The sequence below is a fragment of the Lates calcarifer genome, linkage group LG5, assembly GCF_001640805.2.
Source record: "Lates calcarifer isolate ASB-BC8 linkage group LG5, TLL_Latcal_v3, whole genome shotgun sequence".
NCBI lineage: Eukaryota > Metazoa > Chordata > Actinopteri > Centropomidae > Lates > Lates calcarifer.
This window is the reverse complement of record NC_066837.1, coordinates 12,380,212-12,450,740: the sequence shown is the minus strand read 5'-3', so window position 1 is coordinate 12,450,740 and position 70,529 is coordinate 12,380,212. Positions and strand designations below refer to the sequence as shown.

The window sequence follows — 70,529 nt, the reverse complement described above, 5'->3', positions numbered from 1 at the left end:
ATGGGTTGCTCTTAGCAAAGTTTTAGTGAAGCTTTAGACTTGAACTTATTGTAAAAGCATTTGTTTTGTCCATCTTTTTTCTTTTGCTCTGTCATTCTATTATGTTTTACTCTATTTATTTTGTTTCCTAATGCTTCAAGCTTTTCAAGGACATTTAACTAGAGATCACTCCTATTAATTGCCATAGAAAGGCTAATTAACTTCGCTCATGAAAACCAGTCTGATTGTTTGTATAAGTTTATTTATATATTTATTGGATCTGAGGTTTCACCACACAAAGAGTCTGTGCTAATGTGAAGGTTTGCACAGATTATGTTAGGCAGAGTCCTCTTTTTTTCTCCCTTTTCTTAGTTTTCATTGGAGGTGAATGAGAAATTTTTACACAATGGTTAATTGCACCTTTAGGTTAATATAATACGCTACTCTGAACTAAATCAAATTTGGTGGACCTGACAGAAAAGATCATAGCATTATATATAATGTGTACATATATAATGCTCTAGTATAACAAGGGGTGATCTGCTAAAAGAAATAGTTGGATTGAATGACATTTACATTGGCGATAGCATCCTTCAGTTAGCAGAACGCCTCTTCTACTACTAGAAGTAATACCAGCCACAGCCAGTGGCTAGTTTTACCTCTAGCATTAGTGTTGGGTAGTTTGGCCAGACATTTGTATAACAACCATGAAATGCAAAGTTAATTTCCATAGATTTTCCTCCTTCTGTTACTGCCTATTATACTGGTGTGTATGAAAAAATTAGGGGGTTTGCACCATTTCCTGCATAAGGCTTCTGTTCCACCCTTTACAGCCTCATGGCTTCTCTCATGGGATCTCTTGATCCATGTTTGAGCCATGAACTACTTTCTGTTCTGTTGGGAACCATTTTAGAGTTTTCATGTTTATCACCAGTACAGCTGTGGCAGAGTGCCATCTGAAAAAGTACAGTAGAAACCCTACAGCCAAAACCCCTGAAGCTAGTAGAGAAAAAGCCACAGTTAGTGTGACACAAAGACGTGATTCTCTTGTACCCCAGAGCCATGGTGGACTTGTATCTTAAGGTCACTAATGGATAGCTGTACCGCCTGCATGGACCTCTGTGTCTTATTGGTCGAATGCACTACCAGTCAAAAGATTTAGAACACCCAAATTTTACTACTGCCCAAGGTAAAAAAAGAAGAAGAAGAAGATTAAATTACATTAAACTGAAAAATCATATAAATTTCATAGAAAACCTTTTTCAGGGATTAAGAAATCTGTTAATTTACAGTTTTCCTGCAGCAATGGAAGTAGACGTGCTATAATATAGTATAATATATTATGTACCTTTTTGCTATCGCTACAAAGTCTATGTTAGCATTAAGAGCTGTTTACTCACCAAGAGCTTCAGCCATCATAGTGTAAGCAAGACGAGAAGTTAGAATACACCTTCGGGGCATCGCTCGTCCTCATGCTCTCAAGGATGTTACACTGACTCACTGTTGCAAAGTGGTATTGTGAGATGTGACAGACTGGGACTAGCTGGTTAGCATGCTAACTTCAGTAGCAAAGAAGGAGCAACCTACTGCAGAAAGTGTAACAACTGGGAACATGGAGACGTTCTAAAACTTTTGCCTGATAGTATACAGACATTTACACACATGCACATTTTGAATGATATACATCTTCTTTTATCCTGGTGTACAATCATGCACATTTTCAGTTTTTTGAAAGTAAAAATTAGTAAAGTGTGATGGAAATGGAAACTGGAACTACATTAATTACTTCTTTCCAGATTATGATAAAACCCCCTACACGTCTGATCATTCACTGAGCTTGTTTGCAGTTGTATACACCTGATACCACAAGCTTCTATAAAAATGATTTCCAATATCTCTTTGCATGGCAGTCAATGTCAGAAGAGGAAGCTAAATCTACAGCTACAGAGAGCGCAGCTATATGCTGCAAAACCTGTAGATTTACAGTTACTTTTTTAAAGTAAAAAACTACAATAATTTATATATGTATCATTTTATTTATGTCTGATTATTGTCTGCCTTTTTGTTGTATCTGTCATAGCTGTCATCTATTGTGATGGCTCTTAGTCTGCATGATTCATGCTGGACATTGCTGCTGTGGCTTATAGAACACTCTTAATACCAGCAAATGTTTGTAATAGCTAACTTCATTGTTGGATTTACCTCTGTGGAGATGGTAAATTTTGAGCCTGTGCACTGGTGATAGATGACCACCATGCACCGCCATGCTTCTCCCTGCTCTCTGCTTTATGACAGCTATGGACCTCCAGATAAGATAAACTTTGTGGTGAAAAACACAACAAAGGGCCTGCTGCATATTCCCCTCTAAACACAGGCATAGATACAGGATTCTTACTGGCTAGAGGCTGGGCTCTCACAAAAGCAGTTCAGTGTGTGTCTGTGTGTGTACATGTGGACATATGTGCCTGTGAGTGTTTTGTTTTTGAGCTGTGCTCAGTAGAAATATACTGCATTATACAGTCTGTGCACCTTCTTTTTACAAAAACATACATGTATGCCTCTCCACTGAATATGGTCTACAGACTGTGATTCAAAAGCTGTGCAATCTTTCCCTCAAATAAAAGCACATATAAAAGACACCAATCTCTTCACCACGATGACCATAAGCACCTCAAAGGATGGTTTCAGTACTTTGTCCCCGACAATGCTTTTCACAAGTTATTAACGCTCCAACATAAGAGCATACCTGGCAGAAAGTAACGCTGCTGAAAACTGTTTTCCCCCCATGCCATATAAACTGCCTGTTTCCTGTAGTGTAAGGAGCAGGAGTAGAAATCTTGGAAGCTTGGAAAGGAAGTCAGAGCAATTAAAGAGCCATTAGCACCACCTCTCTGAAAAAGCCATTAATCAAGAAGCAGCAGTGGCACTCACAATGGCAAGCACAATGTACATCAAGGAGAATGAACGACGGATGATTAAATGAAAGATATCTCTATTTGTAAAGTGTCTCTCTGGGCTAGATACACGTGGGCCGTTATAAAGACAGGTTGTATTTACACAGAGAAAGAAATCTAAAGAGGAGTATTAGTACTACCTCAGTTTTGTACTCAAACCTACTTTCCCAAAGTATTTATTGGGAAATAAGGACTGTGAAGACAAAAAGCTAAAAGCTAAAACTGGAAGTTTTGATACTGGAAATAGTTTACATAATCAGCGTTTAAGGGCTATAATAATGAATTCATCTCAGTTCATACGTCTAAAAAATGTCAGACACTTATTGCCGATTTAAAGGATAAGGCATTTTGTATTTTTGTAATGGGTCTGATATTATTAATTTTCAGCAAATATTACTCAAAGAGGGATATGCAGTGATTGTTTTCAGCTGCTAATTTAGTGCCCTTGCAAACAAAAAACAGACATTCAGCCACAAACATTGTGCGTAGCTTAATAAATGTGTTGAATGCATTTATTTCCTCATTAAATGTGAAAATCCTGGATTGATGACATCCATGTTTGCCAGGTAGCAGAGTTCTTCATTACCTTTGTTGGTGCATTTCTACATTTCTTTGCTTGTTACTGCCACCAATTGTCGTTCAAGGGAATCACGTAAAACTGGCTGCAGGACGGCATGCAACGTGAACGTAACCTGCATGGTTTCAGGTGTGTGTGTACTCCTGTGTGCTCAGTACAAACATAATGAGGACCCATTCATTAAAACATTGCTCCATAGCAGTACTAGTGGTCACAAACTCCACAGGGTACCTTTAGGGCAGTAGGACGAGTATGTGTGACTGACGCAAAATAAACTACACTGTGTCATGTCACCCAGTCCAGCAGTGTGGCTCTCTGGAATATATATAAAAAAACTATATACGTATATATATGGTAGAGCTCTGCATCACAGAGGAGTAATCTACAGACAACTCTTGTTTGTAGGATCAATTCATTGTTGTTTTTTTGGTCTACTCATGGGATTTGTTGACAAAAAGAAAAATATAGAATCTCACCAGACTTATCTTATAACTTTGCCACAACTGCTGAGGTGGTAAAGTGCATGTACATTTTAAAGGGAGGATATAGAATATGAATACGGATATTATCGATTGCATTACTCAGCCATATTGTATAAATACTGTCAAAAATATGGCAGCTGCACATTAATTAGGAGTATTGATAAAACATCAGGGACTTTGCTGGTTCAGCAGGCCGCACGTTATTAGGGAAAGGTTAAGTGCCCGGCCGACATTTCATTTCCTTCCTCCGTCTCTCTCTCTGTGTCACTCTTCCGTTGTCTTTCATTTTCTTTTCCTCAACCTCTTTGGTTATTTTTTTTAAATTTTCCTCTCTCTTTCTCTTTCTTGTCTTTCTTCCTTCCTACATAAACACTTGGATCATAATTCCTTATTTGAGCTTTTATAGAGGGCTAAGCTGAGCTGCAAAAAAAGGACGGTTTCTCATTGGTTCCCCACAGTCCTCTCATGCATGTATACGCGCACATACACACACACACACACACATACACACACATACACACACAAAAGCCCTCACTGTCATTTAGCAGCATCCTCTTCAGCAACACGCTTGCAAGATGGATGCCCTCTCACACGCATTTATCCGCCAGCGCCGTGGTGCTTTATTATCTAATTTTGACAGCCCGGTCCCGCCCATCGTGCCGCTGTGCTGCTGCCGACGTTTCCCCCAGGGACAGTCTGGGCGAGGCCTCTGCTGAACCCAATCGCAAAGTGCTAAACGTGCATTGCGGCTCAAATGCTAATTTACTGTAACCAACGCGCTGAAAGACCTCCTGTCATTGCAGCTACCCCCTCAGCCCTGTCTTTTCCTGTCCCCATCGCTGATCCCGCCAAAAATACACACCAACAGCACACAAACAGACCAGGCTCGCTCAGCTGGACTGATTTTTTTATTTTCCTCTGGCCCATAAAAATCTGCATCTTCAATGCTGTCCGGGGTCCGAGGTTTACTGGGGCTGATAAAAATGATGATTTGAAGGGAGGGTGTCTGCACCTGAGGGGGGAGATGACAAGACAAGATTGAAATGTGTGTGGAGCTCTCCCAGTCTGCTGTGATGAGGGATGGCTGTCCGCTCTCTCTGAGGTCTGAGTGGATGAAACATTAAGCCACCTTAGGATAACTGATGGTGGCTTGATGAATGGTTGTAGTTAGCATCATCGCCATTCATCATGGCACGGAGAATGATTGTGATTCATCAAATTCACTGGTTTGCATTAGGATTTGCTTATGCTTGTTTTCCACGTCATCCCCACTGTGAAGCTTGTCATCAAGGTGTGACGGCCAGCCTCATCACGCTGTCATACTTTGCCTTGATGGGTGACAGAAATGTGTGTTAGGTTGTGCTTGGCTGCTTTTAGACAGACTGCATGGATCTACAACAGTTGCATTTAAGGTATATCATTCCAACTATGTGTGAATGTAAAGATGTTAAATCTCAGGTGGGAGTTGGAATAATATCTGTGATCTTCTTTCCCAACTGATCAGCAGAAGAGAATACTGTTATGGCGTCGCACATATGTGATTCAGGCATTTTCCTTTTCACGTCTTTTACCAAAGTGAGATAGAAAACTCTGAAATGGACTGTCAGCCCAAAGCCTACCATTCAGCCCATGATAGAGTGGGAAATCAGGTATTTCCCTCAGAGCGGGCACTACTCGCTGAATACTTTCTCTAGTGTTCCAAATGGCACAGGGGAGGAGGTTTCCTCAAGGCATTTATAGCCCATGGTACTGTATATTCAGTCTCTTTGTGTGGAATAGGATCTTGTGTTTTTAATACCTGGAAAATTGGCATTTATCTTAGAATTCAGACATTTTTTTTCATCTTATCCTCACCTGTTTTTTTCCATCATTTTTGAATAGTGGAAATTCAACTCTTTGGTATTGTAGTGAGTTTGTCTGCGAGATAATCTCCGTCTTTGTTTTGTATTTCTTCCTGAAATGAGCAAATGTCATCAGCCAGAAAGACATATTTTTTTTCTCTGCCTACTCACTTTCCCATAACAATTCAACCACAATCATACACTCTCTGTGATTGGAAGGTGAATAAGATGCTTAAAGAACATTATTCTCTCAAATCTCCAAAACAATGAAAGGTTTTGGCAAAAATTTACATTTACATTTTGGTTTAGACAGTTGTCAAAGCAAACTTGGGGGCGTTAGTGCTCGTGGACTTGAGACTCTTTGTGGTACTTTTCGCCCCCTCCTAAAATCGGATAATCCTCATTTTATGTCCACGGTTTGCCACTGTCGTGCAGGGCTTCAGCCATTGAATTGGTAATTTCATTTCAGTCCCCCCCAAGGCTCACCCTGCAGTCCTAACCGCCCCCTCCTCCCCTTTCCCAATCCTTACATGCAGGCCCTGCATTTGGTCAAATTGCCTAAACCCTGAGCGATTGTAATTTCTGAAGAGGCTGCCGAGTGGTGCTTTGAAGGAGGGGAGGAAGGAGGAGGGGAGAGCAGGACTGGAAAAAAAAAAGAAGAGGCAGTAATGGCAATGGCATTGAGCATGCAGCAGCTAGAAGCTAGGTGAGAGCAGGGAGGGGTGTGGAGGATGGATGGATGGATGGGTGGGGAGGCGGTGTTAAGTGCTCTCGTGGAGGAGTCGAGCCCTCCCTCTCGCTGGTCGCAGCCTCGCTCTTGGCGGTCTTACCCTCTTTGAAGCAATTACCCTTTCACCTGGACAAGCTCATCACAGAATCACTCCGGTCACCCCTACCACACCACCACTACCACACCACCCCCACTCCAGGAAACGCACAATGCTGGAGGGAAGAAATGAAAGTAGACAAAGTTAGGCACATGCAAGGCATGTAGGCATAAACAGGAACATTAGAAAATAGTGCAACACCATCACAAATGACCGATGAACTGAATCATCGTCCAAAGATTCATAGTTACTGAATTTGTCATTCACTTCAGTATAAACAGCGGTAAGTAAACACATCACCTTTCATGTGGGCCACACATTCATTGATGATTTATATTGTCTCTAGTTCAGTAGTACATTCAGTCTGTTGCTGGTCCACACTGTCACGTTCAGTGCAGTTCAAAATTAGCCGTGTACATGTAATTTTCTGCCAATAGAGAGGCTCAATCAAAACAATAACAAAAGATGGTGTTTGGTAATGTTGTGAAGTAGCGTGGGAGTCAGCAGAGGTGCCACAAATGTTTTTAGATCTTTTAATGTGGAAAAGTTACATGTATTACCTCTGCAGCCTGTTTACAACATGTAATGTGTTGTATATCATATCCGAGCTGATAATGATGCTCTCAGTCAACAGTGAGAAGCTGAAAGCAACAATGGTGATTCAGTATAGTCAGTTCACTTTGAAAATTTGCTGTTAAAGATTTGTTCGTACATGTTTCGAACACCTCTGTTTTCATAGCTCTCACCAGAGCAAAATTGCTAAACTCACGAAGAGCAGAAATAATAGGTCACCAAAAATCTGTCCAAATGAGTCCATGGACATGAGCAGTCAGACAAGCGTACAGATTGAAAGCAAACCTCCCTGGTGGATTATTAGTGTCATTATGGGTGCATGCTCTCTTGGTTCCAACTGAAGTCGAAATCTAGTTGATATAACAAAACTGCTGGGTTGTTTCAGCCTGTATGATTGTCTGACCACATGTGTTTGGACCTACTTTTAGCGATCTTGCTATATTTGAGATCTCGCTAATAAAAAATAAAAATAAAACCAAAATTGAAAGAGGCTGTGATTTTCCTTTAAAAGCTTCACTGTTAGGTACTGTAGTATACACTGCAGGTCTGTTGTATTGGCATTAAACTGTGCAGGTGTTTCTGTTTGTGTATCCACCTCCTCTGCCCTTGTCTAACCCCACTGCCTGCATTTCAGCAGACATGGTAGTAAACAGGCTCCACTGGAGGCCCTTGTTTATAAGACACATAAGATCACTCTGAGCACAGTGTTGAATATTGGCTGAATCAATTAACGATGGATTGTCTCTCGCAAATAGACAAAAGGTTGCATTGTAAGAAAAAAATATTAATATTTTCAGCTGTGCAGATTTGATACAAAGCATGTGTTTTTCTTGTTATTTTTTCATCCAGTGAGAGGTAATAACTTTAAAAAGCAGAGCAGCCCCAGTTTGCCCTGCTCCAACATCATGGAAGTGCACAAAAGCTTTCTACTTAGAGAATATATATATATATATATATATATATATATATATATATATATATATATATATACAGTCTATGTATGCCTATACAGTATCTATGTGCGTGTGTGTGTGCATGTTTAGGTGTGTGTCTGGGTGCATGCACAAGTGTGTTCCTGTCTGTCTACAATTTGGGCTCACACATCGTCCTGTCAGGGGTCTGTGCAGCTAATCTTTATGCACTCTGTGACCTCCTCACTGCAAACCCTGCTAAATATATTATTCCCCTGGGCCTTTCATTGCTGCTTGGTGTCAGAAATCAATATGTATGAGGCGCATAGATGGGAATTTCTAATAGATCTCTGCGGCCCTGCGCTGCTCTTCAATATCTGCCTTGGACTATTAGTGCCGGCTCAGTGGCGGTGAAATAACCGAGATAATCTTTTAAGGTACCTTTCTTAAGGTGGAACGGCAACTCCTGCTCTGCATCCTCCTCCTTATGCACCTTGATGCTAAATATGGATTTATTATTTAGGGTTGTCTGTCAGAAATTACCAGCATGTTTTTTGAGATTTGAACTGCCTTATATAAAAGGTTTTTGCAGTTTTTTGATGTGAAAACATCAGTGAGAACTGAAAATCCAGTCTCTGTTTTGTCATTATATTTACAAATATTATCTCAGAACAACATAACAAATACAACAAGTGGTCACACACCCTTCTCACAAAAATATATAAACATATAGATGCTTTTTTTTTTGTTGAGTCTGAATTATATTTTGGTTAGTACATGTGTGCTGGTGCATGTGTGTGCGGGCGTGTAGTGTGTGTGGTGTGTCTGGAGGGATGTGCCACAGTGCTAATTGCCCATATTCCTAATGCAGGGATGATTTGCTGCAGCACTTAGCTGCAGCAGCACAGGAACCTGACTCTAGTTTCTGTCTCTCTCTCCCCTCCACCACCTACAACCCACCCCCTTACCACCCCCACCCCACCCCTCCCCCCCAACGTTGAAGAGGAGAAGAAGAGACATCCGGCATCGGCAGGCAGTTAGGGGATTGGCGGGAGGGGGTGGGGGGTGTTGGTGGAGGGAGAGCGGGTGGGGAGGAAAGTAGGAAGAGGAGGAGGCGGAGTGGGGGTGGAGAGGTGGTGTTGGTGGTGGATGGCTCAGACAGCGTGTGGTCTCGAGGGAGGGAGGGAGGCTGAAATTATTCTACGGTCACAGGCTTTTTTTCCCCCTCTCCATCTCCCGGCGAGGACCTCGGTGTATAATCCTTGGCGCTCGCCTGGCTCGTATATCTGCCGTCCCTGAGACAAAGGTTATATCTCTCTCCTTCAGGACCACTGGCCGCTGACCGAAGACCACAAACCTGCTCTATTATCACCACATCATCAGCCCCTGTAGTGAAGAATTAATCACACCAATGACCTTAATTTCTCAAAGATTTATCATGTGTACAGATTCAGTCTGGAGACAAATGATAACATGGTGATAGACCATATTAAGACAAACCTACCTGAAGAGGCTCGATGATCATTAACATTATTTGTCCTTTGCCATGTTCCTCAGGCATCTCAGTGTTTGCTTCCTTTGTTGACATGTTGGCCTGGACATGAGTGTAATTCCTCTCATTCACAAATGGTTCTCATCTCTTTCCTCCTCTCCTGTGAAGCATCACAAGCCCACCGCCCTGACTGTGAGCACCCATACCCTGAGAATAATTACTAGTCTCTTCTCCCCTCTCTCAGGCGTTACCTAATTTGGTGAAACCCCTTGATACCAGTCCTAAGGATAGAATTATTAAGAGATATTTAGATGTAATGCAACTTTGTCACCTGTGTAACGTGGATGATTGGGGAGGTTTGGGATTCATTAAACTTGGCTGGTGTGTTGGGTGTTAAAACCCCAATGCCCTGTGGATGGAGGTGTGAAAGCACAGCTCAGTTAATGGCTTAAATCAGGGGAAAAATTAAACTAAAGGAATGAGAGACGAAACAGATGGAGAGAGAGAATGCAGAGCAGGTTGAAATGAAGGAAATATAAACATAAATCTCCTCTTGCTTAGTATGGGGAGCCCCTGATGGGCCATGTCTAAGTTTTGGGACACGGACATGATTCCTCCCTTCTGCATACACACACACACACACACACATACACACATACATACACAGTAAAACAAGGCCCTCCTCACTCATGCTGCTCATCTCGATAATTACCTCCCCCAGGTATCGGTACACAGGGATACACCATGCACGTGCTGCCACCGGGGGCACTGCGCCAGGGAGACCAGACGGCAGCCATTCAGGGGGCAGTTAGGAGAAAAATAGGTGGAGGAGCTATTGTGTGTGGGTGTGTGTATGTGTGGGTGTGTGAGTGGTCGTGGGTGGTGGGAGGGTGCTTGGTGGGTTTGTGGCAGTGTAGGGAAAACATCAGGGGGAAGTGGCTTCTGAAAGACAGGCGTCATGGCAGGCGTACGGTCTCCTAATTACACAAGGTCTACCACCGCCATTAGGAGCTGTCAGTAACATGAGGGGATGCAACCAGCCGCTAAAGAATAGGGGTCCACCGCAATCCACCACAGACTCTGTGTGTGTGTGTGTGTGTAAAAGCTGTGCAAGCCTTTGCATGTGGCTTTGGCTTTGACCTGAATCGACTTTTTTGTTTAATTCAGTTTTTTGAACTGAGGGAGAATCTGTGCAGTTGCATAGTGACATTATTATGGAATATTAAATGCAGTTGTGAAGATGTGCTCGAGAGTTGAAGTTTTTACTTTACTTTTATAAATTTGCTCATCTAGGTTTGTGCTTGAAAACTCAGTTTTACAGGTCTGTATATTCAGGTCTGTGCTTGAAAGATTATTTTTTCATTATCACCAAAAGAGATTCATGTCTAATCCTGTGAAAGCTGGGTTTAAGACCAGTTATTTATTTATTTGGCATGTTGTATTGTCTTACAAACCCAGTAAAGTAAATTTCCTTATTTCTCATTTTTGGATAATGAATTTAAAATTGAACTTGATGTAACAGCAGCCAAATAATATATATATATATATATATATATATATATAATATATATATATATATATATATATATATATATATATAACATTAACAATAACAATAAAATGTTGGTCAAAAGTGCCAGATTTCTCAATATTTCATTCTCCCTCTGGGAAAAGATGTGAATATTTTGTGCACAGTTTATCACAAGTTTATCATCGCTAATGCCAATCTGGTGGGAAAACCATTAAATTACACACTCAACCCACACATTTAGATATAGTCACTAGCAAAGACCCAGCATATGTAAATAGCAGCTTTATTTGTATTCAACATCACATTTATAAGGGAATATTAGGTTTCATGAAATCCTTAGATTGTGATTTTTTATTGGTAATGAAATAAGAGTGCTCTTGTGAGAAAAAGACAAATAATGATTTCTACTCTATGATTTCCACTGGTCATGCAAATCTATCTGTGCTATCACAAACAAGTCGCTCGTTTGGACACTGCACGCTTGCCTGGTTTTGAGGTCAGTGTCCGTGTCATGTCTGTCTTCATACGGCCCCTGTGTGCCTGGCCTGTAGTTGACTGGATGAGGGCTCTGGGGCTTTGTCCCCTCTGATGTTCTGTCACAGCTGGGATGGGGTGAAGTTTACCAACCTGGCAACACGCCAGGTGAGTTTCTAAGTCTGCTCCTAATGTACTGAGCTGTACATCTGCACCTGTGCACCTGTTCACTGAATCCTCAAACAAACCTTGTAAAAAGGAGCTGGCACACATGGCGGCAACCAAACACAGTGCTGAACGTCAGAATAAGAATAAGCAGCTTAAAAAGCTAAATACTCTTGGAACAAGAGAGACTACTTTGCACGTGAGTGCATCTCATTGCTAAGAATACACCGCTAATTGTACTTTTATTACACTGGACTTCTACTAATCAATAAATGTTTTCGTGTGTACTGTTAGTGGAAACAATGCAGTCACTTCATTTATTGATCATTTAATGGAGCTTCAGAAATGTTATTGCTACTGCATCCAACTTTATGCAATATGGCACATTTAACAAAGTAAAAACATCCAGACTAGTTCTGTTAAATTGTTTGCCATTTAGATAGCTACCTGGGCTTTTTTTTAATGAATTTCCATACAACCCTGATAATACTGAAATCAAGTCATGCTTTCTTAGTTTAATATTATCATTACAAATCATTTCTTTTTTCTTCAGAAGGTTTATATTTGAGTTTTGTAGTACTGTTGATGTGTATAAATCAAATCAATATGGCTTGTATTCTAATGATGCCCCCCAGATGTTGGTTCCCCAAGCTAGGATGGAGTAGGGCAAAAAAAGGATCTGCAAAATACCCACTTTATTTAATTCTGTTTACAGTTTCTCCCTGCGCCTGTGTGGGCTTCCCACAGGTACTCTGGCTTCGTCCCACAGTCCAGAGACATGCAGGTTGGGTTAACTGGCAACTCTAAATTGCCTGTAAGTGAGAATGGTTGTTTAGCTCTATGTGTCAGCCCTGTGATAGACTGGTGACCTGTCCAGGTACCCCACCCCTCGCCCAGTGTCAGCTGGGATTGACTCCAGCCGCCCTGTGACCCTCAAAGGATAAGCAGTACAGCTAATGTAACTGTTTATGCATTTTAACTTGATTTTTCTGTACTTTCACTGCATTTTAACCGGATATTTTCTATACTCTTTAGTTGCACTTTAAATAGATATAATGGTTAGCTGACACACTAAACTAAGATGTTGACCATAGTTACTTGCTAAATATCATTGTTACTCATTGTTACTGTGAACATTGTAAACAAGGCTAAGTACAGCCTCCCAGAGGTGCTAGCCTTAGCCATATACACTCTAAAAATAAACATGGACAGTGGATGTGCACATGATTCTGTTTATACACTGGGTGTCTGCATACATTGGTGTAATAACGTGTCTGCAATTACATGGACGGTACAGAAATTGGCAGATGTGAAAATTCACATCATGTGGATCCTCATGGCGACACAGCTGCGCTAAGTCTGCAGTTTGGTCTTGTTCTTAAAGCTGGAGATAACTGGCCAAACACAGAGGACATAACATACTCTCTCACCTGTCTATTGACAAACACACAGCTGAATCCAATAGTATCAGCCGCGGTCTCTGGGGAATGTCAAATGGCATTCTGAAGAATGTAGAAAAATTTTAACCAAAATAGACATGGATGAGGTAGGTTGTTGGTACAAGGAAATAAACATAGAACTGCTGGGATGCACTGAACATCACTGATTGATTACATGCAGCAGTGCAAGAGGGTGTGGGTGGAATTTAATGAAAGAGCAGGAAAGAGCACATTGAGACAGGTGTATATGTTTGTGTGTTTTTGTGTGGGTAATAGAAAGAGGAAGTTAGATGTGCCAATACACCTGTATACTCTATACACCCTTTATCTCCACTTTTTTAATTAAAAAATTAAAAATCTGCTGAAGAAACCAAGCTGAACACAAACTGTTCTCTGTGGATCTCCAGCATGGTGTGGCAGCAGGTATCAGACATCCACCCTACGTCACACTGTGTCGTCTACCACCCCATTGCAGCTGCTGTGGTGATAGCCCACCACAGACACACACACACACACACACCTCTTTCTCTCTTTGCCTGTCCCTTGTGTCTTCCCCTTTAAAGAGACACACGGGTGGCTGCGCTCCACTTGACATGTGGGCCCGTATTTTCACCTTAGAGACAGAGGATGGGCATGGTTGCGCGCTTTGATGGCTTAATTATCGCTGTGGAAACAGGAGTGGTTAGAGAAAGAGGGAGAGAGAGGGAGAGGGAGAGAGGGTTATGTGCAAGTGTTAGCAGCACTGATAAGCTTGTGAAGATCGTTAGCGTGAGGCTAAAATGGCACTGAGGTCCCATAAGGCATCTTAAATGTATGTGCTTTGGGTGAGGGGAATTTGGAATCTTATTTAGGCTCATTGAATAAGGACATATTTTATATGGTTTGTGATCACATTTTAACTGTACCCTGCTGACATATTTTATTGATTTCTTATACGTTGCTGCATCCTTTTCTTATCCAGCGCTAAAACACAAAGACCCATAAAAGGATACCCATTTTAAGAAAAGACTGAAACCAACAATGAAGGTTTCCTGGAGTGTTTTCTGTCAGCAAAGCAACAATAAATCTTATTTCTCTGTGCCAGAGCACATCAATGAGCAGCACTGTTGCACTTCATTTTTCATAGACCTGAACATGAGCACAGTAGTTTTTTTTTGTCATTCCCACAATCACTGTTGTGAATACTCTACAAAATGTGTTTTAATCCACAGCTGAAAATAGTCCCTACTAAATACACTATTTATTCCTTTCAGAAACATTTGCTGAGCACCACATTGCCCGCCTGTATAAAATAATGCAAGCATTATCTTTTAATTCCTACATTTGTATCTCTCAGTACCTGTGCTAAAAATGGGACTTACTGTTTACAAGGAATAGACCATAGACAGGTTCAAAGGATTTGAACATTAGCCAAATGATTAGATCATTTACATGTGAGATCAGTGCTGGAACAAAGATCCGTACTTTAATATCCCTACATTAAGGCACAGACCAAGACGGTAAAACTGGCACCCTAGATGTTTTTTCTCATCTGGGCTTTTAATTCACTGCTTGAATTTATTAGACCTTTTTAATTAGCATCATGTGATTTGTTTTGAATGGAGGTTAAGCCCCAAGATACTTGTCTTGATATGACTTTAGAATATGGCGCCCCTCTTAATATAAAGTAGGCTTAAGTTGTAAGCACAACAATCATCGTCAGATATTGAATATAGATCTTGATTACCTTTTAAGGTCATATGTCTGACAGATTTAGAAATTTAGAAATACTGAACTGACATATTCTGATTATCTTAGAATTCATTTTTATTAGTTTATAACTGAAAAAAATCTAGTGAAGCTTTAATATATATTTCTAATTTGCAAGCCTCAAAAAAATGTTACTCGATACATAAAAATCGAGTAATTATGATCTATGCGTTTTTAAAAATCAACACAATCTCAAAAACATACTGTAAACAAAGCAAATGTGTTCGCAACAAGCAAGGCCAAAATGTGTCAGCTTGGCAATATTAAAGTCCACTGGAAAAAAAAAAAAGATAATGGCACACACACTTGCCATAAAGCATGGCAGCACCCGGGCTGCATGGCAGGGGAGTGGACCATTTATCTTGGGGAAGAGGAACTGTGTGTGCTCCCAGGCCCATCTGTCTCAGGATGGGGGTTGTGGGTTGTGGGGTCGAGCTTGGTTTAATTGAAGATTATCTGCTTAATTACTCAAGCACAGCCAGCGTTAAACAGCCATGGATTAAGAAAGCGGCAGCGAGGCAGACCTTGGGGTCCGGCGTTGCGCTCAATTAGCAAGAGGGCCCAGATATGGCTCTCCCCTCCTCACCCATCACTGCACTGGAACTGAAACTGCATGCTAAGAGACAGGCCATAAAGATAATAAACACACAACTGAATAACTGTAACAGCACACGGAGCGCCAAAGTGCAGATGTCACATCCGGACGAACCACTGCTCAACTAGCCTCTGTAACTCCATACATAGCAACTTGTGTCCGCTGCCAAAGTTCAGTGCCAATATGTTATTAGAATTTGTTAAATGATGGTTCATTTATTAGCATTCAAAAAAACTGTCAGCTGTCACTGCTACAGCCCACAAATCTCACAATGTCATTTCTACATTATCCCTGTTGTCTTCTAATGTCACCTGTTCAACTTTATAGTCATTATCTTTGCTGTCTTAAAACATCCTACGATCCCAGCCCCCCTTCCCCTCCTACTTCATCACTCTATTACAACTATCCTGGACTTGTGGAAAGTGATGTTTGTTAAAGACTGATAAAAACATAAATAAACACCGAGTGAAAGTCACAACATACCCATGAGTAAGGTTGTGTTGAATAGCTGGATTTTCTGTAATTTTGATTTTGAATCAGTTTTTTGTACTTCTGGATCATAACCTGCAGATTCCAGTTTCACCTCAGCCATGTTTTCAGTTGTATAATTCAGTATTTTGTTAACACTGTGAATGTTTTTCCTTTTCCTTCCCTCCTGACCACACAGCAGTATGATATTGATGAAGGTAGATGTCAAGAACTGACTGCCCCCCTCTGTGCTGGCCAGATATCTCTCTTGGTAGATGGGTTATTCATACCAGGCACCTTGATGTTTGAAGGTTGAGCTTGACCTAAAAAAAAATCCATTCCCTCATCTGTAGCCTCTGCCACTCAGGTTTATCTGGCTACAGTGTTGTGGTGTTGTGTGTGTGCAAGTAGGCTCCTTTAGGTGCATGCTGACAAGTTCTTTTGTCTGCCTGACTCCCCCTGCAGTGAGTTGAAGTAGGGGTCACGTGACATCCCGGTCTGCTCTCCCCCACCACCCTCCTTCTTCGTGGCCTCACTCTTCATCTCTTCCACCTCTCCGTCATCCTTCTCCATCCTTCTTAATCCCTTCATCCCTCCCCTTCTTCGCTTTGTGCCCTTCTCATTTTGAGAGACATTCGGGGATGGGGACCGCTCATGGCAGAGTTGCACACAGATGGTAGGGATCCATGGCGAGTCAGCAGGGCAAACAAAGCATTATTTGGTCTCTCAAAATGATGAGAGCAGCCCTGTCAGCGTGAAGGTCTTCACAGGACAACTTGTTTTATTAAAGTTGTCAAGTCTTTTAAATGTCATTTTGTTTACATATTTTAATTATTATGCTTTACAACATTCATTAGGATTAACACAAATGAAAAATGAGCACATAAATAAGTATGCTTCTTACAACATTCATCTGTCCAGACAGTGTCCACGGTGACCAACACAAAGCCAGAACTGAAGGAGTGACATTTAGAAGTGGATGCATGTGAGTCATCCCCTCCTCAACTTAATTAACAGCCTCACCTACACACACTCGCTTACCTTCAGTCCCAGTTGTGATCAATGCATTATACTGCAACAGTATAATGAGCAACAGTGTTGGGCAGTAATGCTTGAAAGTAATGTGATTACTTTAGTACTATAAGGGATTGCAATTTGAAATTCTTTGACATTTGGGCATTGACTCATTTGCTGTCTCGATGGTGGGTCAACGTCAATTTGGTCTCCGTGTTCAGTTAAAGGTGCTATGTGTAAGTTTTTGCTATCACTACATAGCTAATTTTAGCAACAACAGCTGTTTATTTACAAGTCCAGAAGAAGCTTTGAGAGCTCAGCATCAAACTTCATAACTTTACTGTACAGTGAGAGATGTGTGCAGTCATTGAGGCTAAACACTAACTTCTGAATGGTCATTGTGTGTGGAGGATTTGGAGTTCTTTAAAGGTACCTCTGATAGAGCTGGGCTAATGAAAGTAATGAGTAAAGTAATACAATTTCTTTTTCAATGAGCAGTGTGTAATGAATAATTAATTGCAGTTTTCAAGTAACTTTCCCAACATTGATGACGAAAAACTAATTTTGGAAAATGGGCACTCTTCCTCCCACCTGTCAGCTGTAAAAGCAGTTATTTAGTAGTTGTGTAGGTGCATTAATAGACCAACAGATATTATCCTCCAATGCAAATTGGAAGAGACCAAGATTATAGGCATAAAGGAAAATCATTACCTTGTTTTTTAATTGGAAGCATAACAAATGACATGTACTTAATAATGTGTTAACACTCCTGTGCAAACATGGAGTGACATTTTCATACCACTTTCTGATACATCAGGGTTGTTCAGAAAAAGCATTTTATCCAATTTGTCTTATTTTTGTGTTCTCTTTAGTTATACATTGACAGTATTTATTCCTACTGCTGCTACTTTGCAAATTTCGTGGCAGGCCAAACAAGAGCGGAGTTGTTCATCCTCGAACGATAAAAGTGGATGTAATTGTAAGTTTCTTGCAGACAGCAGTTTCAGTTAGACCATGTTCGTAATCACAGATGCTTTTCCCACACTCATTCATTTTGCTACCTCTGTGAGGTAATCTTATGAGGAATCTGCTGTCTTCTTTTGTTTCATTGTCTAAATGAATCATGTCATAGCTGCAATTTCTTGTAATTTCCTTAATGAGAAAACACACAGTTGTAAAGAAGACAATAGCATCTTTGCTTTTATTGTCTATAGGCCTGGATAAAGCATGAGATATAGCACAAGGTTTACTTTTACTAATGCAGATATTGCAGGCTGTTCCAGTCTGTCAATGCAGAGGTAAATATATGAAAGCAACAGAAGGAAAAATGGAAAAGTTTCATGGGACTTTGTAGGGGATCGGATTTACTAAATCTCACTAAATCCATATTTTCTGCATAAGGAGCAGGAAGGGTGTGGCAGTTTAATCTGACCCCTGGGCTAAGGTGCCACTGCCTCAGAAGTGGTTTGGGAAGTATTTAATGAATGGACCTGCCTTCCTCCACTCACATGCCTTTCTTTTTCTAGCCCCTAGAAACAAATATAAACCTTCACTGCACTCATGGAGACACACAATAAGGATTTACTGTAGTTGATAATCACTGAAAAATATAATTCAAAATGAGTAAATACAAAATATTCCGGCATGAATACTGTTTTCTTGAAAAAAAAAAAAATTACATACATACACTATTCAACAAAAGTAAGGTCATTAAATATACAGATGGCAACCAAGCTGTACATATAGGCAAGGACAAATGTTAAGTTTTTAACCTCCTCACAGGTGGTATTCAACCATCACAGAACTTTCTCTCAGCAGACATTTTGACTTGTCAGAGCAGGAACAGTACAGGTATTATTAACATCAATGATGCCTTTGCTTTGTTTAAGTGTCTCAGTAAGCAGCGTGGCAGTGATCCAGCATTTACAGCACCAGGACCTGAAACTGAAGCAGCTAAATGGAATTCAACCATGTTTATCATTTGAAACTGTGCTTATCCCTCTGTGACATGTCAAAATGTTTTTCTGTGAAAGGGCCCACAGGACCTTGTTAAAACTTCTAAAACAACACACACGGCTGTTTAAAATGATTCACATGACCATTTTCTGATCAATGGTCAAAGTGTGGTTAGGTTTAGGAGCAACAAAGACTTGGTTATGATTAGAAAATGATTGGTCATGGCTAAAAAGAAACTAACTGCTCTGTCAGTGGGACACAGGAAACAAACAGCAGTCTTCTGTATCAAAGTCACATGCTTTGTTGACCCATTTATCCTCCCTGGTCCATTGGTTGAGATTTTGCAACATGCAACATGATGCTACTTCTGTCCTTTTCTCTTAGCGACAAGCGTTATTCATATGGTCACTACATCTGTTGTATTGAGCAGTCTTTTGAGAATAGACTGTGATGTTTTGCTTCCCGGTCTGCGCTGGGTAGCATAACAGAAAATAGCAGGAAAAAAATTCTATATCATGCTCTACACTCTGACACGTTGTTCTCTCCATATATTATTATATTTGACATTGGAATAACAAGGTTTACCAATCAGAAAGTACTTTTTTATTGTCTGGGGATAATGCTGTATCCATGAGTCAATGCATGAAATGTTCTTAAAGGCGGTGACAGGTCTGTATGTTTATGTACATGTTTGTACAGTATGCACATTTCAGCCAACACTTGTTCTCTGGAGTTATTTCCAGCAGTGAGCTGCAGAGGCCCCAAACTCCAACAACACAGACACACACACACACTCACATTCAGGCTCCCAGTCCAGGATAGGAGGATTATTTCTGTTATCCATGGGTGCTGCAGGGAGAGGGTGAGAGATAGAGACTGTGAGAGAAAGAAACAGAGAAAGTAAGAAAGGTACAGAGGGAAGGGAGAGGTAGTTTGGTGGAAGTGCAGTGGGAGGTAAGCAGGTGAAGATTTGGTTGAGTGCTTCTTTCGTGCAGCGGAAATGCTGAGGAGGTCAGTCACCAGCCACCACCACCCCCACCACCCACCATCCCTCCATCTCTCCCTGTCAGTCAACCTGCTCTCCTCTCCTCTCCTCTCGTCTCCGACACCTTATCTGTGCCAGTATTTCCTTTCCTCTCAAGCCACGTGCCATTTTGACAAACAGATTTATTGGTTACGTCATATTTCTTCCCTGTTTTAATCAAATGCCCGGGCGGCGGGGCTGACTTGTGCTCAGATTAATATCGCCATTGATCAGATTGGATGGAGGTGTCCTCGCACCCGCTGCATACACCCCCACCCCCTCCCATATACACACACACACACACACACTCCCTCACTCTTTCATTGCTGGGAAAAGGGCTTTGCACTCTGAGAATTCCAGTAATATGCCTTTCTCCAGGCTGTGGCTGTGATTTGACTCACACATGCACACTTCATATTTTATGCGCGTGTGTTTGCTTGTACAATATTTTGGCATGTGTAAAAAGTGTTTGCAGGCTTACCTGTGTGTTTCACCTCTTGGGCTTTGTTCATGAAAGCTTTCTCTTATTTAGATTTTTGGTGCTGGTTTTTGAAACGCACTGTAACAGGTCCCGCAAATGTGCAGCTGTGTTGGTGTCTGATCTTAGAGAATTTACGGTCATTTGCAAAGCTGTGTTTGTGGAAAGTAAAAGGGAGCACTGTGGCTGATGGTGAGACACACACAGAGAGAGAGAGAGAGTATGAAGCTGTGGGAGGCTGGGGAGGAGGAGAGCAGGTGCAGCGGCAAACCGGTGACAATGCTGCACGAGGAAGTCATTTTAACAAACACACCATGGTGGCCAGGGCCAGTGGCAGCCGTCAGCACTGCAACCCACCCACACACACACACACACACACACACACACAAACACACACACCATCAGTACACCACTCTGACAGTGCTTTCACCCATCCCTGCCCCACCACCCCAGCCTGCCAGTCACACAGCCGCAGCCCGCCACTCTCCCCCACGTCGATCATGCGTGATATGAGGGTCAGCGGCGAGCTACGGCGAAGGCATACAGCCTCAGTGGAACCCCTCCACTTTCCCCCACCCCCTCAGGGTGTGACCGGGCCGGCGGTCCGCCGCACGCGCAGGGAAATTACCACACGTCTTTTGTTGCTAAGTGCATGGGTGAGTGATGAACAGAAGCGGCCTTTGGCAGACGCTAACTGCAGGGGTGTAGAAGGAGGTGTGTGTGTGTGTGTGTGTGTGTGTGTGTGTGTGTGTGTGTGTGTGTGTGGGAGGGGGGTGGAGGTGGGAGGAGAGAGGAAAAATGTAAAGAGAGAGAAAAAGAGAGAGAGAGTGTGCTGGGAGGGAAGTGGCGGCTGGTGGTGAAAGGATAGAAGGAGGGGGGTGGGGCGGGTGGGGGTGATGAGGAGGATGGAGGGAGGGGGCAGAGGAGCGAGGGGAGAGGCAGCCTTCTGATTAAGGGCGAAAGACTGCCGGCTGAGGTGGTGGGGGCGGAGGGGGAGGGGGAGGAGGGATGCCGAGAACAGAGTGAGTGAGAAAGGGAGAGAGACGGGGAGAGGAGATAGAGGGAAGGAGAGAAAGGAGACAGAGAGGGAGAAGTGGGGGAGGGGCAGGAGGGACAATTTAACGAAGCTCAAAGCCTCTGCCATCTCTGAAAAGCAAGAAAGGAGACAGACATGGAGGAGATCGGGCCGGGCTCAGGCTGGTGTTAACAGCCTGTTAGTTCTGCCCTTGCTTTTCTTCCTCTCCTGCTTCTTTGTTTGTGATTTGGTGTTTAGAAAAATGTGAGCTGGGATTACTCCATGCTTTTGAAAGAAACTTTGAAAATCTGTTTTCAGAAATGTGGTAGGCTTCTGGGTTTCCGTAAAAAAACCATTGTGGCTGTAGAACTTGTTGATTATCTACTTTTTTCCTCTCCACTGTAAAGAAAATCATCTCATCACTTCATTGTTGTCTGTTATTGAGGCTTAAAAGTCTTATTTTTTTTGGACACAATGAAAAAATCTACCAGTGCTGTGACCTAATTTCAACCTGTTTCCAATACAAATCAACTTGTTTCAAGAATTTTCTCAAATAAACTCTCATTTTTGTTAATTTTAATGCAGTACTCTGCCTTGTTTGTCTGCTTTCAACACGGGTTTTGATACTGATTTTTAAAGAAAGCTGTTGTGAGTTGGAAATGAGTTGAAATCTCATATCACTGGCAGATTTTCTACTTTTCACTTTCACTTATAGCGTTTAATAACAGACAGAAATGCTTAATAAGATGGAGATCTTTGTCATGCACATACAGTCATCTCATTTTTTTTTCTTGACTACATCAGAAAGCTGTTAAAAGTAAAAGAAAAATCAAAACACAAAAGCCCAAAGCTAAATGAGGAAAAAAGGGAGACCAGATCAGGATGTTCTGAATAATCAAGGTGCAACCTCTTTATAAGTGTAACAAATTCATGCTGAACTTATAACAAGTGATATTTAACGTTATTGAGGAGAAGATGCAAAACCCACGAACACAGGATGAGAGAGAGAGAGAGAGTGAGAGAGAGAGGGAGAGAGAGAGCACCTGTGTCATTGTTATGCCTGTTGCCTGGTAACAACATTCTTCACTGTGCAGCAAACGGAAGCCATGCATGAAGAAAGCCTTCCTCTTAGGAAAAAAAAAAAGAGTAAAAAAAAAAAAGAAGAATTCCATATTTCATGGATGTTTTTGAGGATTGCATTCTGTTTAAGATCCATAGGATCCATCGTCTCTGTGTGGATTTCAGCACAAACAGGTGCTGACAATGAAATTAACTTAAGAGTCAGCCACGGCGCACCATGGCCACAATATCTCCGATTTTGGAGGCATTTCAAATGACCAGTTTTACCTGTTTGTGAACACAAACACTGCCAATGGTGCATGTATGTGTATATATGTATATGTATTGTTTGTCATGGTTACAGTAATAGACACAGTGTTAGACACGGTTTGGTTAGGTTTACTCATAAAAGCAGCTTGGTTGAGTTGATTGCAGTTTGGGTGGTGGTGGTTATAATAACAGACATGCAGTTAAGGTTGTGGTTAAAAGAATGATTAAAACACTGACTATTGGTCTGAAACAGGAAACAAACACTGGTCTCCTGTGTTAGAGTCCTCTGTTTTCACTCATCCATCCTCTTCAGTCTCTGTCCTCCATGGACTTTGTCCATCTTTATACTATGTCAGCTGACTTCCTCCTTTGCTCCCGTCATAATTACTGCGTCAGCTAGGGGTCACCCAATCATAAACTGTATCTATGGGTCGTAATAAGCTGCTTAGAGATGACCTTTAAGGCTGTTTTTCTAACACCGCATTATAGAGGGTATAGTAGTTCAAACTTTTAAACATGGCCACTGATGTCATACTAGGTGTTTTATGGCAGGTGACAAAAGAAAACCACACACAGCAACTTTCTGCCTCTGATAACATTGAAACTAGGAACTGTTCTGTGACTTTTTTTTAATTTTGGTTTAGCTTTCTTGTTGAGAGTGTGATGAAAAGATAATTACTACTTTCATGTCTGTGTCTTAAGTACGGAGCTGGAGCTAAGTCAAAATTTCAATCAGTCCAATACTTATTTTTCTTATCTGATACTTATGAAAATACCTGCAAAACCCATGATATTCAGCTGCAGCTATTGCTTGTGTTTATAAATGGCTAATGTTAGCATGTCACGCACTGAACATCTGCTGAATCTGCTGAACATTACCTACTAAACATCAGCGTGTTATCATGCACAGACATGAGAGTGACATAATTTTTTCATCTAACTGTGGGCAAGAAAGTGTCTATAAGGTTTATTTCTCTAAGAGAGACCCTGTCCCTGTATGTTTACTGCTTAATGAGGCTTTGTTCTGATTTAATAAGATAAAGAGAAGCATTTTAACTGGAATCTGACCTTCACATCTGTTACATCTTGTGTGAACAGTCTCTTTCCTGATATGTTGGAGTGTAATGGGCATCAAATTTGATAAATTAGACATTTGAAATGCATAAAGATAGGTCTTTTCAAGAAGTAAAGACTTTTTACCATTTAATATCTTACTGGTGAGATTTTGCCTTTACAATAAACTTTTAATCCATTTTTGTTTAGGATGGCTGCACATGAAGATTGAATTGGCATATTGCCCTTAGGCAATCGTTCTGACAAAACTATAATAAAATTTACTTCATAAAATCTCAAATGATTTTGACTGTTCTATGTTTTTGCCTATAAAAATGGCAACCTTATTAAGATCTCTGAAATAAGTTTTACTGAATGTTGGAAGATTAGTTTCCTAATGACAGCTGTTTTGCACGTACAGCTTCCAGCTGCTTCTGTTCTTTTAGGTGACCAGATAGGACACAGGAAAATGTAGATGTCATGTGCAGAACGGGAAACTTGTTTCTGCATGTTTGAAATACCAATTGACCTGTCATGGAATCGTCTCTTTTTCACTCCTTACACTACTTCATTATGTGGTCTTCTGTGGTTCTAATGGTGACATACCTCTGATAGCCATTATAGCATTTGGGAATCTCTCAACACAATGCAAAGCCCACAAAATGTGCTTTTTTTTTTTTTTTGCACATGCTTTCTCATTCATTATGAGTTACACCAGTAGGAGCTGGGAGGCCTTATATATTCCCACATCATCCCTGGACAGCCTGTCCACTGAAACACCACCTGTTGACAGGATGAGGAAAGAGCCTGTTGCTTTGGGTAACACGAGGGGGGATGTTGGCTGTGCAATCTGGCTCTGCATATCATCTTTAAGAGATAGAACAGCTCACAGATCGAGGCCTGTCTGCACCGTGCATCTGTTAAACTCAGCGCATTTGCCCTGCTAGAGCGTTCTCTGCTTATGGTCTCATAAAAACTGGAGCACAATAAATGTCCAGCTGCGTGTTGATTGCCTGGTGGAGGCGAGTCATCAAATTGTTGTAAATACCTTTCCAGTTGTTCAGGTTGGACCAATCAGCAGCGTTGTACTGCCTACATTGTTTCCTTCAACTTTTGTGACCTTATACAGTATTTGAGTTTATATTTGATGTGTTAGCAGATTGTTAGTCTGTATAGTTTCACATGTGTGTGGAAATTCACTGTCTTAGATTGGAGTCAGATTATGTGACGTTTGCTGCAAAAAACCCGGTGCAGAACATTGTTATGTCAGTGTAAATATCTGTGACAAACACCCACTGTAAATGAAAACCAACTCATAAAACTATAAAAACTATATTTAAAAAGAGATGAATACTTCAAAGCTGGTAGTGATATTTTTCAAACAATATATGAAATGAGAACGTGAAAATGTGTGACAGTGTGAAAGAAAATCTGCAGCTCCTCTTGGCTTTACAGAGCTTTACGGTGAGTTTCAGATCATTGTTTAGCTGTCCGGGCCTCAACTTTACTGATTTGGTTCACTCACAGCTCGTGGTGTCATTTTTGGTCACGGCAAGCTGCTGTGGTAAAGCTTGACAAGTGCAATGTACAGTACCTGCTCAGACACACACACTTAGCGACCAGCTAGTCAACACAGTGGAGCACTTAGCTTCTAAATGAATTATAATGTTGCTCTGTATCTGCTAGATGGATAAATAAGCAACTGTTTGCTAACAGGTTCACCATTACAACTTAAAAGATGATGATATGTTGTGTTCACAACATGTTTCTGCTTCACCCACTGGCCAAAAAATCCATAATTGCATGTTTAACTTTTTCAACCAAATGTAACTTAAATCCCCAGTAGTCTTTTTTGCACTGGTAATACTGCTGCAAAGGTTACTACTAGTACTGTACATAAAAGAAGAGTGGTAAAGTAGTAGTCCAAGGATTTTATCACTCATTTGCTTTTCAGCTCTGACAGACTTATTCAAGCCTTTTCACTATATAAAGCAGTAATGGCAGGAGGTCAGGAAATTAATCCTGATTTTTTTTTACTTTTAGAACTTTAAATGGCAAGAATATTTTGAAGTTTTCTCTCTCTGCAGTTCAATATGAGAATTGGAAATTAAAGAAATTTGCACTTTCAGTCATCAGTTCTTTGTCAGTTAAATAGAGATTTCTCATCTACCCTGGTCAATTGGTGCCCAAAGCTGTTATCAGTTTGGTGTGGTGGGTAAAACTGTGTCCATCTTTACTGTGCTGGGTCCTCGGGGGGCCTTGCTATGTAAGCCTCGCTCGAGAGCTATGAAAGCTGGACCTCGCCGCAGCTTCTTTTGCTCGCATGAAACACCCCCATCTTTGATGGCTGTTTGTACCAGAAATCCCTCCCTACCCCACCCCCACCACCGCCAGCCCCTATCTGAAGTAATGTGCAGCAGTGTAGAAACCTCACCGCTCACTCAGTCAATAACGGAAAGACCATTTTGATTTCCAGGGATATAGAGGGTAAAGCCATTTACAGCATGCATACAAGCTCGCCTTAGCATCAAAGTTCTGATTCTTTTAATTTTACTGGTGGTTGCTTTGCTTCTTCTGCATCTCTCTTGTCCACCTGACTGAAATCAAGAGGACTGGTCTCTTATTCATTCATTTTCTCTTTCATAACACCTTTTCTATGACACGCCAGTTCTTTTTTAACTTTTAGCTTATTGTCTTTATTGGACTGCTTTCAATGTGGCATTGAACTACCGATGTTGCCGGTCTCTGTCTTAACCCAGCAGATTACCCGTCAATTTGACAGAAGTTTGAGAAATGATACAGCACATCTCATCACCACACTCTACCATTTCTGAAATTACACCAATTGGAGGGATTTACAATTACAGGTCACAAAGTGGCATACAGGACTTGTCACTGATTGGCCTTGAAGATGACTGCATCGCTGGAAGATAACAGGTTTATTGTTGCTGTGTTGTTTAGGTGCTGCATACCACTACCTGCCAGTGACTGCTTTGCAAACATGCCTGCTTGATGCTTCCCAATTAGTTTATTTGTTTTAATCTGCAGAAGAACAATCAGTATAGTAGTGCAGTGAAATAAAACTGTACATTTCCTGTCACCCCACCTGCTTCATGGAGGAGGTGGTGGATGACACACACAATCCTCAGTGTGGCCGGCACAGAGTGAGAGTGCTGTCTGTGTGGACCAGGGTTCACATTACCCTCTCTGGGGTCAGATTTCACATGCTCCCCAGCAGCTGCTCGACACCACAGCACGGCTCAGGCATCTAATGGCGCACACAGAGACAAGGCCACAGGTGAGATGTTGAAGAAAACTCAGCCTGATGTAAGAAGTTTGGGCTTGTTGACATTTCAAGATAATGCTTATGGAGAAAAAAAAGAAGAAGTTATTATACATTATGTAACTATAAATTCATTAGTATTCCACTCCACTGTCAGTGGTCGTCTGATAGAAGTGTCTGTTGACTGTTTCTAGTGGTTGGCAAATGGTGACTTAATCAAGCAATAATGTTGGAAACAAAATGATTTTCAACTAATCTTCTGGCCAATCATGAGCAAAGGTAACGGCTTGGATGCTGGCAAATGAGCCACTGCCTTGAACGCACACGGGCTAATGACATGATTATTTGCTCATCAGGGTAATGTGAGTGTGTGAGACTGTGTACATGTGTGGATGTGTGTGTGTGTGTGTGAAAGTCTATATGTGTGCATGTTGGGGTTGGCATTGATGGGGGTGCTGGTCGGTGCTGGTCACATCTCAGCGTGGTAATAAAAGCTGGAGCTGTTGTCACAAAACTCAGCCCCTACGCCTCGCTTTTAAGTGCTGCCTCTATTCTCAGAGAGCAGCAGACACATTACAGAAAGGGGAGAGAGAAAAAGAGAAAGAAAGGCTCGGGGAAGGGGAGAGCGACAGAGAGAGGGAGAGAGAGAGAGAGAGGAGTGAGGGGGGTTTCGAGGCCTGTGGCTGAAGGATTGATTTTAAATGTTCTGCAAAGGCAGTGTTTACTATCCTCTCTGGCTAGCCCCCTGACAGCGCCAGCATCAAAACAAGATTTGTACCCCCTTCCCCCACCACCCCAGCAGAAAGAGGGAAGCAGAAAGGCAATGGTTGCTTAAAATGACAGTTCTTCTCCCTTCCCAAATACTCAGTGTTTGCCCCAAAAAGTGGTGAAACTGGTGTCTGGTGCCATAGGATGTCTTTCTGCTTTTATTTGCCTCTGAATCCTAAAAGTGTAGCACCAGTACTCATCCAGTACCTGAAGTTTACAAAATTGGTTACTTTATCAAATTTGAGTGGCTTTCTTTACCATTTTTGTTTGTTTGTTGTTGAGCAAAAACATGTTCTAATGGGCAACTGTAACTCATCAGCAGTCATTATTTATGGGTGTGACATTAATGAGATTAAACCCAGCTCTAGTTCTCAGGCTCAGTTTGTACCACAGTCACAGGAGCAGATAGGCCAGAGTGTGGTGATGATGTGTATAATCCAGTACTATAAAAGAGTTAGAGTTAGATTTAAAGGTAAAGGCTGGTGATATTCTATTATTTTTGTAACTGTCAGCAAACAGTGAAAAGCTCAAAACTGGCAACTTGGTAGACTTCCAGCTTCCTACACTGGTTGTGGCTGTTTGCCCTATGCCCAGTGGTTCCTAATGTAGATGTTAATCTTTGAAAAAAAGGTCACAAAAATTATATTTTTTTTCAGTAATTGTCTAAACTGTTTATAGCTGCAGGATGATACACATTTCATGCGCTCATGAGTATTTGCAGCAGCAGGACAATATTTGTGGGACTGACACTGTGTAAACTGTAGTGCCTACATGGTAATGAGATAACGTGTCAACCAGTGTAACAGTGTGGCTCACTAATGTGTTTTTAATGTTTTGGACAACAATGGAGGTCAATGGTGCAGAAAAGATTAGCTATATCAGGCTTTGGATACAGTGAATTCATTGTAAGGTTTGGTCTTTTCATGGGATTTATTGACAATAAGAAAAAATATATATAAGAAAAAAAGAGATATCACCATACTTGTCCTTTAAACAAAATTCCCCCACTGAAATTTTTGGATTTTTTGATATTGTTGAGAAATGCTTGTTTATTCCACCTTAGTCTCTGTATGCAATAACAGACTGTTAATCGCTTCAGAGCTTAGGATCATGACCAATAATGGTCAAATTTCTACATTTGGGAGGTCTCATTTCCAAATAAAAAAAAACAGTGTGGCCTCTTGAACCAAACACTCTGAGCACTGGCAAGAAATCAGGCTAAATACTTAACTCGATTTGAAGGAGAAAATTCCCTTTCGTGCCACGCAGCCACGCTCATAATTATCCGATTGTTGCCGACCATTAGGAATTTGATTTATTGTTCTTTGGCAGTCAGGATGGGGGTTTCTCACCCCCGCCTTGGACGTGTGTGAAATGCACAAGTCTGGAGGGCTGAGGAGAATATGGGGAAGCAAGAGCCATATGTCTGCGCTGTCAGAGAGCCACTTGTTAGAGGAAGTTTAGCCTCCCTGTGCCTCCAGCCACAGCCTTAATTATTAACAACATGTCTCCCCTCTGAAGAGCTGTGTGAGGGCGGCTCACTGAAAAAGGTGCTTTGGAGTGTGGGCTGGGTGCTGACTATCCTCTGGATACTGAGATATTCAGTTAAGGCAGTGAAGGTTTTTTGGAAAGTTGTTGCTTATACTCCCCTTTCCTCTCATGTTAGACTTTGTAATTGAAGCTCACTTGTAAACACATAAGCAAAACCAGAGTGACTCAGTTTATCTTGCATTTAAATCAAGGCAGTCATCATCAAGTCATTCTGTGCCAATGAAAGATTTGAAAGTGATCACTTCTGGAGGTTTGTACCCATGTTTTTTTACTCATGTAGAAAGCCATCAGAACTGCATTGATTGGCTCTTGGCTTCTTAAGCGACAGGAAGTCCTGATTTTCTGATTTGCTGAAGGCACCCTAGTGATTCAACAGTGTACTATATGTAATTTGATAAATTGTAGATGTTGCATAAATAATTTAATTGCTGCTGTCAGTGGGGATTCATTTCATCTCCTTAACTGAGGCCAAAAACAAATTTGTAACTCCAACTACAAACTATAGAGCCTATGGCCTCAAAACAGAACAAAATTAATTATATTTTGATGCTGTTTGACGTAGAGTCAAAGACAAAATCAGAGTGGCGCTTTAGAGATCCCTCTGGAAGTTTGACTCTCATCTACACAGTAAAAAATAGTAGTTTTTAAAGGCAGATTAGGGTAAATGATGTAATTATTATAGTTTATCCCATGAACAAAACAAAACTACAAGCAAATCTTTTCAAATCCCGACTCACTGGATAAAAGTGTGAAGTAACTTTTTTCAAACTGACATGACTGGTATAATTTTTACAAATGTTTTGCAAAATAAGGCTTAGCAGAGGAAAAATAAGTTTGAGGTTGATAAAACCTCATATTATGGACCTTAAAACACCTGAGATTTACAAATAAGCTATGGTTGGTATGGCACAATGGAAGGTAATGGATCTCCATACAGTGTCTGGATAGCATCTAATCAATAAGTGTCTGTTTTCATCTAGCTGCATTGTAATTATCCAACAATCAGTCGACTGTAATTATCAATTACAAGATTGAGATGACTTGATAATTAACGAATCAGATCAGGTTTACCCTCTGCATTAAAACCAGAATTAGGTCAAGATTTGTTAGGTTCTTGTCAGCACTAACACCAGTCCCAGAAATCATTATGTTTCTATCACCCAAAGGACATCACACAGGTTAGAGGATATAAAATCTGATGAGTGAATACTGACGAAAACAAAAATAGTCCCAACAGAGTTTGCTCTTTAGTGATATACTGAACGTTTTCACAAAGAACGCACACAATCTAAAACTGAACTAAACTTACATGCTGTGTATGTTTCATTTATAAATCGTGATGCATCAGAGAAAATAACATTATACAGAATATACTGTGTTTATTTAGGTTGATACTCAATAAATTAACCACTGACAACTGGACTGGATTTATGTTTTCTACAAGACACACGTCTTGCAGTAGAATATCCTCTTGTAGTGACTAAAGTATAATTAAACCTTTTTATGTTTGAACACTCATAGCACCAAGTTAAAGTTAGGGAAAAATTGTGACCGGGTTTAATACAAAAAAAGTTCAAACTGACTTTCAGACACAGTGTGTTTAATTACATTTAACCAAAACCACAATCCTGACCTTAACCAAAGTACTTTTGTTGCCTAAACCACAGACAGGGCTCTGAATGTGAGTCCTGGTCTATGGTGTGACAGTCGTGTGCTTTGTACGCCTGCCATTCACCCTAGCCACAGCCTGGCACCTCATAATAAACGCAGCACTTCATTCAGTCTTTCAAAAGAAGCAAAAAGTTAACTCCGAACATAATCCAGCCTCCGATTACATTCCTCACAAAACCTATTTGCTGTTGCAGTTTAGTTGTATATAAGAGAATTTCTAGGAGGCAGGGTCACCATTGAAATATAAACACAATCCCACATGCACTGCAGCTGGATCTGTCTTATCTGAAACAGATTTCCTTTCTGATTTTTCTCGTCTGTCCTCAGACAGAATCAGTTTGCACATTAAGACAATGTTATTCCTTGACCTTTTCATAACTCTCTTGTTATTTGTCTTTGTGCCCAAAACTGCCTGAGGGTTGTCATGGTTAAAAAAACACAAAGCATCCTTCTTGTCTGGACCAGCACTCACCATCTCCCACTTTAGACAACCATTTAGATACAAACATACCTGATATAAAACTATAAACCCTGTCTTCCAGTCTTACATGAATTCCCTTTAAAGGATCACACTGGTGAACCTGCATGTTTAGGCCCATTACCCACAAACTGTTTAACACTATCAATGTTTCTTTAAAGCATAAATGAATTTATTACCTTAAGAATCCATTGGGTTGCATTTTAAGGGTGAGAATCATTAGTTCATCAGCTGTTTGGTTCAGTTCATCAAATTAGATTAGATTATTATGATTATGTTATTTGTTTTCAATTGAATTACATTTTGTTAGTAAGTAAGAAAGTATTTGCTAAAATTGTAAAACCATTAAATGAGCATTTGCAGTAATATGTTCAGAGCTATTGTTCTACAAATTGAAAAACACATAGCAGAATGATAAGCTAACAACTGTTCAACAACAACAGTGTTGTCAATTTGGAAGACCATTTTTAAACATATCTGCAAGTCCAAAAATGTCCCCTGCACTGAAAAATACAATTAAACAAATAACATGAATGCTATATTTTGAAATGTAATCACTCGTGTTTAGTTTAGTTACATTTAAATTACAGCAGCAGTTTCACTTGTAAGAGGTTACATTGTTAACCCTGGTATGTGGCAATTCAGTGCTCTTGTTTGGAGCGTGAAATTTCATTCATTCTTTTAAAATGCATCTCTCATAGCTTTTTTCTATTAAAAACATTTTGCTTCTTAGAGTGATGCCTCACCTCATTTTTTTTATGTCTTTGATCATTTTTTGGAATTAGCTTACTGCTAAAGAACCAGTGGCTGGCAACTTGGCCAGAGAGACTTAACCATTTTCAGGGTCCAGCATTTTATCCTGTGCTATAAAGCCCTATATTCATTCAAATACATCTGACAATCATTGTTGTAATACATCATGAGCAGTATATCATGTTATATTATGAGATGTTGTCACCACATGCCAAAGTACCATTAAATTGCTATGCAAAATGACACAATGTACAATAATTTTGAGCATTTTCTGTACATATCATGCACTCAGTGTTGCATCCTCTTGGTTCCCCTCATATGTTACGTCACTAAAAAGAATACTAACAATTTCCTGGTTGCCCCTTGCCAATACATGGGACAAACAAAGGAACAGTGCTCACACTCCCAGTCAGAACAAACCAAGCTAAAACCATTAAAACCTGAACACGAGACACTTTCATTGAATAAATATAAAATTATACAAGCATTAATAATTGATGTAACATTTAAAATGGTGCTTTTAGATGCCTAATTAATCCCATTCTCCCTGTTTATTGAAACTGCTATTGCTGAGGACGAGGGGCTAAGGGTATAAAATGAGACTTTTTTCTATTTGGCCAAATCAAATTTTGTCCCTTATTCCTTATTTCTGTGAGTAAATTATAACCTCCCCCGTGCCTTGTGTGGAGCACTCCAACCATCCTTTCCCCATGTGTGTTTGTAAAAGACAAAAACAGTCTGTGAGGCCATACTGACTGTGACAAGGCAGAGAAACCATGTGACTTTTCTCATCTCTTCCTTTCCTCTCACAAAAACCCTCACATCGCCTCTCTCTTGCTCACACACACACACACACACACACACACACACACACACTGAGCCCAATGCTGTGGAACAGCCATCAGTCAAAGTGTGTTGGCGCTGCAGGTCCGGGGGCATTTACATAGATAGATGATGGAGAGATTATGGGGCACGGGGGTTATTAATCACGCTGCTGAGAAGGAGAAGAGGGACTCCTTGGTGTCACTCTTCTCTCCAGGGATGGCTCTTTACCCTGGATATGTCTTTTGTGCCATTTCCCTTGTTGTATTTCCTGCCTTGCTTAACCCACAGTGGTATTATGAGTGCCTTGGCATTCAGTATTGCTACAGGGGAAGAGCAATGTGGCTAAGTCCACCTGCAGCCACTAGCTCCAGGGCTACAGTCCAGAATTTCCTGCTGAAATTAGAAGGAAATGTCATTTTACTACAGTAAGCCATTCAGTTCATTTCATATTAAATACAATATTTAATACTTATGCAATGTAAAGAACTATGTTGTGCAAAACTGATTTGTTAATTAATAGATAAGTCAGTCGACAGAAGATTGTCAGCAATATTGACATTTTAAATCATTAAGGACAAATACTAAACTTTTAGGTTATTGGTTAATACCTCTTACATGTGAGTATCTTTTATCTGTTTTATATATATACGATTATATAAATTAAATGTAAACTGAATTGAAAGTCAAAGGAGAGAGGGTGGTGCATATTGTACAGATTGAAAAGCTCCTTGGGGAAATTTTGTGATTTTGGGCGAAATAAATAAAACTAACTTGGATGTCTTTAGGTTTTGACTAGTAGTTAAGTAATTGAGATGGGCATGGGTGTTTTCTCTTTTCTGGTGTTTAGGGATGATAAATCAATTGATTGAAATATAATGAAAATAATCATTAGTTGTCGTACCAAAACTCTACATCAGCTCCGAGATGAAGAAATGACTACTTGTCAGCCCAGTGGCAGCACTTTATAACTCCACTTGTTTCACCCAAAGCCTGCATTTTTTAAAAATCTGCTCTGTTCCCCTGGAAATTGTTAGAACTATGGATCCAAACAGTTTCTCTTATAGTAATACTGTTTGTTGGTACTACAGGTTGATTAAATCTTGTCATTCTTCAGTATGCTGGTAAGATACAGTTAGGCCATAGATGCCAACTACATTTTTTTTTCTATTAACACACTGACGTCTCAGCTCTGTGGGTCTCTCTCTCTCTGTTTCAGACTCTTATTTCTATTTGAAAATGTTAAATCGAAGCTGATAGTGCACTTTGAATCAACATCTCATAGGTTTCATCTCAATAACTACGATTTCTTTAGCAACTGAGGCCCTTTATCTGTGACTAACAAGAGTTTTTCAGCTTTCAGATCCTTGAATTATTAGGACTCTTTTGTGGTAATTTGCTCTTTGCCTATCTTTCATTTAATTTTATTTTAAAAGGGGAGGAGCGGAAAAAAACTTGAAAAAATCCTCCATCCTCATACACCTTAGTAATATCTTTCAGAAAAATGTGCTAATGTAGCTAAAGGATGGCTGCCCCCATCATTCCAGATTACCAAGAATTCATCCTCATTGTGGCCTCACACGCAACAACCTAGTAATAAAGTCAAACTTCCTGCAGTTTAACATTTTATAACACCCACCATTCTGCATGTTGTATGAATTTTGAATAGTGAGTGGTTAGGATGGGACACTGTGAGACTGGTGGATGTGATAATGGAGTAATCCACAGCGACAGGTGAAGTACTCTGCTCCTCTGGGCTGTTTGCTTTGGTAAATGTAGCCGCCATCCTCTGACCCCAATGGGACCTGACACTTGGACCCTCCCTGTCCTTTTTCCTCACTCCTCCGTCTCCTCCTCCTCCTCCAACATTCAGCGTGCTTCACCAACATGCTTATGGTGTTACCACAGTTTGGTCAGTGACAGCAACAAAGCCAAGAGTATGGTTTTGTTTTCTTAAGAGGAAGTAATGAGTTCATTGGATCACTTGGCTAAATTTGGCGGGTGGATGTATGGGTGGGTTGGTGCAGCAGCTGATAGATGGATGGGCAGATAATAAGTAGAGGTGTCGATGCATGGATGAAAGGACAGGTAAATAAATCGAAGGATAAGTGATACCTTGAGAGATAAGTGAATGAAAGTCTCAGATACAGTATGTAGGTCATTTCTCATGAGCTTCTCTAAGCATTTACACATCATAAAACACAGCTGTGCTGCGTAAGTCAGTCTATTACAGATTACAAATGTAGTATTTATTTATTCAGCTTTATTATCAATTTATTTGGTCATGGGGATGAAGTGTAGATGAATAGGGATTGATGACAGAGAAAGGAAAATATTGCTTTTTACACAGTTTTGCTCTTTTGTTGAATCCTTTTGGGAAAAACTCAATACAAATAATTTGAAGATGTAAAATTATATCAAGCCTTGATTTTTTTAAATTTTTTATTCTGAAATGTTGGTGGACCAAATACTTCGTCATAGGTTGTCTCGCTGAATCCCTAAATCATTTTCCCTGCATTGGTCGTGATACTGTGTTGGAGCTCTTAAAGACTGAGCTAGTTATGGGTTATTTTAAATATTGTTCTGAATATATTTAATGTTGTGAACCTCTGGATGATAGTGTGATCAAGTGAAAGACAAGCTACACCCATGATTTCCACCTGAAGGGCGAAGTAAACACATTGAAGTAACTCTGTGCTGCGTTATATACCTTGGATCATGTTGTCTCCTGCAAAGCATGTTTATATTCTTATATTCTGTTCATTTGCTCTGCCAAGTATCTGTAATTGCTGCCAGGACTGCATTAGCTAGCGATGCTTTTTCTAATCCAGAAAGTGCAACATAGTCATATTCCTTAGATTTTATAGAGGGGTCAGGGTTGGTGGTTTACACGGAAAACACAGGACACTGCAGATGAGGGTCTGTGCTCTGCTTCAGCTGTGCTGTCAGGTTGAAGCTACTGAAACAGATTGGACATTGGGTATTTTGCACAGAAGGAGGACTGTGAATTCTGTCTCCCAACACTTACCGCACTTGGAAGTGAATTAGGAGTTTGTCTTTTAAAGGCCAGTATGAACAGGAGGAATGATCACCACAAGCAAAACCTCTCCTTTAACCATGTGTTTTTAATTGCCTAAATACAACCACTGAAAATGCTATTTTTTAATGCAGATATTGTAGGGAGTAAAATGAAGCATACATACATGTAAACATCTAGTCTGCAGATACATTCCGTATCAATGACATTTTCTAATTTTTCTACTGTTATCATTTGTCCTGTTGCAGAATAGGTGTAAATAAATACCATTATTAGAAGGAAGAGTTGATCATTTTAAAAAAGGAAGAAATTTTCTGGTGTTTTAAATATGTTTAAACTCTTACATGGACACTAGCCTGGAATCAAGCTCTGCTCACTTTGATTACCAGATTCCTTAGAGATCACTCTGGGACGCTTGCTGCCAGGGGTGTTGACATGATGTGGAGAAATGTCGCCAACCGTCATGAAACCTACCACCCCAATCAATCAATCAGCATGCTCGCACCTCTCTGTATGTGTTTGAATGTCTTGGTGTGTATGTGCATGTGTGCATAACTGTATGCATGTGCTGGAGCATGGGGCTCACCCATTTGCTCTCCCAGGTCGGTATGTGAGGAGAGGAGGCAGGGAGACCCTAAATGCACACTTCCACATGTCTTCCACATTCATCAATTACTGCACCCAGGAATGCTGTGTCTGTCAGGAGGAGCAGATGGTGTCTGTGCATATGTGTGTGTGTGTGTGTGTAACCTGTACTATACTGTATGTGTGTGTGTGCGCGTGGGTGAGTACGACAGGGTGAGGGTGTTTGTACGTATGTGAGAAACAGAGAAAGGTGATGACAGAGACAGAGATAGAAATGTTTGAGATAGAGATGTGCAGATGTGTGAAGGAGATATGTACAGGTGTGTTACACAGGGAGAAGCAGGCTGGTGGTGGGGGAGCTGGCGTACTTGGTCGTCTCACTGTGCTCGGCGATGGCCGCAGGATAACTAATCAATCTATACCTGCCTTGGAGAGAGAGAGAGAGAGAGAGAGAGAGAGGAACAGTCAGACAAGATTAGTGGAGGAAGATCATGTCAGCCAGGCGCCTCGCTGGCTTCTCTGCAGACCCTGTTAGTCTGTGTCCTCCTTTCCCGGCTGCACATCCCCACAGAATCAAATGAAATAACTTTCCCATGGTTATGCATGAACAAATTTGACTTTATGTGACTGTAAAAGTAACAAAATATTGGTACGTTTATTAGTGCAGCCTTTGGGGAGTATCCACATCTTAAAAAATCGGGACATTGGTCACGATTGCAGAAACCTGCTCTTATCCACTACATATACTTCAAATTACTTAAATTCCCTGAGGGTGCAACAACAGAAGCGAACTGAAGTGGGAGCACAAAACATTTTCTAAACAAATGGACAGCTAATGTAGCTTGTTGAATGACCGTATAGAGACATATTTAAAAAACAATACACTGTCTTTATGCCACAGACTTTTTTTTTTAACCGAAAATTTCAGAGATGAGCTCAGACAAAACACCCCTCGAATCCGATTTTCTTCCCCCAAACTTTTAGAACTTTGTAAATCTACTTTCCAGCCAAATGTCGCTTGTGCAAATCTTGCTGCTTCCTTCAGTGGGGAGATGTTTTTCTTCTCCCTCCTGCTCTTAACTGTGTACCAGCGGTTCTAGGGGCTGTCATATTGCATCAGCGCTCTGCTGATTACTTCCACCTTGTCTCCCTCGTCAGGAAATGATTCTGACACGCACTCACACCCTGCTTTCTCTGCATCAATATGCGTGCGATGGAAAAACTGCAGACAGTAAATAAATAATGAAAGACAAGGTGGGGAGGGAGGGAAGGAAGGAGGCTCTATGTGTCGTTCTCTCTCTGTCTCTTTCTCTGTCCTCTGTGTGAGTGCAAGTGACTCAGTGTGGGAAAATGTTGTGTGCGTTGTGTAATGGTATATAAGTATGTGCAGTACAAGTATCGGCAAATGTACAGTCCATTCACAGTTGAAGATGAAAAGGAGAAATTGGGATTTATTACACAAAATAAAATTTACTTATTGAAGGGGGTGGTAAAATGAAATAAACCGTTGTAATGATGGCACTGACCTTGAAACTGGGACATTAAATGCATTCATTTTGTTTTAGTTAAAGTGACAGAGTAATTAGAGGACATTTTACCTTTTCCATTCAATATCCCTAAAGTATTGTGTTAATTTTCTATAATAGTACACGTCCACTCATAGCACCTTCTCACAGCAAGGTGTGTGGATCTTTCCTCTGCTCAGTGCCAAGAAGTATGCCAGTAGAGTGAGGGAGCATTCTCAGTCAAAAATCCCTAAAGGGATTATCACAGAGACTCTGCATTTCTGTGGAGGACACAGAGAGGGTAAGCACATCTGATTGGCCCACTAACCCCTGGCGCACAGTGGCATGACTGGCATCACAGGGACCCTGTCCTCGTCTTGGTATTTATTTGAGTGACAGCTGATATTCATCCTCTCTCAGTTTTGTAGGAAGGATCTTCAGAGGGTCATTATGACGCACAAAGGACAGACAGAGAGCTGTGTTTACTGTTACAGTGTAGAAAACCATCCAGCTCTTGGAACAATATCCCACATCTCTGCTCTGTCAGTGGGACAAGGGAAGATTCACTGCAGTCCTGTGGCTCGTTGTGGTGATGCCTTGACGGCATGCAGACCTAATGAATCGTTCATCTAAAAAAAGCCATTTCAGCTTTCTTTAATTAATCACATGACTCCATCTGCAGAAATGTTGAATTATTTGCTGTAGTAGTTCATATTATTGACTTAACCATCAGCAAACATACGTACTGTACAGTTGGGTTCATATTGAGTTCACTGCAAAAAAAAAAAAAAATCTTATTTAAGCATTATTGAATACTTGTATAAACTATATTTCTAAAATGATGTTTTTCAAGCAGGATTACATCATTTCTCACTAATACGGGTCACCAAGAGGTTTGTTAGTATTTACTGGAAGAATTTAAGAATCCATGTTGTTCCACCTCTTATAGCATCCCAGAGAGCAGTGCTGACACTTTGAGTGGCATAGGAAAAGCAAAATTAAGTAATGAAGATAATGAATAAAGAATATGGTATCTCTCATTAGTCCATGTAGCGTGAAAGGTGCTTAGTGTACTGGTTTTTAGCTCATTGTTTTGGTTCTTCCAACCATACAGGAACTGTTGTTACCGAGTCTGCCCAACACAGCACTGAGAGTTTAAAAAAAGCCAAACATCTAACATCATCTCCAAAGGCCAGGAAATTTTTATAACTTGGGTCAACTTTGTAATTTTGTCAGTATATCACCAATTGCTGAGATATGGGAAGAGTTAAAAGTAAAAAAAAGTAAGGAAGGGCAGAAAGCACAAAGCAGCAGCAAAATGATCACACAAGATTTAAATAAATCCCTTACTTGAGAGAGAACAATAGTGAATGTTATTAATCAGACTATTAATCATATCCATCACAGTTTACAAACCAGCCTCCTGGTTTGACGTCAACCCACTATACTTACTCTAGTTGTTCACGCACAGTTTTACAGTGCGACAAGAGATTATTTCTGACAGTTTGGCTTTACCTACAAATAAAATGGTTTCGGTAATCTCACAATTAGCTATTCACCACCTGTCTGATTGTCTGTCTGACAATGTTTCTTGCACCATCAGATGTTGTTGTGGAGATGTTATCACATTCCAAAACCTCAGCAATTTACTTAGTCAGTACAATGTTATCTTAACATATAGAGATGACAGCCCGAGCTACAACAACAAGATCCAGGGTGTAATAAACAAGAGGGATCCTTTAGGGCATAATTAATGAATATAAACCAGACATTTTTTTTGTCTTACTTTCCTTGAAGACATCTGGTCGTTTTCTCAAGGCTGAGAGGTGTATAACTTATTTACTTTGCGGTTCCTCTCAAGAGTGAGGGACAGATGGGTTTCTGTTGGGACAGAAATGACACCTTCAGCAGCAGCACATGATGCTTTGAGGTCCACATCCTGCTGCAGTAATGCGGCTGAACAGTTGTCTCCAAAAAAACCTGTAGCTACTATCTCGATGCAGATCTGGTGAGGCATTGAACCAGTAATTTTCAGACAGGATGACATTTAAAACATCTTTCAACCAAAAATGGCAATTATGCATCAACCCTTAGTGATTTCAGAGCTAAAACACATAATTAACAACTGAATAAAGAAATTGTCTGACATTTTGGAAAATACACACATTCATTTTCTTTCCAAGAGTTAAAGATTGAGGCCACTCTCATGTCTGTCCATTAGATGGACACCTCTAAAGCTTACTACCTGACAAACTGTGCCTATTTAATTTTTACAGTAGTAATGTAAAGTAACAGTAATGAAAAATGGCAATTTCAAGCCTGGTGCAGTGACTTCACAAAGTCTCGTCACTATGAGGTTGCTAGGCAAGTAGGCCTACTAAGCCGATAGAGGTTGTTCATCAAGGAATAGCTAAAGTGTGTAACTCACTCTAGAACCAGAAATTGTTGTTTTTGAATTTATATTTTTATAATGATGAATTTAAGCAAGCTACAGCTTATTGATTAGTCATCTTCAGAGAGCCAGGCAATTTGTGTTATGCTAAGCTAATTGATGCAATTGCCCTAGCTCCATACTCAATGTATGATTTACAGGTGGTATCAATTTTCTCATTTAAAGGTGCTATATATCAGTTTTTGCTATCACTACATAGCCAATGTTAGTATTAACAGCTGTTTACTTACCAGTCTAGAAGAAACGTTGCGAGTTCAGCATCAAACTTTATTATTTGAATCACCAAGAGCTGTCTCTCGTGGCAGAAAGCAATGCCAATGTTAGCTCTTGTTTTTCTTCTATTTGTATCACTTCTTTCATTGTACTGAAGTTAGCATGCTACTTAGCTATCCCCGGCCAGTCCCGTCTCATAATACTACTGTGCAATAGTCACTGTAGCATCTAGTCTGCCCCCAGTCCAACATGATAAGATGAAGAGGTAGAGCTGCCCAGAGGGCATATTCTACCACTTGTCTTGTAAACAATGACTGTAGATCTTGTTTAGTAAACACCCGCTAATGCTAATGTTGACTATGTAGCAATAGCAAGAACTTACAAATAGCACCAACTTACAAATAGCGACTCTTGGAGAGAAAGAAAACAAGCTAATTTCCTCCTTTCTGTAGTTCTGTAGAACCTGTAAAATCATAAGGACTGAGGACTTGTCATATAGTCCCACCATCCCACACTCCTGCTACCTCTGTCTCTGCCTCTCCCTGTTTGAAACAGGAAACTGAACATTACCACTGGGGCCTGAAGACTTTAAATCCCAGTTCCAGAGCGCAGAGTGGGAGGTGGGTGGGGGGATTAGAGAAAGCTGTCTCTGATGTTATTTAATCTTGCCAGCCAGGGAGTGAGTGAGCAGCACACCCCTGATGCATGTTATCAACCTCTGATGACCAGTGAGGGGGATTGGGCGCCTCAAGACGCCACATTTCCGCCAACACCGCCGCTGCAGAGCACTTCTAGTCGTCTTCCTGGCTGGCCCTAACCAGTCAGCAGCTCAATTTGGGTGATGGCAAGCGTGCTCAGTCAGGGGCGAAGTCGGTCCCGGATGATTTCCTCCTTCTCTGCTCGTTCTCCTGAGCAGTGACACCCCTCCCCACCTCAGCTACAGCCCAAATGTGCCTGTCCTCCTCTTTCCCTCCTACTGCTGTCCCTCCTTCCCATTACGACTACCCCTCCCCACCTCCCACCCCCTCCCCCTGAAACCCAAAGACCCGACGATTGCTCAGTTACTCTAGCTATCTCAGGAGCCTGTCTCGCTTCACCCCACCCCACCACCATCCTCCCCTCTCTTGCTTCCCCACGTCCCTCCCCACCCTGTGCCACCCCCCCACCTAGTGCATTCCAGCATGACAAACCACATGGGATTTCACTAGTCCTTTAAAGTCTGCTGCCTCTGGGAACCACTCTTCTCCATGCAACATTTTAGTATTCTAGGGAATACGTGACTGGGGAGGCAACCAATGCTGTTATATTTCTGCCATCTCCTCCTAGTTGTTATTTCAGTTGATGCTTTGCAGGAGGGGGCAAAAAACAGGAAATGTTTATTAAGGTGATCATAACTGATCACTAATCATTTTTTTCTTTTTTTTTTAATTTGTGGAATTTAATTATTTTTCTCTCTGTCTCTAGTGATTCCTGCACATCAAACATTTTCCATCAAAATGTCGTTTACTGAAGTCTTTTTTTTATTTTAACACATAAAAGCATCACAACAACAATATACAAATTCTTAGTAATCTTTAAAACCAAAACACATTTACACATGCAACAATAGGGTTTAAGACAATGAGTAACTTATTGAATAATTTTTGTTTTTGGAATGTGTTAACGTTATTTTGTAGGAGAAAGGACTGTCATTGGCTCTGCAGGAGAAATGTCCGAGTATCCCTTAGCCCCAGAACAACATCTGATATGTCAAATGTGTGTAGTATTCTGTAATTAATTATGAATTTGAATGTTTTCAAAATAACCTACAATTCCTTTACTGGCATTACTCTCTACCTTTTAGACAGTTAACAACCTTTTGTGATCCAAACTGAAAGGAAAAAAAAAGCTTTGATGACCTAAGTAGTTTTATTAAAAATATGTACTCGGACTGTCTTTGAAAATATGACCTCCAGACAGCAGTCTGACTCATAAACGTCTGGTGCTGTCACAATCAAATGACACCCAATTAGATTTTAAAGAAGTGCGACTCACCGCACAAGACAATGTGCCCTGTTCTGCAGCGAGTCCACTCAAACACATCACGACGAAACACGTCAACAAGCCCATCACAGAAGCACCGCTGCCATCCTTCACGTCGCCGCTCTCAGCAAGACACATCTCGTTGCCGCCAACGGTCTTAACATTAGCATGGCATTTCAAAATATGGTTTTCAGATGAAATAATAGACAAAACTAGAGGGTGATTTAGTTTGATAAAATAATTGAAGAGTCAACAGAAATGAAAGGTTGAGGAATAATCAACAGAACAGATTATTGCTCCAGAGTAAAGTGTGTTGTGTTTTGTTGTATCATCAATCCTTGTGGCCTCTTCTGTTTGACGGATTCAGGATGATTGTATGATTGTCTGTTTGAGTCCTTTACATAGGATTGGCTGTAAACCTACAGCCACAACACTGAAAACACATTCATAGACACCAAAAATATACATTATGATACTGTCAAAAGGTACAATAATTACACAGAAAAGGAAATTACAGAGTTAAAACAACACCATTATGTTTTCATTTATCTTTTTGTCTGTCCACTTTTTCTTCTCTCATCCTCTCCCATGTGTTGAGCATGTTGGGTTCTGTGAACCTATCAAGTGCTCCTGGCAGAGAGTCAAGAGTCCCACCTGCCCTCTTGCTGCTGGATGGGGCAGCCACGGTTCGCCTCTCTAAAAGAACCACCGAAAAGCTTCGCCGTTGTTGACCGGCGTCCTCTGTGGGAGATAAAATGTAAAGGACACGTTAATAATTTGCTAGTTTTGAGGTCACGTCATTGTCATGTCACATATTCCCTCCAGATTTGGCAGCCAATAATTGATAATATTAGTATCAGTGGTGGATAACAGCAGTTTGAAATAGCATGGACATTAAGTAAAGTAAAAACCCAGAAGGGCACTTAAAACGGCGATAAAGCACAACCACCAAACCAAGTATTTCATCAAAGAGCCAGCCAAGGTGATTACATCCATGTCCCACCCAGACCCAAATAATCATTACGCTGGATGAAATATTCAATACAAATTCCCAAGAAGCAACAATGAGGCATTTAATTACTGTGAGCTCTAGCTGCAGTGAGGGGGAACAGTGCATCATTTCAATTTGAGCCCGCGCCAGCAGCTGCCCCTCCTCCTTCTCCCCAAAACCTCTACGCCAGAGTGACAGCCTCTCCTTTCCGAAACTCATTTGGAAGTCAGAGACATAAAATACTGAAGTCTCCCACCAATCCCCATGACCAATTAGCACATTTTTTGATTTCATTTTTCTTTTTTTCCTTTTTCTTTTTTTTTTTTTTTTTTGCTGTTGACAGGGAGGAAATGGTGCATAATCACAACTAAAATCACTTTAGTCTGAGTGGAGGGCAATTTGACATTTTAATACCAAGTGTCATCTGTGGCTCCTTAAGGGCATACTGATGAGTGCTTTAACACCAGATAGGCTGCGACTCTAAGGCATGCAGAATTTACAGTGTAAATACTTTATACATGTGCAGCAATTTAATATTAATATAGACCGACTGTGGGATCACAATGTGGAGTTTTACAAAGTCCTGTTGTCTAGATGAATGGTTCCAAGTATTTGTAATTAAGAAAATGTGAGTAATTAAGTTTTTGATTTGCATTGTTACAAACATTTGTCTGATGCAACGCATGCAGCAGAGCTGAAACAGTCAATCAGAAAATACTCTGGCAACAATTTTGATAACATCAGTCAGAAGATGTGAAGAATTCCTGCTTTTCGTGCTCTAATATGATAATAAACTAAATAATTTTAGGTCTAGAACAGTTTGGACAAAACAAGACTTTTGAGGTTGTTGCCTTGGGTTCTTTGGCGTATTACTTGTTTTTACACAGCGACAGTGACATTACAGGTAACTTCATTTATATTTGAGTTGGAACTTTTTTCATGTAAACACCCCAAAGAAGAAATATTTACAAAGTGAATACATCATCAGGACATCTGGATCTATCAAATGTGAATTTGGCCAATGATGTCATCAGAAACAACGGCCAATCATGGGAGCCGCTTTGTGAGTCATCGCTGGTGCCATCATAGGAGCCTGGTCCTGGCTTCGGATGACAGATTTTGTTTAGTTTATGAAAGCTCAGTGAAATAACTGACATGGCTTTACTCAACCTAGTCGGTGTGTTAGCCAAACAAAACAATCCCAATGACAGTTAATTAGAAGAAACATGAAATGAAAAAAAAGAAAGAAAGAGGTCTGCAAACACCTCAACAACACCTAAGGTTATCAGCTGTTTATTGAACTGACAGACTAACAGACTTCATTAAACTCCACAACAAATCATCCCTCAGCTCCCAGTCACATTACTCGTAAGGTTAATAATCACATGTTCAGTCATTAGATCGAAAAAACAAAAGATGTAGCCCTTATAGACGTTTAGGATATTCTTTTCTCTGCAGGGGTCTAAACTATGTCTAAACCATGTCTGTAACAGTCAGTTGACTCATTGCACTCATTTTGGATGCATATGTTCCTTCCTATGCGTGTAGTAACCATTTACCATTTTTTCACATCACATTAAGCAATTACTATTACCCTTCCAAGTGAATAATGGAGGGACCCAGAACAGCAGGATACCATCACCACCAATTTAAAATCATGGATGAAATGAAACACTATCATGTTTTGGAAGGGTCAAGACGCTCTCACAGATCTCAGATATTTTCTTTCTTTCTTTTTTTTTTTTTTTTTTAACTCTAATTGCAATGAGCTGATGCCCGCCCCCTTGTTATGTCACTGCACCTCCATTAATTGTGTTTTATCATTTTCTGGAAGCAATTAGGCTTTTTATAAATATATTTTCATGTCATTTCTGCTTTTTATTCAATAGAAAAACAGGATGAAGGGATGGGTGAGTGGCATGAAACAAAGGAGCCACGACAGTCTGAACCACACTGTTATATTGTGAGGTTTCTCACTGCCTGAGCCACCAAAAAGCATTGGGGCGAAAATCTGTCTTACTGATAAATTCCAGTGGGTTTGTTGTGATCCTGGGCAAAGTTACCACCGGTTTACTTAGTGCTGTAGAATAAAAGTGATGATTTCCCTTCAACTATTGTTTACCTCGAGTCCCCAAAGTAAAAACCACATAAATATGTGTACTATATGTGGATGATGTGGCTCCCTCTGGCAAACTGACCACTCTACAGGTCTTTGTAGTTTTTCTTGTGGTTTTCCACATTCTTCTCACCAGTGACTGAGCTTTAATTACTCAAGACTTAAACTATACTACTCAGATCAGTCATATGAAAGTGTTCAACCTGGCACTGACTGCGATTTAACAGCAAACAATAATGATTCATATTTTCAGCAACGTCAACAGTGGTTTGTTAAACACTTGCTAATGACCAAATGGCTGCCAAGTAAAAAGAAAACAATCTCAATTTTTAGTATATTATTGGCTGTTGTTGTATGACAATCAAATATTACCTATCTTGTGAGTTTCTTAGTTAAATCCGGAGACACATGACGTCTCTGTGTACTGTTTCTTTGACAGTAAATCCATATGGAATATACACTGTACAGTTTTCTCAATGGAAACACCATCAGCAGTACTGATAAACCCATAAGTTTAATGAAATTCTGTCTTTTTGATAAAATAAAATTTTGAGCTAAAGAGAAGAAGTCTGGAGGACTGTAAGACTCATTTGTCTCAACAAACATATGTCAGAGGACAAGGACCAGTCACAGGGAAGAGCATGGAGAGAAATTAGACTCAAAATTTCAACAGTGGAGTAGACATGCTGTGTCAAAGTCTGTCTCTTGTTTGTGGATTGAAACATGCATTTGTGAGTACCGAAAATCACGTACAAAGCTTTGTTCACATTTTTAAATCTTATTTTTCATTTGTAGATCATGTAATACTCATTTGTGTAGAAAAGAGCATAGAGGTATAGAAGAGATCACAGCAGGCATATATACTTCAAGTGCACATCCACACTGGATATGGTGCTTTCAGCCTTAAGCTCTGCTCTCTCTGCCTATAACATGATGCTCTAAGAGGCAAAGAGGAGAGGAAGGGGAGATGAGAATGTTTATCTTGATCCATATTCTCACATTGATCAGCCCCTGGTGGAAGTGCGGCTCGCCAGAGACAATAATGACCCTGATCTGGGCACTCGGCATGTCTCTGTTTTGTTAAGTTCCCGCATTATCGATCCAGTGGGGCTCTTGAGTGCTGCTTGGATTCACTCCCGGGCCTCCTCGCCTCGGCACACTGCAGTGACCAGGCACAAAGAAGGCTCAATTAGCACAGCTCGCCGTTGTCTGCTCCCCCACCTGCATGTGCCTTCAAAATCACTCCATCAACCGCCAGGGAGAGCGAGGGAGAAAAGACACGAGAAAGACACGGACAGAGGGAGAGACAGAGAGGGGATGAAGGGAGAGGAAAGAGAGAAAGGTGGGGAAAAGGTAAAGGTTGATAGCGTTGCGCCAGGGACACAGGAGCAACACTGAGGTTTCACCTCAAATCAAGACGCCGTGGCAGCAGCTCAGCCTCATGTCAACACCGCTGCCTCTGCAGCAGAGCATACAAAACAACCTGGCTACAACGACACACCAGGGGAAAGACAATTTCCCACTCTGGCAATGAATGCACACGACTGAGTATTGAACTGACTGAAGGAGGAGGAAGAGATTTCTCCAGACCTCAAATTAACCCCACCACACCGCCACAGTAGGCAGTGTATTCTAAGTGTCTGCCGGTGGCTTTCGCTGATAACAACACAGTAAAACTGACATGTGGTGGAATAATTCTCTGCTGATTCTGGCGAGGCAGTGTGAGGTCTCTGGGCAGCCATGACACCCTGTGATCCTAACTGAACCTGGCAGGTGCAGTTAATGGTGAAGCCACGTTGATGGCTGATTGAGACGAGGTGGTAGAAAGACGGCGGCGGCAGCTAGAACGGGACGTCGAATCATAATCAAACCAGCCGGACTAAAGCTGAGTCTGAAAAGGCTTCTCTCTGCCTCTGCAGGGACAGACATGCATGCACACACAACATAAACTGCCAACCGCAATCTTAAAGATCCAGGTTGAAGCCAGTCCTTCCTATCTTTTCCACACAAAATAATAAAAACACATGAACAGTCCCTCAACACCCCCCATCACCCACCCCCAGCCCAGCCCACTCCTGCCCTGCCCCTCCTCTCCCCTGCAGCCTTGGCGTCACACTGAGCTGGGGCCAGAGATAAACCACTCAAGACGATGAGGATGATAATGGCAGACGCCGCAGCGCCTCAAAATTCAATCAGCGCCGGGACGTCAATGCGGATGAGTGTAAAAGTGAAATATGCTCGCCGGCGTGTGTTAAAAGACGCCACACAGGGCTCGCAGAAACAACAACAGGCGATGAAGAGAACGATGAGGGGAAAAGGCAAGAGAGAGAGGGAGGAAAAAAAAAAAACAAGAAGGGAAGAGGAAAAATGAAAATAATGTGTCTCTACTACTCTGCTTCCCGGCACAATCCCACTGGCATTCTGAGCAGCCCTACTTTAACCACAGACTGTGAATAAATTACCCTTTTGAACTCGGGGTGATTGCAAATGTGCCCCGGTTTCTCTTGAGACATGTCTGGCACTAACCCTCAGCTCTATGCTCCCAGCCAGCCTTGTCACAGCCCCCCCACCCCCTCCACACACCACACACCACACACACACACACACACACACACACTCTCTCCTCTCCCTCCCTCCCATTAACACGCACTCAAGGCACACACACAGGCATGCACAACATCATAAAACTTTTAATTCACCATAATTACGGGTGGAATTTTTTTTCCAGCCGACTAAACACTCGCCTTCTCCCCCTCGCTTTTTCTGTCTAGGAATTTTCAAGAATCTCCTCTGACTCTGAGATTTAAAAAAATGTGTTTGAGATGAGAGAGTATCCTGGAAAAAATGTGTAGGGGCGTAAAAATCAGACGGCGATGGAACGGATATAAGGAGGCCAGAGATAGATACGAGGAAGAGGAAGACAGAGAGGCAGAGGGAAGGGTGGAATCTCAGGGAGAAACAGTGGCACCGGGCAGGTTTGAATAGTAGCCTGTGGGAGTGTGCTGATGTGTTTCCGAATGCTCATTATAACACATGGCCCATACATTACCCTGACAATACCCATTATTTATTAACTTACAGGCCGGGAACCAGGCCACTTTTCATAACCGCAATCCTTTGGATGCAGCTCTGACAGGCTGCAAACAAAATACATACAAATAAATACCACTGTCACTCCCCCTTTCTTGACACACATACACACACACCAACTCCAGCTGACACTGCTTTAGTTGTCTGGACACTGCATTTTTTTTTCTTTTTTTTCTTTTTTCTTTTAAAAACATAATTAAAAACACTTTCCACACAGCATCACGACTGCAGGTGAAATTTGTGTGTACACCTGGGTCAGCCAATTTGTTTTTCTTTTTGCCATGAACACCTTGTGCCTTGCGACTCCCAAAGTCTGTGATCATTTCAATATAAAATGACAACATGCAGGGAAATGACTTTGATTATTTTCTTAGGCAAACTGGTGGTGAGGGAGACAAAACTGGAGGAGAGATGAGAAGAAACAGTAAGGAAAGAGCATGTTTCATCAGAGTCAAGCAAGGAGGACTTTGAGAGCCAGCCAAACATTCAGGGCCGATCTCCAGGTCTAAGAAAGAGACGAGGGGTGGAGGTTAGGGGGGAGAGAAAAAAGTTTCAGCGGTGCAGTCAGCCTTAACTGATGTGTTATATATTGCCTGTCACTTTATTCTGCAGGAATATTGGGGCGTTGCCAAGCTCAAACCTGGAAGGTATAGCAATCCATCACCTGCACTGTTACCAGCGTTGCTGGGTGGGGGGGTTGAAATCTCATCTTGAAGCTTGTAGCCAATATTCTAGCCACCCAATGCCGTTTATGAATGCTACCTCTCCAAGGCCGCTATCACGGACAGACCACTCATCTAGTCATCCACACGCCTCAGCCCTCCGGTCCTGCATCACAACACCGTAACGCAAACAGATTCTGCTTCACACACACGCTAAAACCTTGAATATTACCTGCATATACAACTGATTATCATCAAAAACATCAATAAGTAAATAAGTAGGCTGACTATAACTGAACATTTGCTGTGAACAGTACAGTGGTATTAAATTAAATTAAATCTAAATCATTCCTATATTACAGGGGAGTTTCCAAAGGTAATTGTATTGTTCCATTCAGATAAAGAAATGTATGGAAATGGAACTGTACTCCTTTGCATTTTTTAAAATTAAACTTAAAATATGGTTAAAAATCTCTTCAGATACAATGATTCTAACTTGAAGTGTTTTATACTTTCCTGATTGTGTTCTGCATCTTTGGTTGTTAACTAAAGTCATTAACCTTACTATTAATAATGTTTTTTTATGCTGTTTACTGTACGGTTTTTGGTTGTATTGTATTGGAACTCACAGTGGCAGATTAGCTGTTTAGCTCACTCCGGCACATAGTGTGCATTGCCCCCAGTAAATAAACATTATTTTCATTTACACTGAAACTGAAAGGTTAGTGTAATAACATTAATCTGTCCATGCAAAAGTAAGAGAATAATATTTCATAACTATATATACCAAATATAAAAATAATCTGCATGATCTTGAACTCTGTTCTATTACAAAGTGTCATGCTGCCAGCCAACAGTGTATCACTCAAAATTCCATCCATCAGCCTGTTAAAGGTCTAATTTTTCACTTTGCCCACAGACTACAGTATAACTTACAGAGTATAACTTTCAGGATACGATAATAACTTTGTGAACCTCAGAGATATAAATTCAAAAGCCAAAAAAGATACTGAGAGGCAGAAGAATGTAGTTGTTGAGTAGTTTTGTTATATCAACAGCCTCAAATGAAACAAAGCTGAAGGCCTGAAAACAAATTAACTCAAGTTCCTCACAATGTGTCCAAATATTCTATTAATTTTTATTGCCTAGAAGCATCTCATTGCTACTGCAGAAATATGAGATCACTGGACATCAGTCTGCAGAGTGAGAGCAGTTTAAATTCCTGTGGTGTGTAAGAATACAGAGGTCACATACCCACTCTTATTCCTCACCATTCATTTTTCACAGTTGCCATAAAAACTGGATTCAAATAAATCAGAGCTGTGTTTCTGTGGTTAACCTTAACTACGACAGAAAATATCATCCAATTTGTAATGACTTTTAAAAAAGAAACCAGTAGTAGCCAGTAAGTATTTATTTTTCAGATTTTTTTTTTCAGATCTCATTTTTACAACAGCATTTGACTCTTTAATGAATCAATGTAAGATCAAAAACCTCCAAAATTCAGGTTGACACTGAATTTTCAGAATATTGCCAACCAGCGGGTTTTCTCCTTCCATTCTGCACAGATCATTAGCTTATTTGATTTTCCATGGAGGACTCTAAGTCTGAGATATTAACAAATTAAGTGGAATGCCATAAGCTATTCACCTATTTATCCTCTAAATAGCACATGTATTCAGATAACCTCCCCACTTGAATATGCTTGCAGCGCTAACACAAAGAATCCAAATACACCAACACCGTGATAGCATTCCAATACTGAAATACAGCTACAATCTTTTAATTCAAGGTCCAGCCTTGCACCAGGCATCCATTCGAGCAAATCAAGCTAAGTGTATTGCGGATGTTTGTGAGTAATGAGGAATTTGGGAGTTTTTTGCTGACTAGGCACGTATGGACTGGGGGTGGTGGGGGGATGTATGATGGTGTGCTTAAGAGCTGTGCCTGGGAGAGGCGGGGTGGTCACAGGGGGGAGATTAGGCTGAGGGGCAGTGAAGGAAAACCAAATCCATCTCCATCTCAGAAACATCCTAAAGCAGATTACTTACTTCAGTGGGAGAGGAAGAGAGGGAGGGAGGAGAGAGAGGGAGAGCGAAGAGCAGAGCAGCATGAGACGGACGAGGGAGCAGAGGAAGGGAGGGAGAGAGAGAGAGAGCGAGAGAGAGCAATTAGCATAGATGCAATTCTGGCACAGTCCTCTGACTTGATATTTGACCTTCTGCAAGAGTCTTGCCAAATATTGCCCGAGAAGCGCAGACGGACCATATGGCAAAGTGCTGCTGGAGGCTGAGTGCAGTGTGACACCAAGCCTCCGTATGCTAATGGGGGAATGTAATTACAGTGCAGTATTCCTGTAGGACGTATATTTTACTGGCTTCCATAGGAGAGGATTTGCAGCAGGATGGGCCAAGCCTCAGTGGCTTCAGAAAATACACTTTTTTTTATCAAACAGTCAAGGAGCCATTGAGTGCATAGTGAAATGGAACGGGTCCAGTTTAAAAGGAGCAGCACTGCAATATGTCACTTTATGAGGTAGTCAGTATATGTCGATAGCAGCAGAGACAGAAAATGTAAATCCACACCCAAACGTGTATGAAGGAAACGGCTGAACTGCAATCTGCTGCTCTCCCCTGGACACGCCCCAATTAGTGATGTCACAGCAGATGTTTTCCATCAGCCGCCAAAAGCAAAACACCTGCCGAGTCCAGTGACATCACTTAGCGGGGGCGTGGTCTGAGAGGCAAGATACTTGGAGATTTCAGACCGCAGAGATACAGCGTCACACTCACTGTGAATTTACCCTGACGCATTTGATATTTGCATTTTTGTTGAATCCATCTTCCCTTGGATTCCTGCTTTAGCTAAGACAGCAAACAGTACATGTATATAGGTGAAGGGCTGGGCGGTTAATAACAGCAAGGAGAGGGATGGGAGGAGCAGAATGGTTTGCTTTTGAGTTTATACTGTTGCTAGCTTGATTAGCCTTTGACCTCTAAGCCACTGGATGTCTGTTAAGTTTTTTTTTTTTTTTTTTTAACGTTAAGTATGCCATGTAAATGTTCAGCATTGAGTTTAATGACAAATGTCTGTCTATGATGATGTGTCAGTATTCATGGGCAGTATAAACATATATGATTACTACAAGAAGCCATAACTAGGTTTTACTTAGGAAAGTGTTTATTGATATAGAGTATTTGCCAGCAATTACAACCTCTCCTATGAAGACATATTTTATATCATTACAACAATGTTTTACTATCAATGTCGTTGATTATTTGTTTACACACTAGCCTATACTTGTACCCATAGGAGGAAGTTAAAGTTGTTGACAAATGCATTCATAAATGTACTATAATAAAATCCTGTATTATAGTTGTGTTATAAACCATTTATTAAATGCTTATATACACTATTGATGCTAAATAGGAGCACTTGAAATGAAGTGCTGTCTGTATTTCAACCCTGTCTCCTAAAACTTTTGTGCAGTAGAAGGATGTCACACTTCTTTGATTGGAAAAAAAACAACAACCGTGCGATTAAAGAGAGAGCAATTTTGTTTCCTCCGAAATGTATTTGGTAAAGCAAATTAATAGTGTTTAAAGTTGTTGAATATTTACAAGCATCGTCATTAAAATTGCTTTTATGAATAACTAATGCTTATACTCCAAGAGTTTCAAAGAGAGTCAGCATTTGTCATTAGGATAAGGAGCTGTGGCAGAAACAAGGCTTTAAAGATACATATTTCCTGATACAGTTTACACATTGTCTGGTATGCTTTAATAGTAACACTAATTCAGTAACTATTTAGAACTCTCTCACCCCTATAACACAGAGTATAATCTCACACAATCCTCCCACACAGTGTGAGATATCTAGGTTAAAAAGGGAGCGACTTTTAGCTGCTGAAACAGTGCTAAGACTCTGTGCCTCTTCCATTTATAATGCATGGAAAATCCCTGCCCACACAGACGGAGGCTGAGCTGACCCTCGTAGGAAGAAACTGAGGCAGCACCCTTGGGTCAGAGGCTGCCGTCTGTAGCCGAGATCACCTGCCTGCTACTAAGTACAACAGTGCCGGCCTCCATTTCAATTAGCTTCACCTAAGCACCCTTGTCCAAGCAAAGCAATTTTACAGAGGGCTGCTACAAAACTCACTCTCCTCTGGGAGCAAACCCTATACGGGAGGCAGCGGAGAAGCTTTCAGGTGCTGCTGAGATTTCAGGAAAACAAAACAAAGAGATCCAGCGGAGAGGTCAATTGAGCTCCAAGATGGGAAATCAGAGCACTGCGAGCAGGGAGAAGGGCAGGCGTTGTAGGATGGGAGCAGTGGAGGAGGGGGAAGATGAGCAGGACACGCGTTTGAGTGTGTAGATACCTGAGGGATCTGGTATGGAAATCCCCAATTTCTCAGCCAAGTTGCAGCCCTTTGAACAGCGGAAGACGTCAGCAAGCACGGCGAGAAGCCATGTGGGTGTAACGAAGCGAGGGCTAAGCGAGGCAACATGCTGCCAGTTCTCTGAAATGTTAAATTGAAATGCAAAGTAGGAGCAGGCCTTCTTGTTTTGAGCAGATTTCTCAGCATCTGTGTGGGAGCCCTTAAACTCAGAAGGTCTATACACAGAGCTCTGCATATTTACTGTAAATCAACATAATATTTAGGTTAGGATTAGAAAATACACACAGCTGAAGTTGAATCTTTAATTGCACTCAGGTAACTGAGGCTTGAGTCAACTTGAATTTAGCGAGTAACAAAAATTTCAGTTTAGTAAATGAGGTTTTGTATATTTACGTCCGCTTTTCTTCTGCTTATACTTTTATGCTTCTTCTGAGGAATTTATAGCAAAAGATGCTGGTAATGACTTATGTTGTGGTATGCACAACATGGGAAAGTTACTGTTATTTTAAAATGCGTACTTAACTCCCAACAAGTCATTACAGACTCTAAGAGCTGGATATAAATGCAGTGGCTTCCAACCTCTGGGTTGGGACCCCACAATGGGGCTACAAAGTGGGAGGAGCTATTTTGAGGCTGTTCACCTGTTAAAAAAACGAGCCCCCCACTCATCTGTGCCGCAGCTTATTACGGCAATTGCATCTTTTTGTTGAGCGACATCTAGTGGCTGTAGTAATCATGACGGAAAAAAAGTAGCTGACACAGTATAAAGAGCAAGACAGCCCACTTTAGAAGGAGGTGGGTTGACAGTTCCTGTTTGAACCCAGTAGTCATTATTGTTTTAACCCAGACCACTGTCTTTTCCTAAACCTAACCAAACTGAGACTGTTACAAAATGTTAACTGCATGTTTATTATTGTAACCATTACGACAAAGCATGGCCATATCATAAACCTACTGTTGTGTAGTCTTGTGTTTCTGTGTCAAGTGACACTGGGGATAGCATTAAATGGAAAATTTGAAATACAAATTCATAGTGGGGAAAAGCACTCTGCCCACTTTATAACTCTACAGGTTACAAGATCAATCCTGTATATAGACTATTAACATTTGTTGTTGTCTCAGTTTCAAACCTCTCTTCCATGAGTCGAATCAACCAGTCAGCTTGCTTGACATGAAGGTCCACACAATGCATAATTGTGATTTAGGAAATGTGCATGTTGGTTCAGAGAAGCATATAATTCCAGTTTAAGGAATCACAGGCTGAAAAGGTTGGAAACCACTGTACCTTATATATACTGTAAGAAAATCCAAGGCTGTGTAGGAAGTCTTAATTTGGTTTTATTTAAGCTGAGATACACTTAGATACACAATAACATTTTCTCTAGACATGAAGGAGAAAACCTCCTCCCTAAGAAGAAAGGGAAACAAGGATTAAAGTCATCTAGTTAGAGTCATGAGACTAATATTCTACCTGAAGCAACCTAAAACAAGGAATTACATAAGTAGGCTTTAGTTAAAACGAAAAGTGAAACTTAACAAAGATGAAAACAAGAGGGATATCGTCAGGAGAAAGCCAGTGGGCAATGTAATATGCTAAAGGCAGCGTTTAAGACAGAGCTAATCCAAGCAGACTCCCCCCTGCTTAGTCATTCCAGCTCCACACTGATCAGACGGGGAAACCGGTCACAGTTTGTCAAAACACAGCTTGCACTCTGAGCAGATTGAAATCATTTCTCTATACAACAGAACGCCACAGACAGATCTTTCGAGGGGTGACAACAAACTGCGAACAGCTCAATGGTTTATCAGCCGTGGAGGACAAAGGGGCTCTCTGCTCAGGAATGAAAATGTCCACCTGATGTCATCAACCGGTGCATCATAAATCTTATCCTTTGCCTGGGGGCCACAGACTGACTTCACGCCTGTGTGACACTCTCTAACCCCAGGGTTTCTATCAGAAAAAAACCATGAAATATCTTTCTGGGCATGGTGTCAGATGCTTGCCATGAAATATTCATAATCTGAGAGCAGAGCCACAATAGAGGAGGTGGCAGCATGCGAGGATTTGACTTGCAGAAACTGAGACGCTTAAACCACGCTGACCGATTTCTCCCATCAGCCGTTGTCACTCACAAATTCACTTTCACGTCAGTTTTCTTGGATGAATGGCACAAAGCCATCTGTCATTACTGTCTTTTAACCTACAGATACAAACTCATTAAACTCAAATGCAGAACTGCTCTTCTACGAACCTGTATTTTACATTTTATCTGTTTAGCCGACTACAATGTGGTTAACATAGATTGGATACAAAGTTTTGTGAGTTAGTTTTTTGATGATCAATATTAAAACCTGTATCAAGTCACTTTGCAAATTAAACAGTTAAAGGAACATTCTGATGTTTTTCTGTTCTTTCTAAGTATTATATATGTGCCCTGTTATCCAAAGGGCACATATATAATACAAATCCAAAGAAAACCTTTGAAAAGACACAAACCTAGAGAAGAAGAAAATTATTTTTGATGCTCTTGAAATCCACGTATATAAATGCAGTGCAATAAGGCTATTTTTGATGTTTACCATATTTACTTATTATTTGTTTCCTGGTTGATTTGAATAACAGGGATTTCTATAAGCATTTGTACTGAAGAGAAAGACTTTTCATTAGGCTTCCTGTTACTGCAGTATCATGCACCGATAATGCCAGTTAACAGAGGCAGACCAACAGTTCTACTGTGATGGGTTGCTGATTTCTAAAACGCTTCAAGTCTCTGCACACCAAAAAAAAGTAGCTTCTTGAAAGGCAAGAAATCAATCCAGATACTTATGCTTTGGAAAACTTGCAGCAGTGATGGGCAACTAAAGGGTTAAATAGTTCAAAGAGAAGTCAAACTGTTTGAGCACTTCCATTTCTGAAAGTAGTTAGGTTTGCTCACAGGCCAGGTGGGTTGATTTATGAAAGAAAGATATTTTCCCAGATCAGCAAAAAGGTCAGAATGAATTAGTCAATTCAAAAATAGGTAATCGAAGATTAAATAGAAATATCTTAAGGAATTGCTGAAGCATTGATGTTTGTAGCATTCCAAGCCTATTGTCAGTGTGCTAAGTGTTTGGTCTGTTTACAACCAAAATAACTGTAGTTTATATGTAGGACCTCACTTACTGAAAGAATATGTTTTGTGCAAAATTAGCTCTGTTCTGGACCATTAATTTTTCTGCTCAACAGTAATTCCTGGCATTGAGAGCTGGGTGATGTCTTCATCTTAGGCAGCAAGAACTGTCTTGTCAACCAGAGCCACAGTAGAAAGAAAGTGTTATGAGCAGTGAGGACAGTTTTGAGGTTTGACTTGAGGAAAAATGCTAGAAATCGATTGCAGAACTGTAGTTTAGTTGTCTGTCAAAGAGATCAATGTTTGAGAGAGAGAGAGTAAGAGAGAGAAAGATGGAAAGTAAAGCAAAGGTGTACACATTTAAATGAGAACATCATCAACACCTTGGGTTCAATGCATGTCTGCTCTGACGCTGCTTACCTTTAGTATTAAAGGGTGAACATTGATTTTTGTGCTAACTGCAGGGTTTCGATAGCTCTACTATAGACTTGCCACAGGATGGTTATTGTCTTGCTGCCCTATTTAGTTTTAGGGTTAGGTTTAATCCGTTTTAATTGCATGTATATTTTAACACGATTGAAGAATATGACTTGATCAAAGAAGAAATAAGATAAAACTACATGACATTGCTCACATCATCCTACTGAACCTCCAGTGTAAACGCTGCAGACTCAGTGAACTCAATTTTGTCAACTCTGTTTAGCAAATAAAATTACTGATCTGAATAAATCTTGTATGACTTAAACTGGACCAAATTTGGTTGAGCACTCTGACCAACTGACTGACTCTCGCTCTGTGAGCCCCATGCTCTCAACGGGCTCACAAAAATGACTCTTTTAGTCGTCGACGTTTTTAGTAAGAGTTTGCCATTGGTCAACAATACTATGCCTATACTCTCTATAGTCTCAGTTGTTTGAATAGAGCCCTTGGATTTAATGATTTTTCGACAACCCTTGGCCTCAATTTCCCTAAAAAATAGTCAACGTACCATTATGGCACTATGATGTTCTGTATATTTCTGCAATCTAGCACCAAAGCTGTAATCACTGTGAATAGACGCATAAAATTACAGCTGTTTTCCCACTGGTACCTGGGATTGTAGGGCATTGCCATTTTTTTTAGCAGATAACAAATGAGGTGGCTTGATTCCTGTTCTCAGTCTACATATGAGAAAGCTTTGCAAATGTCACCGCAAACAAAGAGAGGAGTGATCATGTGACTGTTATGTTCTCTATATGAAAGAAAGTCATAGTGGGCTTGAATGGAAATGAGCAGTCTTTAGAATCATGCATCATTTCCTGTGTAGTTTGCTGTACAGTGTATGTTTATAAGGACAGCTAATACCTGATACATGGATGATGTAGGCACAAAGGAAGCAGCTTTGTGTCTGAATTTGGTGGTAACTGACCAACAACAGGGAATACCATATTCAAGAACAACTTTTCTAATCTGGCTCTTCATGTTGCATCATTTCAGTCACTCATTTGCCACTGGCCTTGTTGCATTTACTCAATAAGGATAAAGCTTTGTAAAAAGCACAAGTAGAGTTTAATTGTAACATTAGAGCCAAAACATAAAATACTTGCAGAAATCAGAATAATCCAAGACCTCATTGTTTTTCTGGAGAACAAAAAAGTACCTTGTTGCGATGCTGTGCTCATTACAATCCCCGGATGCATTTACTGACGACTTTTCTCTCACACTTTTTCATACAGGCTCTCAGTAATGACGAGATACCTTTTAACTTCTCAGCCAGAGTCAGCATCAATAATTTATTCTCATCTGTTTAAAATTTAAAGTGCCACACATTAACGTCCTCCCGCACCTGCTCTTTCACGCTGTCCACCCTCGACTGGGCTGCATTTCTACCCCCATGCCTCTCTCTCTCTCTCTCTCTCTCTCTCTCTCTCTCTCTCTCTCACCCCCCCCCTCCGCACTATAATAGAGACAATGACAATGACTTCTTTTTTCACCACTGAACCAGGGATGTTAAATCAAACGGGGGCAGAGGAGGCAACAGACCACATAATGTAAGGGCATCGTCCAGATGCCTCCGATTACGCTGTGGCCTTAATTGGTGGCAGTGGCAAAAACGATGAATTCTTTAACAGTGCCATACGGTTGTGTCTTTCCGAGCACAGCAAAGGCCTGAGGAGGACAGCTACTCTGTGCAAATGGAAGCTGACAGAAAATCCAAACGGCACAACCAATCTAGGGGAAAAAGGGCATGACAATGAATAAGGGGGCCCATGCTCTTAAGTAGCTGACGGTAGCTTGCAGGGAAGATGTGTATAATTAAGCGGTCTGCATCATGGTTCGGATGGCAAAATCCTATTGTCTTGACAGGAGCTTAAGGTTGCCCTTTAGGTTGAGATGTGCAACGGCATACAGCCTCATTTTCCTTTTTTTTTTTCACACTCCCCCAGACCTCTGCGACCAAATTAATCTGCAGTTTTAAAGCTTGAATAAATCCAGTAAGTTAGAGATCTGCAGATCTAAAGGCCGTCTGTCCCTCAGGCTTTCCCTTCTCTGCTTTTTTTTTTTCTTTACCCCCTCTCCTTTGCCCACGGAGATTGGCTGGGAGCACTCAGTGTTATCTCCAGGGAGGCAAAGGTTGGGGGGATGGGGTGAAGGCCACAGATTTGTCCTTATCTATTCTGAGCACACCTAAAACAAATTAGACCTGGCTGCTGTTGCTTATTTGGCTCCCGCACTCTCATTAAGAGGCTGAATCCAAGCTATTTTCCTCAAGGTCCTGCTTCCTACCATTTTGGGCCTTGTCTTTTATCACAATAGCAAAGGTTTCTAGGCAGCCATGCCACCTTTTCATCTCACCCATTTCATGTACTCATATCAACACTGCACAAAGAACAGAGGGAGAGACGGAGGGAGAGAGAGAAAGAACATCTCCTTACTCTAGGTTTTCCTGCACATGACTTCATGCTGGCCTTTGACATTTGTTAATTGAAAGTAGGAATCTGTTCAGTTGGATCTTGTTTTATCTCTCTTCCTGCTTTTTCTACACTGCCGTATACCGCTAATCAACTGAGAGTTTCTCTGGATGCTGATATTTCAAGGATTTTGCTTTGTCTTTGCAGCATTGTGAACACAAAACAGAAGTGCTGTTTAAGTTAAATTGTTCCTGTAAATATTGTCAACAACCCAGTGAACTGGCACTTCAAATCCTGTGATTATGAGGACTATCAAGATGTTTCTATCAAAGCCAATCGTGAATGAGGATATTGTCTTAGACATCTATGCAAAGCCTGCAGAGCTGAGAATAATTCACAAGCAAAATCATGAAAAAAAAAAAATATATATATATATTGTTGTTATTTGTTGTTAATGTTCTAAAATCTGGATGGATCTTTTACTGAAAGCGTAGACTTGAGGTATTTTAATTATGACCTTCAACAAATATTGTACCGACTTCTATAGGTCTTTTATAAGTCTTTGAAGCCTGTATTATTCTAGTTTTAATCCATATAGTTGTCAGAACATTAGCATTAACACTGCAGCTCTACTCATCACAGTGCCATTCAGGTAATATTCAGTGAATCTCATTTTTATCAACTAAAGGCAAAATACCCCAAATGTTTAAATTAAAGAAAAACCTTCAATATATTGAATACAGTTCAAAATAGAATCTACACAAACTGGAAAAACTTTGTAGTTTATGTGTTGCAGAGACAACGTGTTTTGTTTTCAATGTCAAATAATTTTACAGCAGTATTACCATTGAGCCACTTGTTGGATGCTGAACACTAAGTTCCTTGAAATAGTGGTTCCCAACCTGAGGACCAGGGTCCCCAAAGGGGTCCTAAGGTAAATCTGAAGGGTGATGAGTTTAGTCTAATTTTCCTTTTATTAGATTTATTAGCAGATGGCCGCCCACCCTGAGTCTGGTTCTGCTCAAGGTTTCTGCCTCTTAAAAGGAAGTTTTTCCTTGCCACTGTCGCCTAGTGCTTGCTCATGGTGGGATTTGTTGGGTCTCTCTCTGTAAATACCTATTTTAAAGAGTATGGTCTAGACCTGCTCTTTATGAAAAGTGCCTTGAGATGACTTCTGTTGTGATTTGGCGCTATATAAATAAAATAGAATTAAATTGTATTGAATATAATTAATTATATTTTTACCTTTTTTAATACTTGTTCACACATCGTGTTGATAGAAAGGCTGTAAACTGTGGTGAGGGAGAAAATCATGTTTCATTTTAAGGGGCCACAAACCAAAAAGGCTGAGAAACTTAGAAAATGACGAGGACATATTGATCTCCTCAGTGCCACAATTTGTTAAGCAACACATGCTGGCAAATAAAACTTTTACATTTACTAAATTTAACACTCTCTCTAAAGCCCCTCCTCCAGAAATAGACATAAAGTTGAGGTAAACAGAGGTGAAGACACAGCTTGCCTTCATATGAGTATTATTTCATTTGAAAGTTAATGAAGGACCTTTGAGCCATCGGAGCTCAAGCTATGCAAAGGTAACTGCTCAGGAAATGTTAGGTTAGATGAGATTCCTCTGCCAGACTAATCCATCCTGGAGCCTGAGAGCAGCACAGAGACAGAGGGAGAGAGAGCGAGAGCAGAATCTGCTGCAGAACAGCACAGCAGTGACACAGGGCAATTCTCTAGGGCCTTGCATTAGCGCGCTAAATTAAAGGGGGTATTAGATTAAATTGGCTCTCCAATTTCAGGGGTGTGAGTAAAATTCTGATTTGCATTTTCCACCGCTGCTTAAGATATAATTAGTTCAGGGTGATTCCCATGTGGAAAACACTGACAGCCAAATCTAACTGGCTGCCAGTAGCTTATCGTCTCTTCCAAGGCAAAAGGTACACTCGGCTCATGTTTGGTGTGTGTGTTTGTTTGTTTGAGAGAGCGGTATGTAGTAAGAATGTGGATGTGAGTGTGACTGTGTGTTTGTGTGCGAGACAGAGAAAGAGTGAGAGACAGGAGTGTGCATACGTCTTACTGTTCACATGTGAATTTGCTTCTGTAAGCTGAATATTCTCCTTCTAAACTTCAGCACCTGATTCCTCACACGTCTCAGTCAGCGACCATTACCAAAAAAATGCACTCCCCGTTAATGTATGTATAAAAGTTGGGCTGAGCAAGTGCACAACTTCACACCTCTAAGATGCCTTTAAAGTCAAACCCATTTCCGTAGCAGAAGGTGCGTCTGTAATTACAGATGCAGAGTCAAAAATAACAATTACTGCTGGAGAAGTCCATAATATGAATTACTGAACTCAGTGAAGGAGCTTTTAAAAGCAAGTGTGGATTTGTCTGGGGGTTTTTCACACCCCTGGTAATTCTAACCGTCTTTGCAAATAGATGTTTTCCAAAAGTGCGTCAACCCATGCATTAAGACTGTGAGGCCACAGCTTCCTGGACACCTGTTTGGGACACCTGTTAGTACGTGATATATGGAGTTGATGTTAAATGAGCTTCCGATTAACACCTCTGGAGTGTCCAACCCATAACCAATAACCAATCAGTGACTTCTTTATTCAAACCGTTAAACCCAGGTTTCACCATAATTTCCTCCTTAAGAAGAAACAGAGTTTTCCACACTATGACAAGTCACATGTACATTCTGTATCAGCTTGTTCCTGCACGCAATTTAAGCTACAGTACGAGATACTTGATGAAATATTCAAACTTGTGATACCATGGTTTTTATAGCTGCACCAAATGGAAATAATCTAGATCCAGCATCTTCATTTTAAACTACAGAAATCCCCTTCTTATCGAGTAACCTTTGTCTGTAATTTGTAAAACTGTAAAAGTCTCATTTTCTTAAAGCAAGTGAAACAGTTCTTCTTTTTTCAAAAAAAAAAAAAAAATGGAAATCACATTGTGTCAGGTAGTTTCTAAAATCAGGTTTCACTTCTCTTAAATCTAGAGCAGCGACCTGCCTTAGTCTTCCTCATCTGAAGACACTGACGCTCAATTCTGGAAATGTCTTGTAATAAGTTGAAGTGGAAACAGGTTGAAATAATCTCACTGCACTGGCAGAGTTTTTCCACTCATTTTAGACTTTATTTTTTAGAACTCTGTTGAGATGGAGATTTTTTTTTTTTTTTTTTTTTGCAGTGTACAGATATTCCGCCTCAATTTCATCCTATTTTGAACTTTTGGAAACTTTGGGATCTTATCTAACATGTAAAGTAAATCTCTGCAGGTTTGAACAGTGGTTGTCTGCACAGATGTTTTTGGGGTTAAAGAGGTTAAAAAACAAACTAACTAATTTAGTCTCTGAATTTCTGTTTTAGTGGCAAAGTGATAAAGCTTTTGATGCTCATCAAAGGTTACTGAAATTTTAATCGGGGTATTAGGTGTGGGTGGCACTCTGTTCAATCGGGGCTGAAGTAGCAGAAAACCCCCATGTAGCACTTGATTGTAGAGTGCATGAGTCATAAATGATGAGAATTACATGAATAAATAATCATATGTTATGTCACATTGAACTTGTCACCACTACTTGGTCAAGAACAAGCCTCAACATTTGCATACAGGTTCAGTCTCAGTATACTTGAATGTCCCCATTAATTTCTTGATCATTGAGAAGAGGCAAGGTCAAAGGTGATATTTCCATGAAAAAACCTGAGAAATCACATCCAAATGAACATACAGTTTATCTGCAAAAATGAAAAAAAAAAAAAAAAAAAAAAAAAAATCAATCATTGATTCAAACAAGAATCAGGCTGGAATTCATACATGGTGTTTTTCTCCATAAGCAGATTAGGTAATATTTTACAATTAACCTCTTTTTTCCTCTCTGTGTAATCACTTAATTAAGTTAATCATCAGGCCCTCAGGTTGTATTTGTTGGTGACTCATCCATACAGGCCCATGTTAAGTCAGTGAGCAAGTTCAAACTCTCAGGGTAAAGAGAACCATATTTGCAACTCAACATTCATATTCAGCCTTTGCCCTTAATAACCGAAAATCATCCAGTAAATAAATCAATTAGAATGAACCTTTAAAAACAACACTGCCCTCTGATTGTGTCCTAATGAAGCCTTTTGCTACTTGTCAATTAAGCTGGTATTTTTCTCTTCACTAAGTGACGCAGATTTTTTCTGGATCTGCACGCCTCCTGATGTGCATCATGCCCTAGATTGATCCATAAGTGGCCATAATAACACAAATATAATATAGAATGATTTCATCTCCATCCCACTGTATATATGCACAATCAATTCATACAGGATCAGTGGGAGAGAATCAGTCTGTGTGCTTCACTCCCCTCCCCACACAAAACTTGGGGGATGTTTTGAGAAACGCCATCAGCAGCCCTGCCATCACTCTCACCATCTCTTGGTGGTCGGAGGCTGAGGCTTTGTGGGATATTGATTCTCCCCATCCAGAGACGGTTTCCATAATTGGTTAAAATGACCGGGTGCAGAGAGGGATGGCTCTCTGCTGAAAACCATTTCCCAGCCCTGCTTGGAGCTGAGCCAAGCTTGGGGTTGTTCGGATGCGTTCCAGCCCCAGCCTGACTGGCAGCAATTAGGGGTGTCTGAGCCAAGCTCAGCTTGCGCTCCGCACAAACACCCCTAATTACTGCCAATTAGGCTAGGCGGGTAGGCAGATTTGAGAAGCCGGGGGGATGTTCAGGCATGGGTGGGCATGGAAACAATTTTCAAGGGCTTAGAACGTGACTGGATGAAAAGGTTAATGCTTTGGAGTGCAAGGGGATAATAACAAAAGAAGGGGAAGCAGAGCCCCGGTTCTCACCTCCAGCGATGAGCCTGGCTTCTTCTTCAGCTCCTCGCATTTCCTAAATTTGCAGATCTGGTGGCCCGTTTTGCGGTTCCGACAACTGCTGCAGACACCACAGTTGATTAGCCGCCTGCAGGGTGCACAGACCCCACACCTTTTCCTTTTCTTCTTCGCTGGGTTTCCACTGGATGCCGAGGAATTATTCTGTGGGCAGTCTGCCAGATTGGCAATTTGAAACGCACTGTCTGTAACGGCTGCTGAGGCTGCGGGGGAGTGAAGGGCTGTCATGACGATGACCCCGGGAGGTAATGAGATGCCCCCTAAAGCCGGAATAGCGGAAAAAGTTCCAACGCGTTCTGGGAGATTCATTATCTCTGCTTCAGCAGCGCCGCATTTCAGCTTGTTCATGCATTCTCCTGCTAAAGGTCTGCAGTGTTCAGGGGATAAGGTAGAGAGGAAATTATTATTTGCCATTTGCAGCGTCTCTGGCGGCACGCCAGGCTTCCCTGGCCTCTGGGAGTCATTTCTATGCATGCTGGTCCTATTAGGGTTTATTGCCGCTGATTTCCTTCCCCAGAGCATGGCGTTATCGCAGTTCCAAGGGGACATGCCAATTCTAGCACTGGGAAAAATGGGCGTTGTGATGCGGGCAATCTTAGCAGTCTGTGGAAATGCCCCATTGGTTTTATAAAAGTTTGCAAAAGACCTGTACCTTTCCATTTCTGCGTTATAATCCAAAAGCTGGCTTAATCCACCATCCTGGAGATTATCCTTTTGTAAGAGAGACACATCTGCGTTCTGTCCGTTTTCAATGCAAAGTGCATTGTTTATGTTAGACATGGCTGGGGAGTGGTTGTCAATGTTCAGCAGAAGAGAGCGAAGTTATGGTGGCCTTGGTCGAACTGAAGCTGGTTACGAACAGTGTGTTACCATCCTGGTTTATCTTCTCCAGTGCTAAAAGCAAAAACACAAAACCAAAAAAAAAAAAAAAAACAACAGTTACACATAAAAGAGGTGTAAAATGTTTTCATTCTAATCAGATTTCATTTCACTGCTTCAACTTTTCTCTGAAGATAACAGCTCAGCATCTGAAGAATCTTTTGGCACATTGTTTACGCTCTGACGTTTTATAATGCAGCGATCACAAATAGTCAGAACTGATCTCCATCTGCCGACAATAACATGATAGCTGTGACAGACCAACATGTCATTATTATAATGGAGGGAAGAGAATTAGCATGCTTCAAAAAATGCTGCACTTTCAACATTTTTTTTAGATGTCTTGTCAAGTTATTCTTACATATTATGAGGAAGGTCCAATCAGCTACTTCACAGGATGAATAAATACATTTGAATATACAAGGGTACGTTTCATCAACATGGGAAAATCTAATATTCAATCCAAAATACTGCTTTTTTTGGGAGGGAAAAGTTTGAGGAGAGCCTCACCAGAATTCAGATTATGACAGCAGCAGCTACAAACACAAAGACTTCTACCTCAGGCCTGCAATATAAGCTCTTAAAAATAATCTTCTTTGGGTGCCAGGAGGAACATAGTTAAATATTTTCCTTTTTTTTCATCTTATCCAAATAGTAAAGGCGGCCCATCCATGTAAACATGACTCTGTCTTGCCTCTTAAGAACACCTGGTATCCATTCATGGCCAGATCTATTACATTTACTCAATGACAGCACAGATAGCCACCGGTGAATTTACATCCAGATCATGGACCAGACCAGCTACAGTGTCAGCTGCCTCAGGATGGGATGTGTGTCCAAGTGTGTATAGGTGTACATGTGGTTGTGTATGTGTGTGTGTTGGGGTGGGTGGTGGTGGGGTGGGGGCGTTCCATTTCCTCTCTCTCTCTCTCATCTCTCTCCCTCCCTCACCCTTCACCAGTCTGTCTGGATTTGGTTTCCACAGATAAAAGCCCATTAGACACATCTCCCCCTACTTCCATTACCTTTTTCTGGGCTTTCTCTCTTAATTGCCAAAGCTGATCCATTGCTGGAACACTAAAGCATTTCAAATCACTTCCATGGTGCTACCCAGCAGCTGTCTTGAAAAAAAAAATGAATTGGGAAATATGCACACATGGAACAGGAGAGATCGTACTGGGTGGCATTATTTAAGTCCTCTGGATGCTCCACTGCATCCCCTCATAAACATGTCCCAGCAGGTAAATATCTGCCTTAAAAGAACTAAATTAATCAAACAATACAATCGCAATGTTGTCACAGAGGCTAAAGGCTTTTCTTGCCCAAGAACCTCTCACTTTTCTAACATGCACTAAAACATTTCACTATTGTTATTTCTCATTTTTACGGCACACATGCGAAGCCTGAAGTATCCTATGCACCATCCGCTCCAGATCTGGAGGTTTGGTGTCGATGTGGCGTCCGTCCACAACAACCCGCAACCACCAGTAAACAAAACCTCCTTGGCTTAATGATCAGCCCTCCTCAGGGTCATTATTACTTAATCAATTCACCCCTGGAGCGAAATACGCAGCCCAAAGGCAATCAAGTCACGGACATTGATTTTCAGCCTGTAAACAAAGTTTAGAGAGACAGAAATGTTCAATACTTTGGAGCCGGAGAGAGAGAGAGAGAGAGAGAGAGAGAGAGAGGAGGAGAGAGAGAGAGAGAGAGAGAAAGGTGGAGAGTGCGAGAAGGAGATTGAAGAAAGAAAAGTAAAAAAAAAAAAAAGCCACGTCCGATGACGAACCATTGTGCCGCTCGCTGCACCGCGATGCCGTTAATTACACCGAGCCTGGTCTGTGGTAGACATTCAGATCAAAGGTCATGCATAGATAATCCGAAGAGAGCAGCGCGGTGCGATAGTGCAAATAAAAGCCCGTAGAAATTAATCTGACACTGACTGGATCACTTGGCAGTCGCGCGGGCACAAATCGGGACAAGGAAAAACGCATGCAACTGGACGGCACAATATAGACGGACACACACACACACACACACACGCACAGAAACAGGGAAAGAGAGAGGGAGAGAGAGAGAGAGGGAGAGAGAGAGCATCACCTACCAGGTTCCCGTTGAGAAGAGCTCCCAAGATGCTACCAGCCTGCGACCGCGTAACGGCACATTACTGCGAAGCGATACGTGGAGGGGGGGGGGGGGGAGAAAAATAATGCAAAGATGCGAGAAGACGCACAGACACAGGCTGCCGGAGGAGAGCAGGGGCGAGTGTGTGTGTGTGTTGTGTGTGTGTGTGTATGTGTGTGTGTGTGCGTGTGTGTGTGCGCGCGGATGTGTTGAAGGCGCTCAAAACAAAAGGAGCATTTTTGATCGACTTTCTTGTCACGTTAGAAAAAAGGTTGGAAAGTGCACAAATAAGCCAAAAGGTGTCGTAGAAAAAGAAAAAGAGAGAGAGAGAGCTGGTGTACGGGGGAAATCGCAGAGGGGGTGAGGTGTTTCCTCTCCTCTTGATCCGGGGGCTGTATTGTGCGTCTGCCTGGTCTCTTGCTCAGTCCGTGTCTCCTGTCGCTGTGTGTGGCTGATTGGTGCTGAGGTGAGGAAGCAGGGATGTGGACACCTACTGATCATTGGCTGGAAATTACTATAGAAACACTCGGGAGGTGGGAGGGATGGATGGCTCAGGGCGCCCTACAGGGAGAAAAATATCTACGGGAAATATCTGCGTCTTGTACCCTCACAGTGCCCCCCCCCCCAACCACCACCACCACCACCACACACCTCTCTCTCTCTCTCTCTCTCTCTCTCTCTCTCTCTCTTTCAAAAAATTTTTTTTATAATATATTTCTTTCATGACGAGGTATTTAGAGTAGAGGAGGGGGTTGTCATTTGCCAGGCGCGTCTTTTAATAAGGATTGGGGAAACTTGTCAAATTAATTTGAATGGAGCTGAGCTGTGATTAAGATAAAATGCCTCCGCCGGGTTGTGTGCCCCCTCCCCCTCCCTCCTCCGTCCACCGACAGCCATAATTACTAAGACCTCCGGGATTCATCACCATTATAAATCCCGCCTGCTGGCCACCCATGCCTGCAGCCCCCACAGGCTGACAACACAGGCACGCGTGGCACATTTATTCCACGAGCCCCTCCATGTGTGACACTGTAGGTTCATTCATGTTGATGCTCACAAGCTTTGAAATAAAATGACGTTGTGACTCCAATCAGCTTCCCCGGATTATTTATTTCCCCACATCAGCATTTATCTCTCAGCTTCAGGGTCTGAAAAGTTAACACTGGGCCAACACCTCTGTAACTCCACACTGAGGCTAATTAAACGCAAGGTTGTGCTACATTTTAGACATAACTTAGAGAAATATTCAGTGTTGTTAGGCTTTAATATTCATTTATACACTTTTACCACATAAAATGATAAGGTAAAACCTCAGCAGAGTAAAGAAATAGCATCTGATAAGACCATTACAAACTCCTTAGAAGCCCAGATGCACTGACTTTACACTAGGATATAATGAGTTTGTAACTTGTAACAAATAACTTTATTGAAGGTTAATAAATAATTTAGAATGACTTAATAGATCAGAACACTAATAGAACACATTTTTGGGTCAGTGGGTGGTGAAAATCCCTCTGCCTGGATTTGATCCTTTCTGTTTTCTGATGATGCAGTTATAAATATTGTTTAATGCTGGGTTTCTCACTTTATGTTAAGAAACTAAGTCTGCAGTTGTTACTTATTAACAAAGAATTTTAATCCACTAACACATTAATTAAACAATAATTAAGTGAGTTTTATTGATTTTGGTCCAGATCATCTGCAGCCCTACAGTCAGATGGTTGAACCAGTCAGAGGGATTTTTCACACCTGGGTACCAAAGTGTTTCTCTGATTATTATTTACCTCTAAAGCTTAAGTAAATTAATTCATTAAAGCCATTAGGTACAACTTTAAACACTTAGTAAACAAAAATGTGCCTTATTAGAAATTGGCACCATCTCTCATTTAATAATAAATCATATCATCATTACCAGGGCTGCAACTACCAGTCATTTTTATTATCAATTAATTTGCACATTATTTTCTTCGGTAATTGCCAGCCAGAAAATAGGAAAGTTCGTGCCTTCAGAAAACTTGTTTTGTTTGACAAACAGTCTAAAACCCAATGTTATTAAATGTACTTTCATAGACTAAGGAGACCAGCAGATATTCACATTTGGGGCCAAACTGGAAGCTTGAATCAGTAAATTGTTGCATAAAAATGGATTTAATCCTTTATCAGAATTATTGCTGATTAATTTTCTGTCAGTCGACTAATCGGTAAATCCATTAATCGTTTCACCTCCACATGTGACATATCACTTAAAATGACATCTTGCCACAGAGGAATAAACAATCCCTGCTTTCCCTCTACTTTA

General features: G+C 41.0%; 1 protein-coding gene across 1 annotated transcript; it reads right to left on the bottom strand.

The window, feature by feature from the left end:
- Window positions 1-42,684: 42,684 nt before the first annotated feature.
- cxxc4 (CXXC finger 4) lies at window positions 42,685-68,681 on the bottom strand. Its single transcript, XM_018695706.2, has 3 exons — window positions 68,211-68,681; window positions 65,183-66,121; window positions 42,685-43,807 (listed from the first exon to the last, which is right to left on the bottom strand). The coding sequence occupies exons 2-3, from the start codon at window positions 66,005-66,007 to the stop codon at window positions 43,763-43,765; spliced, it is 870 nt and encodes a 289-aa protein (XP_018551222.1). The 5' UTR covers window positions 66,008-66,121; window positions 68,211-68,681; the 3' UTR covers window positions 42,685-43,762.
- Window positions 68,682-70,529: the final 1,848 nt, after the last annotated feature.

Coding starts and splice junctions, on each gene's coding strand:
- cxxc4 (XM_018695706.2), bottom strand. CDS start 66,007: ATGTCTAACATAAACAATGCACTTTGCATTGAAAACGGACAGAACGCA. Junction 43,808..65,182: donor AGCCAGGCTCATCGCTGGAG/GTGAGAACCGGG, acceptor TATCTCCCACAG/AGGACGCCGGTCAACAACGG.